The sequence below is a fragment of the Hylobates moloch genome, unplaced genomic scaffold (genome assembly GCF_009828535.3).
Source record: "Hylobates moloch isolate HMO894 unplaced genomic scaffold, HMol_V3 SCAFFOLD_11, whole genome shotgun sequence".
NCBI lineage: Eukaryota > Metazoa > Chordata > Mammalia > Primates > Hylobatidae > Hylobates > Hylobates moloch.
The window spans coordinates 38,134,808-38,205,600 of record NW_026652286.1 but is presented as its reverse complement, the minus strand read 5'-3'; the positions used below and the strand labels follow the sequence as shown (position 1 = coordinate 38,205,600).

The following is a 70,793-nucleotide window of genomic DNA, read 5'->3' as shown; positions in this document are numbered from 1 at the left end:
TAGAATAAAAGTCAAAATACTAAAGTGGATCAGAGAATTATTATCAATTACCTGATTGTTGGCCTAGAAATCCAAAATGATCAAATGAATAGTTGTTAGAACTAATACAAGAGAGCCTGGGCATGGTGGCTCACGCCTGTAATCCCAGCACTTTGGGAGGCTGAGGCGGGCAGATCATGAGGTCAGGTGATCGAGACCATCCTGGCTAACATGGTGAAACCCCGTCTCTACTAAAAAACATAAAAAGTTAGCCGGGCTGGTGGTGGGCACCTGTAGTCCCCGCCACTCGGGAGGCTGAGGCAGGGGAATGGCATGAACCTGGGAGGTGGAGCTTTCAGTGAGGCGAGATGCGCCACTGCACTCCAGCCTGGGCGACAGAGCAAGACACTGTCTAAAAAAAAAAAAAAAAAAAATACAAGAGCACAGAATATTCTTTCTATATTTATTTTATTTGCACTTATTTTATACTGGTTATTTTTCTGTGCTGTGTTGTTTCTAACAATTGGCTGAGAAGCATACTGACAGAGCCAATTGTTTCTAACAATTGGTTTCAAGCACACGGGACCCTGAAAATCAGCAGAGCTTGGTAGTGGAGGCTGAGAGTGGGGATGGGATGGGCAGAAACAGTTACAGCTTGGATCCCTCAAAAACCTTAAACGGGGCTGGGTGCAGTGGCTCACGCCTGTAATGCCAGCACTTTGGGAGGCCGAGATGGGCAGATCACTTGAGGCCAGGAGTTTGAGACCAGCCTAGCCAACATGGTGAAACCCCATCTCTACTAAAAATACAAAAATTAGCTGGGCGTGGTGGCTGTGCCTGTAATCCCAGCTACTTGGGAGGCCGAGGCATGAGAATCACTTGAACCTGGGAGGTGGAGGCTGCAGTGAGCCAAGATCGCGCCACCGCACTCCAGCCTAGGGGACAGAGCAAGACCCTGTCTCATAAAAACAAAACAAAACAAAAACCTTAAATGGAAGGCAGGCGATGCAGTCAACCTCAGCCAGAGTGTGTGTAAGCAATCCTAATGTTCTGAGGATAGAATGGGGTTGGTGGGGGAGACACAACAGAGCCTTTCACGCTGCTCTTGACATTGCACTGCACCACATTGAAGTGAGGCTACAATGAACCAGAGGGATCCAGGAAGCCCTCTTCCTTATCAACACCTCTCCACGAACTGCAGCCAGAGCACAAAGCTTTTTGTCTGAGGGTGGCAGGAAGGTCATTCCAGATGAAGAAACCAGATTAAAAAACAGAAGCACAGGCTCCTTTCCCAAGAGCAAAGCTAGAGGAGGGACAAACCATGTGAGGAAATGAGGAAGGGTCAGGCATACATGGCTTGAATGAGAGGAGAGCTCTAAGTATATCAGAAAAAGCAAGGGGATGGATCTTCAGGACTCATGTCGTAATTCTGTCTGCCCTATCCTGTTTTAGAGATGACAAGGCCTTCCTCCTGGCTCTCTCTTTAGTGGGCACCTAAGCACTTTGACTTATTGTTCTCTCATTCAATCCATGCAACAACTCTTAGAAGTCAGATTTTTTGACAATTTTTAAAATTTACTTAAAAATTTTTATTTTTAATTTTTGAGGGTATATAGTAGGTATATATGTTTATGGGGCATATGGGATATTTTGATGCAGCCATACAATGTGTAATAATCACATCAGGGGAAATGAGGCATCCATCCCCTCAAGCATTTATCCTTTGTGTTATAAATAATCCAATTATACTCTTTTAGGTTTTTTTTTTTAGACATGGAGTCTTGCTCTGTCTCTCAGGCTGGAGTGCAGTGGCACGATCTCGGCTCACTGCAAATTCTGCCTCTCAGGTTCAAGCAATTCTTCTACCTCAGCCTCCCAAGTAGCTGGGATTACAGGCATGCGCCACCACGCCTAGTTAATTGTTGTATTTTCAATAGAAACGGGGTTTCACCATGTTGGTCAGGCTGGTCTCAAACTCCTGACATCAGATGATCCACCCACCTCGGCCTCCCAAAGTCCTGGGATTATAGGCATGAGCCACTGTGCCTGACCTGTATGTCTCCTTTTGATAAATGTCTATTCAGATCTTTGGTGAGCCACTGTGCCCGGCCAATCCAGTTTTAAAATGGGCAAAAGATCTGAATCTTTTATTTTGAGATGGAGTCTTGCTCTGTAGCCCATGCTGAAGTGCAGTGGTGCAATCTCGGCTCACTGCAACCTCCCCCTCCTGGGTTCAATCAGTTCTCCTGCCTCAGCTTCCCAATTACCTGGGATTGCAAGCATGCACCACCATGCCCAGCTAACTTTTTGTGATCTGAATCTTTTGCCCATTTTAAAACTGGATTGGCCGGGCACAGTGGCTCACCAAAGATCTGAACAGACATTTATCAAAAGGAGACATACAGATCAGACACAGTGGCTCATGCCTGTAATCCCAGGATTTTAGGAGGCCGAGGCGGGTGGATCACCTGAGGTCAGGAGTTCGAGACCAGCCTGACCAACATGGTGAAACACTGTCTCTACACAAAACGTTAGCTGGGCATGGTGGTGCATGCTTGTAATCCCAGGTACTTGGGAAGCTGAGGCAGGAGAATTGATTGAACCCAGGAGGGGGAGGTTGCAGTGAGCCGAGATTGCACCACTGCACTTCAGCCTGGGCTACAGAGCAAGACTCCATCTCAAAATAAATAATAATAAATAAATAAGGCTGGGCACGGTGGCTCACGCCTGTAATCCCAGCACTTTGGGAGGCCGAGGCAGGCAGATCACGAGGTCAGGAGATGGAGACCATTCTGGCTAACACGGTGAAACCCCGTCTCTACTAAAAATACCAAAAATTAGCCGGGCATGGTGGCAGGCGCCTGTAGTCCTGGCTACTCAGGAGGCTGAGGCAGGAGAATGGCGTGAACCCGGGCAGAGCTTGCAGTGAGCCGAGATCGCGCCACTGCACTCCAGCCTGGGAGACATCGAGACTTCATATAAATAAATAAATAAATAAAATTGGATTATTGGATTTTTTCCTATAGAGTTGTTTGAGCTCCTTATATATTCTGGTTATTAATTCCTTGTCAGAAGGATAGTTTGCAAATATTTTCTCCTATGCTGTGGGTTGTCTCTTCACTTTGCTGACTGTTTCCTTTGCTGTGAAGAAGCTTTTAAACTTGATGTGATCTCATTTGTCCATTTTTGCTTTGGTTGCCTGTGCTCGTGGAGCATTACTCAAGAAACCTTTGCCCAGTCCAATGTCCTGGAGCGTTTCCTCAATATTTTCTTTAGTAGTTTCATAGTTTGAGGTCTGAGATTTAAGTCGTTAATCCATTTTGATTTGAGTTTTGTATATGGTGAAAGACAGGGGTCTAGTTTCATTCTTCTGCATATGGATATCCAGTTTTCTCAGCACCATTTGTTAAAGACACTGTCTTTTCTCCATTGTATGCTCTTGGCCCCTTTGTTGAGAAATGAGTTCACTGTAGATGTATGGATTTGTTTCTGGGTTCTCTATTCTGTTCCATTAGTTCATGTGTCTTTTTATGCCTGTACTATGCTGTTTTGGTTACTACAATTCTGTAGTATAATTTGAAGTCAGGTAATGTGATTCCTCCAGTTGTTTTTTTTTGTTTGTTTGTTTGTTTTTTTGCTCAGGATAGCTTTGGCTATTCTGGATCTTTTGCAGTTCCATATAAGTTTTAGGATTGTGTTTTCTCTTTCTGTGGAGAATGTCTTTAGTATTTTGATAGGTATTGTATTGAATCCATAGATTGCTTTGGATAGTATGGACATTTTAACAATATGGATTCTTCCAATCCATGAACATGGACTATTTTTCCTTTTTTAATGTCCTCTTCAATTTCTTTCAATCATGTTTTTTGTTTTCATTGTAGAAATCTTTCACTTCTTTGGTTAAATTACTTCCTAGGTATTTTATTTTATTTGTAGCTATTGTAAATGGGATTACTTTTATGATTTTTCAGAGTGTTTACTGTTGGCATATAGAAATATATATTTTATTTTTTATTAATTTTTAATTTTAATTTTTATTTATTTTTTGAGATGGAGTCTAGCTCTGTCACCAGGCTGGAGTGCAGTGGTGTGATCTCAGCTCACTGCAACCTCCGCCTCCCGGGCTCAAGCAATTCTCCTGCCTCAGCCTCCCAAGTAGCTGGGATTATAGGCACACACTGCCATCCTCAGCTAATTTTTGTATTTTTAGTAGAGATGGGGTTTCACCACATTGGCCAGGATGGTCTTGATCTCCTGACCTTGTGATCCGCCCACCTCAGCCTCTGAAAGTGCTGGGATTACAGGCCAATTTTTAAATTTATTTTAATTTATTTTTTATTTTTATTATTTTTTTTTGGGTACGAAGTCTCACTCTGTTGCCTAGGCTGGAGTGCAGTGGTGCGATCTCAGCTCACTGCAATCTCTGCCTCCCAGGTTCAAGTGATTCTCTTGCCTCAGCCTCCTGAGTAGCTGGGACTATAGGTGCGCACCACCATGCCTGGCTAATTTTTGTATATTTAGTAGACACAGGGTTTCACCATGTTGGCCAGGCTGGTCTTGAACGCCTGACCTCGTGACCCACCCACCTCTGCCTTCCAAAGTGCTGGGATTACAGGCTTGAGCCACCGTGCCTGGCCTAGACATGATTTTTATATGTTTTGTTCTCTTTTTTTTAACCCAGTAATAGCTGTGTGTACTGATACATGTTGATTTTGCATGTTGACTTTTGTATATTGTTTTATTTCCTGCAAGTTTACCGAATTTGTATATTTGTTCTAATAATTTTTTAGTGGTGTCTTTTGGTTTTTCTAAATATAAGATCATATCATCTGCAAACAAGGATAATTTGATTTTTTCCTTTCCAATTTGGATGCCCTTTCTTTCTTTCTCTTGTCTGATTGCTCTAGCTGGGACACCCAGTACCGTGTTGAGTAACAGTGATGAAAGTGGGCATCCTTGTTGTGCTCCAGATCTTGGAAGAAAGACTTTCAGTTTTTCACCATTGAGTATGACACTAGCTGTGGGTCTATCATGTAGGGCTGTGTTGAAGTATGCCTTTTTTTTTTTTTCAGGCAGAGTTTCGCTCTTGTCGCCCAGGCTAGAGTGCAATGGTGCAATCTCGGCTCACTGCAACCTCTGCCTCCTGGGTTCAAGTGATTCTCCTGCCTCAGCTTCCTGAGTAGCTGGGATCACAGGTGTGTGCCACCATGCTTGGCTAATTTTTTTGTATTTTTAGTAGAGATGGGGTTTCACCATATTGGTCAGGCTGGTCTCGAATTCCTGACCTCAAGTGATCCACCTACCTTGGCCTTCCAAAGTGCTGGGATTTCAGGTGTGAGCCACTGTGCCCAGCCGAAGTATGTTCCTTCTACACCCAGGTTTTTTTAAGGTTTTTATAATGAAGGGATGTTGAATTTTATCAAATGCTTTTTCAGTGTGAATTGAAATGATAGTATAGTTTTGTCCCTCATTCTGTAGATATGATGTATCGCATTGATTGATTTGCATATGACAAATCATCCTTGCATCCCTGGGATAAATCTCACTTGGTCATGATGAATGATCTTTTTAATGTGTTGTTGAATTCAGTTTGCTATTAAGGTGAGTACAAAACTATTGCAGTTTTTGCATTGTTGGAATTCGCCGTTTGATATTGGAATACATTCTTCAATAAATGTGGTTATGTTATACATCATTTTAATGGACATTTCTCACTTTATGTTTTCTTGCTAATGACTTATTATTTGTTGTTTATTTTATGTTCATTTTAGACTATGGAAATGATGTTAGACAAAAAGCAAATTAGAGCAATTTTCTTATTTGGGTTCAAAATGGGTCATAAAGCAGCAAGAAAACTCATAACATCAATAAGGCATTTGGCCCAGGAACTGTTAATGAATGTACAGTACGGTGGTGGTTCAAGAAGTTTTGCAAAGGAGACAAGAACCTTGAAGATGAAGAGTGTAGTGGCCAGCCATCAGAAGTTGACAATGACCAACTGACAGCAATCATCAAAGCTGATCCTCTTACAATTACACAAGAAGTTGCCAAAGAACTCAACATCGACCATTCTATGGTCATGTGGCATTTGAAGCAAATTGGAAAGGTGAAAAAGGTGGAAAAAAAAAGATGTCTTGGTAAGTGAGTGCTTCATGAGCTGGGCAAAAATTTTTAAAAACGTTGTCTCGAAGTGTTGTTTTCTCTTATTCTATGCAATAACAGTGAACCATTTCTTGATCGGATTGTGACATGTGACAAAAAGTGGATTTTATACAACAACTGGCGATGACCAGCTTAGTGGTTGGACTGAGAAGAAGCTCCGAAGCACTTCCCAAAGCCAAACTTGCACCAAAAAAGGTCATGGCCACTGTTTGGTGGTCTGCTGCTGGTCTGATCCAGTATAGCTTTCTGAATCCTGGCAAAACCATTACATCTGAGAAGTATGCTCAGCAAACGGACGAGATGCACCAAAAACTGCAACAACGGCAGCCAGCATTGGTCAACAGAAAGGGCCCAATTCTTCTCCACGACAACATCCAAACACACGTCAGTCACACAACCAACACTTTAAAAGTTGAGCAAATTGGGCTATGAAGTTTTGCCTCATCTGCCATACTCACCTGACTTATCACCAACTGACTACCACTTCTTCAAGCATCTCAACAACTTTTTGTAGAGAAAATGCTTCCACAACCAGCAGGATGCAGAAAATGATTTCCAAGAGTTTGCTGAATCCTGAAGCATGGATTTTTACACTATAGGAATAAACATTTCTCACTGGCAAAAATGTGTTGATTGTAGTGTTTCCTGTTTCGATTAATAAAGATGTGTTTGAGCCTAGTTATAATGATTTAAAATTCACAGTCTGAAACCGCAATTACTTTTGCACCAACCTAATAGTATTTGGTTGAGGATTTTTGCATCAGTGTTCATCAGGGATATTGGCCTGTTGTTTTCTTTCTTTTTTCTTTTCTTTCTTTCTTTTTTTTTTTTTTTTTGATGTGTCTTTGTCTGGTTTTGCCATCAGGGTAATAATGGCCTCATGGAATGAGTTTGAAAGTATTCCCTCCTCAATTTTTTTGAATAGTTTGAGTAAGATTGGTATTAGTTATTTAAATGTTTGGTAAAATTCATCAGTAAAACTATTGAGCCCCAGGCTATTCTTTGCTGGCAGACTTTTTATTTTGACTTTGAAATTGTTACTTACTATTGGTCTGTTAAAGTTTTGAATTTCTTCATGGTTCAACTCAGTAGGTTGCATGTATCTAGAAATTTATCTATTTTTTTCTAGGTTTTCCAATTTGTTGGCATATACTTACTCATAGTAGTACCTAAGATCCTTTGAATTTCTTGGTATCAGTTGTGACGTCTCCCTTTTCACCTCTCATTTTATTTATTTCAGTCTCTCTTTTTTTCTTAGTCTGGCTAAAGGTTTGTCATTTTGTTTATCTTTTCTTTTTTTTTTTTTTTTTTGAGATGGAGTCTCACTCTGTTGCCCAGGATGGAGTGCAGTGGTGCGATCTCGGCTCACTGCAAGCTCCACCTCCCAGGTTCACGCCATTCTCCTGCCTCAGCCTCCCGAGTAGCTGGGACTGCAGGTGCCCACCACCAGGCCCAGCTAATTTTTTGTGTTTTTTAGTAGAGATGGGGTTTCACCATGGTTTTGATCTCCTGACCTCGTGATCCCCCCACCTCAGCCTCCCAAAGTGCTGGGATTACAGGTGTGAGCCACTGAACCCAGCCTTATTTATCTTTTCAAAAAATGAACTTTTTGTCTTCATCCTCTGTATTGTTTCATTTGTTTCAATTTCATTTATTTCTGCTCCGATCTTTATTATTTCTTTTCTTCTACTGACTTTGGGTTTGGTTTGCGCTTGCTTTTCTAGTTCTTTAAGAGGCATCATTAGGTTGTTTACTTGAAGTTTGTGTGTTTGTTCATTTGTTTGTTTGAGACAGAGTCTCACTCAGTCACCCAGGCCAGAGTGCAGTGGCCAATCTTGGCTCACTGCAACCTCCGCCTCCCAGGTCCAAGCAATTCGCATGCCTCAGCCGCCCAAGTAGCTGGGACTACAGACATGTGCCCCATGCCTGGTTAATTTTTTTGGTATTTTTAGTAGAGATGGGGTTTTGCCATGTTGCCCAGGCTGGTCTCAAACTCCTAAGCTCAAGCAATCTGCCCACCTTGGCCACCCAAAGTGCTGGAATTACAGGCATGAGCCCTGCACCCAGCCTTTTTATCTTTTATGAGGTAGGCCCTTATAGCCATAAACTTCCCTCTTAGTACTGCTTTCACTGTATCCCACAGGTTTTGATATGTTGTTGTGTTTCCATTATTCTTTCAAGAAATTTTTTAATTTTCTTATTAATTTCTTAGTTGAGCCACTGGTTATTCAGGAGCATATTGTTTAATTTTCATGTGTTTGTATAGTTTCTAAAATTCCTCTTGTTATTGATTTCTAGTTTTATTTCATTGTGGTCAGAGAAGATCCTTGATATTATTTCATTTTTTTTAATGCTTTAAGACTTGTTTTGTGGCCTAACATATGATCCATCCTTGGGAATGATCCATGTGCTAAGGAGAAGAATGTGTCTTCTGTAACCATTGTGTGAAATGTCCTATAAATATCTATTAGGTCCATTTGATCCATAGTGCAGATTAAGTCTAATGTTTCTTTGTTGATTTTCTGTCTGGATGATCTGTCCAATGCTGAAAGTGGGGTGTTGAAATCTTGTGCTATTATTGTAGTTGAGTCTGTCTCTCTCTTTAGCTCTAATAATATTTGCTTTATATATCTGGGTGCTTCAGTGTTGGGTGCATATATATTTACAATTGTATTCTCTCGCTGAATTGACCCCTTTATCATTATGTAATGACCTTCTTTGTCTCTTTTTATAGTTTTTGTCTTTTTCTTTTGAGATGGAGTCTCACTCTGTCACCCAGGTTGGAGTGCAGTGGTGTAATCTCAGCTCACTGCAACCTCCACCTCCTGGGTTCAAGCAATTTTTCTGCCTCAGCCTCCTGAATAGCTGGGATTACAGGTGTGTGCCACCATGCCAGGCTAATTTTTGTATTTTTAGTAGAGATGGGGTTTCGCTATGTTGGCCAGGCTGGTCTTGAACTCCTGACCTCAGGTGATCTGCCCACCTCCGCCGCCCAAAGTGCTGGGATTACAGGTGTGAGCCACCACACCCAGCCTTGATTTTGTCTTGAAATCTGTTTTGTCTGTTATAAGCATAGCTACTTCTGCTCCTTTTTTAGTTTCCGTCTGCATAAAGCATCTTTTTCCATCCCTTTATTTTCAGTTTATGTGTGTCTTTATAGGTGAAGTGTGTTTCTTGTAGGCAACAGATCATTGAGTCTTTTTTAAAAAAATCCATTCAGCCACTCTGCATCTTTTGATTAGAGAGCTTAGTCCGTTTACATTCAATGTTGTTATTGATAAGTAAGGACTTACTCCTGCCATTTTGTTATTTGTCTTCTGGTTGTTTTTGGTCTTCTCTTCCTTCTTTCCTTCCTTCCTGTCTTCCTTTTAGTGAAGGTGATTTTCTCTGGTGATATGTTTTAATTTCTTGTTTTTTATTTTTTGTGTATCCATTGTATGTTTTTAGATTTGAGGTTACCATGAGGCTTGCAAATAATATCTTATAACCCATTATTTTAAACTGATGACAATGTAACACTAATTGTGTAAACTAACTAATAAACAGGAAACTAATAAAAACTAATACAAACTTTAACTTTGTCTCCCCACATTTTAACTTTTTGTTGTTTCTATTTATATCTTATTGTACTATGTCTTGAAAAGTTGTTGTAATTATTATTATTATTATTTTGAGATGGAGTCTTGCTCTGTTGCCCAGCCTGAAGTGCAGTGGCACGATCTCAGCTCGCTGCAACCTCTCCCTTTGGGGTTCAAGTGATTCTCCTGCCTCAGCCTCTTGAGTAGCTGGGATTATAAGCATGTGCCACCACGCCCAGCTAATTTTTGTATTTTTAGTAGAGATGGGGTCTCACCGTGTTAACCAGGTTAGTCTCCATCTCCTGACCCCGTGATCTGCCCACCTTGGCCTCCCAAAGTGCTGGGATTACAGGTGTGAGCCACTGCACCCGGCCAGTAATTATTATTTTTGACTGGTTTGTCTTTTTTGTTTTTCTACTTAAAATATGAGTAGTTTACATACCACAATGACAGTGTTAGAATATTCTGTGTTTTTCTGTGTAGTACTTATTATTATCAGTAAGTTTTGTACCTTCAGATGATTTATTTATTATTATTTTTTATTTTTTTGACAAGGTCTCACTTTGTCACCCAGGCTAGAGTCCAGTTGCTTGATTATAGCTCACTGTAGCCTCCTAGGCTCAAGCGGTCCTCCTGCCTCAGCCTCCCAAAGTGCTGGGATTACAGGCATGAGCCGCTATGCCCAGCCAATTAAGACAATTATTTTTTTTTTTGTAGAGATGGAGTCTCACTGTAATGCCCAGGCCGATCTCAAACTCTTGGGTTCAAGCAATTCTCCCACCTTGGCCCAGGTGATTTCTTATTCTTATTACCATCATTTTCTTTCAGATTGAAAAACTCTTTTTAGCATTTCTTGTAGGATAGGTCTTGTGTTGATGAAATCCTTCAGCTTTTGCTTGTCCAGGAAAGTCTTTACTTCTCCTTCATGTTTGAAGGATATTTTCATCAGATATAGTAATACTATTCTAGGGTAAAAGTTTTTTTTTTCCTTCAGCATTTTAAATATTGTCATGCCACTCTCTCCTGACTTGTAAGGTTTCCATCAAAAAGTCTGCTGCCAGACCTATTGGAGCTGCATTGTATGTTATTTGTTTCTTTTCTCTTGCTGGTTTTAGAATCCTTTCTTTATCCTTGACCTTTGGGAGTCTGAATATTAAATGCCTTGAAGTAGTCTTCTTTGGGTTAAACCTGCTTGGTGTTCTATAACCTCCTTATACTTGAATATTGGTATCTTTCTCTAGGTATGGAAAGTTATCTATTATTATTCCTTTGAATGAACCCCACCTCTCTCTCTACCTCCTCTTTAAAGCCAATAACTCTTAGATTTGCCCTTTTTGAGGCTATTTTCTAGATCTTGTAGGCATGCTTCATTCTTTTTTGTTCTTTTTTCTTTTGTCTCCTCTGACTTTGTATTTTCAAACAGCCCAAGTTCACTAACTCTTCTGCTTGATCAATTCTGCTATTAAAAGACTCTGATGAGTTCTTTAGTATGTCAATTGCATTTTTCGACTCTAGGATTTCTGCTCAATTCTTTTTAATTATTTCTATTTCTTTGTTAAACTTATCTAATGGATTCTGAATTCCTTCTCTGTGTTATCTTGAATTTCTTTGAGTTTCTTCAAGACAGCTATTTTGAATTCTCTGTCTGAAAGGTCAAATTTCTCTCTGTCTCTGGGATTAATCCCTGGTGTCTATTTCCCTGGATGGTCTTGATGCTTGCAGATGTTTATCAGTATCTGGGCATTGAAGAGCTAGGTATTTATTGTATCCTTCACAATCTGGGCTTGTTTGTACCTGTCCTTTTTGGAAGGCTTTCCAGGTATTTGAAGAGACTTGAGTGTTGTGATAAAGTTTTTGGTCATTAGTGGGCCATTGGTGGGTAACCCACAATGTAACCCAGTAACGCCATGGTTCTTGCAGACTCATAGAGGTACCACCTTCGTTACCTTGGATAAGGCCTGGAAGAAGTCTCTGGATTATCAGGCAGACTCTTGTTCTTTTCTCACACAATATATTCCTTTTCTTTTCTTTTTTTTCTTCCTTCCTTCCTTCCTTCTTTCCTTCCTTCCTTCTCTCTCTCTCTCTCTTTCTTTCTCAGGGTCTCATTCTGTCACCCAGGGTGGAGTGCAGTGGTGCAGTCTTGGCTCCCTGCAACCTCCGCCTCCTGGGGTCAAGCAATTCTCATGCCTCAGGCACCCGAATAGCTGGGAGTATAGGCATGCGCCACCATGCCCAGCTAATTTTTGTATTTTTAGTAGAGATAGGTTTTTGCTATGTTTCCCAGGCTGGTCTTGAACTCCTGGCCTTAAGTGATCCACCTGCCTCAGCCTCCCAAAATGCTAAGATTACAGGAATGAGCCACTGCACCTGGCCCCATACTTTCTCCCAAACAAACAGCATCTCTTTCTCTCTGTGCTGAGGTGCCTGGAGATGGAGGAGAGGTTAAACAAGCACCCCTGTGGCCACCACCCCTGCTCCTGTGCTGGGTCAGATCTGAAGCCAGCACAGAACTGGCTGTGAATGTGATGGCTCACACCTGAAGCTGGCACATCTCAGTCTCACCGAAGGCTCACAGCATGTACTACTTGGTTACCATTGCTGCTTATATAGGGTTCTTTAATCAGCAGGTGATAAATCTTGCCAGGACTGGGTCCTTCCCTTCAAGGCAGCAGGTTCCCTTCTGGCCCAGGTTGTGTCTAGAAATGTCATCTAGGACTAGGTCCTAGAATGGGGGCCTCACAACTCTACCCGGCGCCCTTTCCTAATGTGGCTGAGCTGGTATCCAAGTTGCAAGACAAAGTTTTCTTTACTCTTCTCTATCCTCAAGTGGAAGGAAGGGGTCTCTTTTGGATTTGCAAACTGCACTGCCTGAACTTGAAGGAGGGGTGACATAAGTACTACCTTGACTGCCCCAGCTAGTGTCTCACTAGGTTGTGTGGCTCCCAAGTCCACTGGCTCTGGGCCCAACACAGGACTAAGCCTTGCCTAAGAGTTGCAGTCCTTGTGGCCTAGACAGCCTTCCAAGTTTATTTAGGACCCCAGAGAACATTAGCCTGTGGTGGCAAGGCTTGCCAAAACTCAAGTCCTGACCACTGGGATGAGTGATTCCCCTCTGGGTAAGGCTGGTCCACTGCTGCCTTTATGGGCACCGGTTGAGTTCTGCCCAGTGTTGGCAGCACTGTGTTCCAATGCAAAATCCCACAATAGCTGCACTTGCCCTCCCTGAAGCACACAGATTCTCTCTCTGTGCCACGCAGCAGCTGCTGGGGAGTGGGGGAAGGGTCTGTCAAGACTGTATAATTCAAGACTGTATTTCCTACCCTCTTCAGTGGCTCTTTCAGTGATATGAAGTTAAAACCAGGTACTATGATCGCTCACCTGATTTTTGGTTCTTATGATGGTGCTTTTTTGTGTAGAAAATCATTCAGTTTGATGTTCCTGCAGGGATGACGATTGATGGAGGCTTCTATTCAGCCATCTTGCTTCCAACCATCCAGTTTTCAATTTCTGTTTTGTTTTGTTTTTAGACAGTCTCGCTCTGTCACCCAGGCTAGAGTGCAGTGGCATGATCTTGGCTCACTTCAACCTCTACCTCCCGGATTCAAGCGATTCTTGTGCCTCAGCCTCTCAACTAGCTAGCTGGAATTACAGGCATGTACCACCACACCTGGCTAATTTTTGAATTTTGGTTACAGACAGGGTTTCACCATGTTAGCCAGGCTGGTCTGGAACTCCTGACTTCAAGTGATCCACCTGCCTCGGCCTCCCAAAGTGTTGGTATTACAGATGTGAGCCACCGTACCTAGCCCAATTTTCAATTTTTTGTATTTCTTCAGATGTTTTCCCTGTGATAAATATGTTTGCTTTAGGTTAATTTTCTCGTTTGTTTTTAATTGAATCATTATACAGTTTTGCAGCTGTTCTCCATTATATGTTTTGTTTGTTTTTTGAGACACAGTCTTGCTCTGTCACCCAGGCTGGAGTGCAGTGGTACAATCTCAGCTCATTGCAACCTCCGCCTCCAGGATTCAAGTGATTCTCTCACCTCAGCCTCCCAAGTAGCTGGGATTACAGGCATGCACCACCACACCTGGCTAATTTTTGTATTTTTAGTACGGTCTGGGTTTCACCATGTTGATCAGGCTGGTCTAGAACTCCTGACCTAAAGTGATCCACCTGCCTTGGCCTCCCAAAGTGCTGGGATTACAGGTGAGCCACCGCACCTGGCCCTTTTCTCCATTATCTTATAGACATCTTTTCATTCTGTACATATAGTTCCAGCTCATTATTTTGCAAGCTATAGTTACTTCGTATTTAATGGAAATTTGGGTGGTTTCCAATATGGAGTATAATAAACAATACCAATATTTGGTTTTGTAAACTCTCCCCCAGATCTCCATGTGGCTGATTTTCTCACTCCTTTCAGGTTCCTGCTCAAATGCCACTTCCTCAGAAAAGCATTCCTTGATTTTACTACTTTAAACTAGCACTTTCCTCCAGCCCTCTACCACTTCTTCATCCCTTACTTTACTTTCTGATATCAATCTTTGTAATTTTTCCTCTTGATTTTAGAGTTTAAAATACATTTGGATTTTATGATGAAACAAAAAAATAAGGTACAAGTCTGACTCCCTCTGGATCCCACTGTCCACATTCACACCATCAAGTTGTGTGCTGGGCTACCTGGAAGGATGACTCTAGACATCACACTGCTCAACTAGCCTGGCCTACCAGCTGGGTCCAGTGTGACCCTGCCTTCATCAAATCTCCTATTTCGCCCTTCACCTTACGCCCTTCTTACTGGGGTAGGAAGAACCAGGCTTTAAGTCAGCAGTAATAAAGTCTCAGAAGGCTGGGCATGGTGGCTTACACCTGTAATCCCCACATTTTGAGAGGCTGAGGTGGGAGGATACCTTGGAGTTTGAGACTGGTCTGGGCAACATAGTGAGGCCACGTCTCTACAAAAAAAAATTTTGCCGGGCGCGGTGGCTCACGCCTGTAATCCCAGCACTTTGGGAGGCCAAGATGGGTGGATCATGAAGTCAGGAGATCGAGACCATCTTGGCTAACACGGTGAAACCCCATTTCTACTAAAAATACAAAAAATTAGCCAGGCGTGTTGGCAGGTGCCTGTAGTCCCAGCTACTTGGGAGGCTGAGACAGGAGAATGACGTGAACCCAGGAGGCGGAGCTTGCAGTGAGCTGAGATCGTGCCACTACACTCCAACCTGGGGGACACAGCGAGACTCCGTCTCCAAAAAAAAACCAAACAAACAATTTTTTTAATTAGCCAGGTATGGTGGCATGTGCCTGTAGTCCCAGCTACTCAGGAGGCTGAGGTGGGAGGATTGCTTGGTCCCAGGAGGTTGAGGCTGCAGTGAGCCATGATCGTGCCACTGCACTCCAGCCTGGGTGATGGAGACCCTGTCTCAAAAATATAATACTAAAATAAAAAATATTGATAGGTCATTGGATGGGTAAATTTAAAACTTTTTTTAATTTTAAAATTAAAAATAAAGTTTCAGAAATATAGTCTCAGTAATACTAGTTCTATGATTGTACGATGAAGGCATTTTTTAACCTGTGTTTCATTTTCATCTGTAAAATGTGAATAAAAATAACTCTCTTACAGAGTTCCCGTAAAGATTAAATAAGTATGTAAAGCATCTGGCCCAGTGCCTGTCATATAGTTGGCACCAAAATGTTCTCCCCTCTCCCAGCTCCTGCAAAGGCACCCCAGCTCTTTGTAGCACTTAGGGCATTTCTCATATTCTGACCTGTATTAAGCAAATGTGCAGTTGGTAGGATAAGATGCTTGAACATAGTAGACACTCAATAGAGGACTGCCAAGCAGAGTTGATTTCTGTAGTTAGAAACTAGTTCATCCTCACCAGTATTTTTTTTTTTTCTTGTATACACTCCCAATCGGCTTATCGGCTTATCATGTCACACACAACTGGTTACTCTCTACCCAACTAGATACTGGATGAGGTCATCTCTCAATCCTGTCTGAGCTGAACAAGGCCTTTTATGGAACTTTAAAGTTGACTCACCACTGAGTCATCAAAACACAGCAATACCTAAACACACTCCTGTTGCTAACAAAAGAGCAGCATGGGATGTCTGTCTTACCTCCTTTCCCTCCCCTAATGAGACAGGGCCCCTTGACTCACTGGAGAAGAGTCATCACATCTTTTGTGCGGCAGTAACCTGAACAAAGCCAGTTTAAATAATCACAATGTGGCCAGCAAACAACTGGCAGTCCCTGTGGTCATTCAGGTCATTTCCTGTGTATGTCACTAACCCAAAAGGAGAGGCAATTAATCAATTACCTGAATATTTAATGAGTGCCTGCATTCTGTTGGGCACTCACAGTTCCCTCTGTTTATGACATTTCTGTGAAGTGAACTTTTCAGTTATTGAAACTCATTAAAAAGATAGAGAACAGTGTTGCGGGAAGTCAGGGACCCCAAACGGAGGGACCGCATTAGAACAGCAACCTTTGTGCCTCTGTAAAGGAAATAAAAAAAGGAATATTGGAGAAAATGGGACTATTTAGTTCCATTCCAATAGAAAAGAATTATAAAATAGCAAATAGGAAGGGGTTATTTGCTAATGTTTTGGCTAAATGCTTCAGAGAGCTATCATTTTAAAATATCTTGGTTGAGAACTACTCTCTTATCTAGGAATGAAATGGTCAGTGGTATTTTCTCTTGGGAAAAGTCTTGCATTAGTACCACTGCCTGACCTATTGCAGTGGACTATGAAGTGTTTCAAGATTAGGGGGCCTAGGCCGGGCGCGGTGGCTCAAGCCTGTAATCCTAGCACTTTGGGAGGCCGAGGTGGGCGGATCACGAGGTCAGGAGTTCGAGACCATCCTGGCCAACATAGTGAAACCCTGTCTCTACTAAAATACAAAAAAATCAGCAGGGCGTGGTGGCAGGCGCCTGTAGTCCCAGCTACTCGGGAGGCTGAGGCAGGAGAATGGCGTGAACCCGGGAGGCGGAGCTTGCAGTGAGCCGAGATGGTGCCACTGCACTCCAGCCTGGGGGACAGAGCCAGACTCTGTCTCAAAAAAAAAAAAAAAAAAAAAGATTAGGGGGCCTGTGTAAGGCTGAGAACTGCTGAGATAACTAGGAGTAGGCCTAAGGGCTCCTTTCATAAATAAGGCTGGTTACAGCTGTTTCATACATGAACAGACACAACCTTTAAGTACCCTAGCATGGTCTCTCCTAGCTGAAGACCCCAAGCAAAACCTGAATGAAAATCTTAGATCTTCAGACATTTTTTATAGAATCCATACAATTGATATACCCATATCCAAAGGATATAATGATCTGCCCTTGATCTATCTTAAATAAATATCAGAACGATGCATGGAAATTGCATGTTAGTAGTCCTTAAAGATTAATTCGGCACGACAAGAAATGTTTATTTTATTAAAATACAAGTTCTTAACTGGTTGTTTCTCCTGGGTTATGCTTCTCAAGTTCTTATTACATAGATACTGTGTTCTGATTTGATCTTCCTAGCTGGTTGTGCATAAACTCAAGCCCATCCATATTAAGCAAACTTATTTTGGGGACATCAGGAGTCACATACTGCAATTACTGACTATAAAGCCATTAACAACTATGAATTTTTCTCAAACAGCATTGCTATAATTGAAAGCATACTTATAACTTTTTTTTTTTCCCCGACAGGGTGTTGCTCTGTTGCCTAGGCTGGAATGCAGTGATGTGATCATGGCTCACTGCAGCCTCTACCTCCCAGGCCCAAGCAATCCTCCCACCTCAGCCTCCAGATCAGCTGGGACCATGGGCGCACACCACCATGGCCGGCTAATTTTTTAAATTTTTTGTAGAGAGCGAGTCTCCCTAGGTTGCCCAGGCTGGCCTCGAACTCCTGGACCCAAGGAATCCTCCTATCTTGGCCTCCCAAAGTGCTGAGATTACAGGCGTGAGCCACCATGCCAAGCCTGAAAGCACACTTACATTTATTGAACACTATTTGCATGAGATAATGCTAGTCTCACATTTAATAAACTGAACAATTGGCCAGGCGTGGTGGCTCACACCTGTAATCCCAGCACTTTGGGAGGCCGAGGCAGGCGGATCACGAGGTCATCCTGGCTAACACAGTGAAACCCTGTCTCTACTAAAAATACAAAAAATTAGCCAGGCATGGTGGCGGGCGCCTGTAGTCCCAGCTACTTGGGAGGCTGAGGCAGGAGAATGGCGTGAACCTGGGAGGCGGAGCTTGCAGTGAGCTGAGATCACGCCACTGCACTCCAGCCTGGGCGACAGAGCGAGACTCCGTCTCAAAACAAAAACAAAAACAAACCAAAAAAACTTAACAATTAGGGAAGAATTGACTTTGACGGTACTGTATTCTCAGGGTATGCTGATGAACATGCGGTGAAATGGTCAAATAATCACATCCATCAGAGGTTATTAAGGCACGTGACGAAGTAGAGAAATCTAATTTATACCTGGGAAGTCAAACAGGAGCAGTCTAGGAGTTACCACATTCTAGCCTGAGATTTGTATTCCTGAGGCCAACAGGCAGCTGGTAACAGATATGGGTTGAAATAAATTGAGACTTGCTGTGAGAAGAAGCATAAGGAGAAAGGTAAAGATAACAAGGAAGATGAAAGTTGAACTCTTTAAGCATATTATTTGTCTTTTAAGTGAAAAACTGACATTTGACTAATGTGTCTTTTTTTAAAGTTAGAAATCTATCAGAGTAGGGTCTTTAGAGAAACTGATTATTTCTCCAGAATAAAAAGCATATTAATAGAAAAGATTCAGCTTTCCGTAACGGCTGACTAGTCTTAGGAAACATTCCTAAAGGCTTTGCATCACTGAGAAAAGTTAGTTCCTGATTCTGAAGGATTTCATTCAAAGTGCAAGGCTCATGTTAATAGGAATATGCATGCATATTCATGTGCTATATGTATTAAAAATACTTGAGAAGGTGATTTAGAAATCTCAGTTTTAAATCTTCAGGGCAAGAATCTTGCTTGTTTTGTTGCTAAGGAAGGTGAATGGGTTGAAAATAGTTTTAAAGCTCTTTATGTGCTAAGTCATGAGTCTAAAGAGGATAAACAGGTTAGGTTTGTTATCCCAGAAGCTAGAGGCAAGATTTTTACTCAGTTCTTTCAACATTACCACAAGCATGTGGATTCTGCAAAAGTTGCCTAGCAACATTAGTTAGAAACAACATTGGGTGGAGAAAGGAACTGGAAATTTGAATTAGATATGGCCTGGGGCAGGCGGGTGTAACCCATCTCTCCAGTACAGTGTGTGCTTTACTCAGAGGAGCATGAAATTTTAAAAATCAGAACAGTCACTTAAAATTTCAGTTAGGATGTTGCTACAGTTAAACCATAATATTGTGCCATGTTCTCAGCTTGAAGAGGCAGGGCCTGGGTTTCTCACATATTTTGTTTTAAAGATCATTGGATTTTCATTAAATTATTCCAGAAACATTTATTAAGCACTTTCTCAGGGGCCAAGACACAGTGCTGGTTGCTGGAGCTCCGAAGACAAATACAGTTTGGACCCTGCCCTGGGCAGTATGAAAACCAGACAAGTAAACAAAGTAAGAGTGTTACATAGTCCTGCTGGGTGCGGTGGAAAGTCTGGAGTAGGGAATGGAGAGCCAGGAAAGGCTTCAGAGAGGAAACGGCTCTAGCACTGAGTCTTGTTTTCAATTTAAAAAAAAAAAAAAAAATTCCTTCAGCCAGGTGCAGTGGCTCACACCTGTAATCCCAACACTTTGGGAGGCTGAGGTAGGCAGATCACTTGAGCTCAGGAGTTCAAGACCAGCCTGGGCAACATGGTGAGACCCGGTCTCTACAAAAAATACAAAAATTCACCAGGTGTAGTGGCACTTGCCTGTAGTCCTGGCCACTCAAGAGGCTGAGGTGGGAGAATTGCTTGAGCCCAGAAGGGGAGGTTGCAGTGAGCCATGAACGCATCACTGCACTCCAGCCTGGGCAATAGAGCAAACCCTTGTCTCAAGAAAAAAAAAAAATTCTTTTCCCCAATCATTCTATACATTTATTGTGAACTTACCTCTTCGATTCTGTGTGAGGACTTCAAAGTCCTGGGTCCGTGGACCAAGAACTCTTCCCTTCCCATCCACAACCCAAGCCCTTCTGCCTTAGCCTACTTCAAAGACCTCCCAGTTTAGGGAAACAGACAGGTGGCAAAGTAGGAGTTGACAAAACAAAACAAAACATTGTTAAGAGTGTTTACCTTCAGGAAGGGGAACTGGGCTGGGAATTGAAGGGATAGATGGGAGAATTTTGTACCATTTAAATTTTTGTTATTGGAATGGGGAAAAATAGGAAATATGATGGCTGCTACCTCTACAATCTTGCATTAAATAGAGCAATAGAGTGGTGATCTCTGTTCAATTTTTTTTTTTTCCTGAGATAGTTCTCGCTCTGCTGCCTAGGCTGGAGTGCAGTGGCACAGTCACGGCTCACTGCAGCCGTCATCTCTCAGGCTCAAGTGATCCTCCCACTTCAGCCTCCTGAGTAGCTGGGACTACAGGCATGTGCCATTACGCCCAGCTAATTTTTAAATTTTTAGTAGAGGTGAGGTCTCACTATGTTGCCCAGGCTGGTCTTGAACTCCTGGCCTCAAATGATCCTCCTGTCTTGACCTCCCAAAGTGTTGGGATTGCAGGTGTGAACAACTACCACTCCCAGTTCAAAATCTGAAATAGGCAAACTTATCTGCAAATGTGCCAATTTAGGAAGCAAATAAACCAACAATTATTTAAATAAGGGCTCTTTTATCACTCATAAGGGAGTGAGCGCCTAATCCACATTAGAATACTGCAATGAACAAGGAACAGAAGGTCCCTACCCTCGGGGACCTTATTTTTCTAGAAGCAGATAGTAATAAACTAACAACATACTTTGAGATAGAAATAAGCCTGCTAAGGAAATAAAGCCAGGTGTTGTGAAAGAGCAAAGGGTGAGGGAGGGGAGGTGAGAACAGAGATACAGAATTCTTACATAGGAGGAGTTTAGGAGCATCAGTCTAGTTGTGGAGAGGTAACTAAGGGGCTTTAAAGTCCCATTTACTTAGAAAGCACACTATTTTCACATACAGTTTATGTTACAGATCGATAAAAGTAGTGGTTCTCTATTTTTGTTTATGCTTCATATTAAATTGAGAAAATGTCAATTATCTCAAATAATTATATTTGTCATCAGGAGTGACAGGAGGGGGTCCACAGACTGGGCAACATGGTGGCCGATGCCTGTAATTCCAGCACTTTGGGAGACGGAGACGGGCGGATTGCTTGAGCCCAGGAGTTCTAGACCAGCCTGGGCAACATGGTGAAACACAGTCTCTACTAAAAATGCAAAAATTAGCTGGGCGTGGTAGTACACATCATTAGTCCCAGCTATTTGGGAGGGTGAGGTGGGAGGATCTCTTGAGCCTGGGGAGATCGAGGCTGCAGAGCCGTGATTGCACCACTGTACTCCACTTTGAGACAGGGTGGACAGAGTGAGACCCTGTCTCAAAAAATAAAAATAAAAAAAAAGGAGTGGCAGGAGGGGAAGTGTTGGAGCGAGGGTTCTGAAAATCACTCCTTGGCTTTGGCCACTGTGGATCATTGACTAACTCTCCTTATACAAGTCTAGAGTTCTTGTCCTCCAAGAGCTTAAAATTAGGTTTGCATGACCATATAAAAAACACATTTATACACCAGTTAGCAAATGTTAGGAAAAGACAGCTGTTGATCCTTCACTGTGTCTTCAGTTGTGTGATCTCAGGAAATTCCCGATTTGACGTGTTAAGTACTACTGTGTGTTTCATGAAAAATTCAGCCTGAGTTTAGCCTTTGAAAAGCATTAGAACAACATATATGACAAAGTGTTAATATCCATAAAGTGCTAACAATAAGAAAGACAGGCAATAGAAATAAATGTAAATTATCATTAAACCCATGACAGCTATTCAACAATATGAATCAAAACAACAAAACCACATCAATGAACATCCACTGATGTCCTGAATTCACAGAGTGTGCTCTAATCCACTGCTAGTGAGAATGTATTGTGTTTCTGGAGGGCAGTTTGCCAGTTTATATCCTTTGACTGAGGAATTATCACTCCAGGGAGGTAGCCAAAAGAATATTTTTAAAAGGCCAGGCGCGGTGGCTCACGCCTGTAATCCTAGCACTTTGGGAGGCCGAGGCGGGCGATCACCTGAGGTCAGGAGTTTGAGACCAGCCTGCCAACATGGCGAAACTCTGTATTTTGTATTTTGCAAAAATACAAAAATTGGCCGGGCCTGGTGTGTGCTTGTAATACCAGCTACCCGGGAGACAGGAGAATCGCTGGAACCAGGGAACCCGGGAGGTGGGGGCTGCAGTGAGCCGAGATCGCGCCACTGCACTCCAACCTGGGCGACAGAGCGAGACTCCGTGTCGAAAAAAAAAACAAAACAAAAAACATGGAGAAGGAAGAATATACACCACGGAGTTATTTACAACAGAAAACTGGAAGAGGCCGGGAGCGGTGGTTCACGTCTGTAATCCCAGCACTTTGAGAGGCCGAGGCGGGCGGATTACTTGAGATCAGGAGTTGGAGACCAGCCTGGCCAACATTGGGAAGTTCGTCTCTACTAAAAATACAAAAATTAGCCAGGTGTGGTGGCAGCCGCCTGTAATCCCAGCTACTCGGGTGGCTGAGGCATGAGAATCGCTTGAACTCTAAAGGCGGAGGTTGCAGGTTGTAGTGAGCCGAGAACGGGCCAACGCACCCCAGGGAGGGGGAAAAAGCAAAAACCCTCTTAGATAAAAAAAAAAAAAAAAAAAAGGGAGAAAGAAAAAAAAAAACTGGAAGAAACGTATAAGTGCTTAAGGGACAGATTAAATCAGTTTAACGAAGCACTAGGGAAATTTTTTAAAATTGCGTTTGAGTTTGCAGCGAGCCGGGCCAATCGGTTTTGCCAACGCATGCCCACGTGCTGGCGAACAAATGTAAACACGGAGATCGTGTGCTGGGCACTTGGTTTCGTGGTGGGCGACTGTGCTGCTGTTTCTTTTGGCCGCGGACAAGGTCGGCAGAGGTGGACCCCTGCTTGGGAGAGCTCCTCTCGCTGTGCAGACACCCGCCCCTAACAGGCACCCACCCCGGGGAAATAATGGGGCTCGGAGGCCTCCTTCCAGCCAGTGTCCAGCCTAAGCACATCGGCTCCCGCAGTTCAGAAAGGTCCTGAGGCCTGAGTCACCATTTCCGGCTCAGACCTCGACCCGGAACGTGGCTGCCCACTGCCACGCCCACTACGCCCCAGTGGTTCGCCCCAAGGGACAAGGGGCAAGAAGTGGCCTCCGAGGGCAGAGGCCGAAGGCCATTCAGTCCCTGGCTCTTCCCAGCTCGCAGAGATCCGGAGGCGCTGCCCGGCCGCCTGCCCCTCTTCAGATCCCCCAGCACCGGAGGAGCAGCGAGTGGGCTGCGTCCAGGCCGGCTTTCGGGTCGGCTTAGGCGAATCCAGCTCTCTTTTGACCCTCCCAGAAGGCTCAGCCCCGTCCGGGCGGTGTTCAGGCGGCGCAGGGCCGGGCCCCCAGCCGCCCCAGGCTCGCTCATAGGCCCGGAACACCACAGCCCGCCCAGACTTGGCTGGCGCCGAGCCGGGGGTGGAGCCAGCGGGTTCCCGCCAAAATCGCGTAGCTGGTCCTTCCCCCGCGGGCTACGTCGCGCCCTCCTTTTTTTTCAAACCCGGAGCTGGACGGGGATTGGTGGACTGGGCACTCACGTGGTTAACGGTCGCGGGAAGCCGCGGAGCCCGAACCTGAGACTGGACCTGAGGAGACCTCAGCCTCGGTGCTCGGGCCGCCCCGCCTCTGCCGGAAAGTCCGCGCCGCCGCTGCCGCCACCGTTCGCAGCCCGAGCGCCCCGGAGCTGCAGGCCGCCGCCTTCGCGCAGAGACGCCGCGACAGCGACTAGGCGCGCCCAGCCGCACGTGGCGGACCCGCCCCCTGGCCCGCAGTGTCCTGGACCCCGCGGGCCTCCGCTCTCCCGTCCTCGGCCCCGTCCCCAGGGCCGCGATGAGCTTCCTGCGCCGACAGCAGCCGCCGCCACCCCGCCGCGCCGGGGCGGCCTGCACCTTGCGGCAGAAGCTTATCTTCTCGCCCTGCAGCGACTGTGAGGAAGAAGAGGAAGAAGAGGAGGAGGAGGGCAGCGGCCACAGCACTGGGGAGGACTCGGCCTTTCAAGAGCCCGACTCGCCGCTGCCGCCCGCGCGGAGCCCCACGGAGCCCGGGCCCGAGCGCCGCCGCTCGCCCGGACCGGCCCCCGGGAGCCCAGGCGAGCTGGAGGAGGACCTGTTGCTGCCCGGCGCCTGCCCGGGCGCGGACGAGGCGGGCGGCGGGGCGGAGGGCGACTCGTGGGAGGAGGAGGGCTTCGGTTCCTCGTCGCCGGTCAAGTCGCCGGCGGCCCCCTACTTCCTGGGTAGCCCGTTCTCGCCGGTGCGCTGCGGCGGCCCGGGAGATGCGTCGCCGCGGGGTTGCGGGGCGCGCCGGGCGGGCGAAGGCCGCTGCTCGCCGCGGCCGGACCACCCGGGCACCCCGCCACACAAGACCTTCCGCAAGCTGCGACTCTTCGACACCCCGCACACGCCCAAGGTGAGAGCGGCGGGCGCAGGCACCCAGCGGCCGGGGCCCCGGGCCCGCGCCGACCCAGCCTTTTAAAAAGGCCGCGGCGCCGGAGCTCAGCGCCGCTGCCTGGGTTCGGTTACATAACCGGCCGGCCGCTCCTCCGCTCGCTTTCCCGCGCCGCCCCCCAAAGTTGGCAGCCCTTGTTTTTGGCCCTGCCCCGAGGTTGTCCGTTGAGATTATGTAACTGAACAATGGGCCTCGTCTGGAACTTCTTCATCTTACAAAGGGGCCGATCGGCCCGTCCAGGTGGCCAAGGATTTGCCGCCTGTTGAGTCCGGGCCGCCCCGAGCGTGTCAGCCCCGAGTGCGGCACCGATAACGCGGTTTGCGAGGATGCGGAGGGTGCTGGCCCGGCCACCTGACACTCCCGAGCCATATGGTGCCTTTTAAACGCGGTGATCGGGGCTGTAATTTGGGCGGCACGGGCAGAAGGAGTTTAAAAAAATAATAATTGTCCTTCCCTGATCGTATCGTGTCGTGTCGTGTGGCGTTGATGAGGGGAAGGTCTGGGGCATGCGGGGAGACTGCGCTTGGACTTGGGAGTAAAGGCTGGCCTTCCAAGCATTTAGTCCTACAGACTCATCCGTAAGTCCAGGTAGCACTGAGGCCTCTTTCTGGACAAGGTCTTGGCCTAGCGTTTGTTTATATCGTGGGTTTGTAGTGTCCAGAGTTTGGCCGGCCTCCATGTGATTAGGAACATCCTACTGTTGATAAGATATCTTAAAGAAGGAGGTGTTCAGCACCTGTGTTTTGAATGGCCTTCGAGTACTATGCAGATTACCACTTTTAAAACTGCAGATTTTAAAGCTGATACTTCCCAGAGATTAAGACAAGCCTCGCATTTGTAAAGTTAACATGGAAGATGCACCTTTTAAAGTGAGTTTGTTTTGTTTTCAATGTACTGTTTGTCATCAGCCTAGGGAATCTGTGTGCTTTTGAGCTTTACTGTTTATTGGCCGACTTGCTCAAGGCAAAATCCCTCTGGAAGTGAGGGGAGGAGTCCAGCGGAGGTGGCTATCGAAGCCCTAGTTAGATGGGGGAGGGGAGCTTTTATGGGGCTCTCAGACTGCTTTCTATTTTTGGATGGGTTGAAAGAATTTGTTAACTTTTAGCCACTAGAATGAACTTAGTTTTAGGCAGCATTTATATTCTTTTTAGGGTTAGAGGCAGATTTTACTTGGCCATTTTTTTCCAGAAAAAGTAGCTAATACCCAGCTTCAGTCTTCCTAAATTAGCCACAATTTATTTTGCTTGAACTCTAACAAAGGCTTGTGTGTTGCTTTGACCTACGCATTCAGCCATATGAAAGGCTCGTTGAAGGTTAGGCTGAGAAGGCTGACTACAGGACTTGGATCCTAAAAATTGTATTTGTATTTTTCTTTTCCTAGAGTTTGCTCTCCAAAGCTCGAGGAATTGATTCCAGCTCTGTTAAACTCCGGGGTAGTTCTCTCTTCATGGATACAGAAAAATCAGGAAAAAGGGAATTTGATGTGCGACAGACTCCTCAAGTGAATATTAATCCTTTTACTCCGGATTCTTTGTTGCTTCATTCCTCAGGACAGTGTCGTCGTAGAAAGAGAACGTATTGGAATGAGTAAGTCGTTTATTTAACAATTTGGTTCTCCAAATAACCTAAGATTGGTTTGGTACACTTATCAAAATTTAGTTCCTATTTAATGGCATGGATGTATCTGTCAGATATATTGATAGAAAAATACATATTTTTTTAGTTCCTGTGGTGAAGACATGGAAGCCAGTGATTATGAGCTTGAAGATGAAACAAGACCTGCTAAGGTAAATAGCTTTTTATTTTTATTTTTTTGAAATTTACTTTTCTACCACTTAAAGCATGCTATGAATATGTTAAATAAGCATTAACACATAAGGTAGAATGGTTTTTAAATTTCACACGTAGCCCTATCACCATAGCAAAAAATAATTGTTTTCGTATATTTGTATTACATATATGGAAACACTTTTTATTACAGAGAATTACAATTACAGAAAGCAATATGAAGTCCCGGTATACAACAGAATTTCATGAGCTAGAGAAAATTGGCTCTGGAGAATTTGGTTCTGTATTTAAGTGTGTGAAGAGGCTGGATGGATGCATTTATGCCATTAAGCGATCAAAAAAGCCATTGGCCGGCTCTGTTGATGAGTATGTATTAAACATTTTGTCTTTTGCTCTTTTGTCCCCTATGGTGTTACTAACATTAAGGTTTCAGCTGATCAAACACTGAATTCCATCTCTAAGTTCTGAGAAGCTGTAATGATTTAATCAGGTCCTTTTCACTTAATACCATCAGTTCTTATTGGACTTGTTGAATAATATGAGTAGTCTGATTTTGGAACCTAACTTAAATTTCTTATTTCTAGTCAGCATCCATGAATTCACAGTAAAATGGAGTTTATTCTTACCTGAGTCCTAGGGCAAGCAACATTTCTTCTTTCTGATAAATCTTCTTTAATGGAATCTGCCTTTGGAAAAATCTCTTACAAGTCTAAACACCTCCTCTCTTAAGCAAGTTGCTTTTTAGCATAACAATAGATAACAAAAGTTTATTGTATGAAGTTTCAGATAAATTAATTAAGTTTAAGCTTGAGTGAAAATTATTTACCATTCTATTAATCTCAAATTTCTTCTAGGCAGAACGCTTTGAGAGAAGTATATGCTCATGCAGTGCTTGGACAGCATTCTCATGTAGTTCGGTATTTCTCTGCATGGGCAGAAGATGATCATATGCTTATACAGAATGAATATTGTAATGGTGAGTGATGTAATGGTTTTCTTGTGAGCTTGAGAAAATGAACATCGAGGAAATATTTATGGTTATCTAAAATCTTGCTCTATTTCTGTCACTTTTATCTTTTATAAATTTAAAGATCAGAGGCCTAACATAAATTTCAAGTACAAGATTAAAAACCTTGTCCTTTCTGAAGCACCCTGTACATATCTCAGTAGTAGAACTTTGCATGCTATTTATGTGCTTGTCACTCCAACTGAACTTTTTGACAAGACAATGGCCTCGACACATATATTTTGGTGTCCGTAGTACCTAGCATAGTGTGTGGAGCATATAGTATTATGAAATGTTATGTTGAATAGATTGTTCCTGTGTCTAGTCTTTTATTTCCATTTCATGTGATGTGCTGCTAAAATTGATGTTTGTTAGTCAGTGAGTCTCCATTGATCTAAATTCAGCTGTTTCTTTAAGCATTCTGTAGTCTGGCCCTACTCCCACCTATCCAAGCTAGTCTACCCTAGAATCCACTAACGCTTTATTATGTTACATTCTTTTAGTTCTCTAGCTTGTCTTCTCTCCCTCCTCTCCCCTAAGGATGAAACAAAACAGGCATGTATAGATTCAAGTTTGGATGTCTTGTATAGCTTTCAGTTTCGGTAAGTCCTTCAAGGGCCAACTTATGTCTTTCCTTTTCTATTAAAAACCTTTACCAAAGTCTTGGTCAGAATTCTGGTTCTTATGGACGTCTGTCATTATTATACACCAAATCTTTTATGGATTATTTCTCAACACTTTTGTAGTTTATAAGCATGATGATTGGGTTTTCATACTGAAGTGTGAAATGTGCCTCCCTCAATCCTTGTTACGACATCAGTACATTACCAGTCTGAAATGAAAAATATCTGTAGTTTCTATTTCTGTATATCTTCTGTGAATATAGAGAATTTAGAGTTTATTGAACACTTGAGATAACAAAGATTTATTTTTGTTGATTCTTATTATTCCTTAAATAAACAAGACCAGTTATCTCATAACTTGTAAATAAATAAGTGGTGTAGGTATGGATTCAGGTTCCCCATACTTAAAAACAGTGAACAAAACAGAAGTGAAAGATTCATTTTTCAAACCTGATTCCTCATTATTTAATAAAGTTCTCCACACTTGAAAGAACTTGAGTGTCTAGTATACAGCCTTGCTGCTAGTTTTTTTCACACAGCTCTTGAAATGTTTTTATTAATACCATCAAAATATTTATGTAACTATCACACCCTATGGATTATTCTATTTCTTAACTTTCATTTTTCAGATATTGCATTTAACCTAGAACAACTTGACCACAATGTCATCTCCATTTCATATTTGCTAGACACCATCTGTTTTCAGTTTCCTTCTTTCTCTTTCTCACCTTGTTGATGTGAATAGTTCTCTTAACAGAATAGTTCATTAGTAGTCCAGGAATGGCAAATATGTAGCAACCTACCAATACATGGTTGTGTAAATCAGATGATTTTGAGAAAACTCACTTGGGCCTGGGAGATAGGGAACTGAATGAGTAGTCTTGCTACCCTCTCAGATTACAAAAACCTTGTCCTGTAATGTTAGATTTGAAAATAAGTTTTTATTTATTTATTTTTTTGAGACAGAGCCTTGCTCTGTCGCCCAGGCTGGAGTGCAATGGTGTAATCTCTGCTCACTGCAACATTTGCCTCCGGGGTTCAAGCGATTCTCCTGCCTCAGCCTCTTGAGTAGCTGGGATTACAGATGCATGCCACCAGACCCAGCTAATTTTTGTATTTTTAGTAGAGACAGGGTTTCACCATGTTGGCCAGGCTGGTCTTGAACCCTGACCTCGTGATCCACCCACCTTGACCTCTTAAAGCAATATAAAACTCTTGAAGAAAATAAATAGCCCTGCATGAAACAGAACTGCCTCTTTGTGTGACTGTTTGTCCTACTTAGATAAAAGAAAATACGACTATCTGGATGCATTTGTGATCTCTTCCTTTTGTTTCCTCTGTCCACCATTCCTCTCTCCACATAAAGCTTTGAATATACTAATAGGGCTCATCTTCACATCTTTTCCACAGTTTCACTGGAAAAGGATTCTGTTATTTATTTGTACATGAGTAACTGATACCCTTTATTGTGATTTAATTTCCTTATTATCTTATTCATTTGCATTATAAGCCTTTTATCTTGGTTTGGTGATAGATTGGAATTAACCTGTATAAACAAGTGTAGAAAAATATTGATGGATAGGGAAACAGAACCTGAAATGTCAGAACCTGTTTTGCTCTCGTCACCTTTCTTGCCCTTCTAGCATTAAGAGAAGAAATTGGCACAGCTATGGTTGCTGGACCTGCTAAAAAAGAGAATTAGCCATATCCTTTCTTAGCACATTTGATCTAGGACTTAGCCTATCTTGTCTGACAGCGTTATTGCTTTGCTCCCTTCTAGAGCACTCTTTCCCCTCCCTCAGTTCAAGATTTGTACAAGTAAGGAGAACATACTCAAGACTAAGATACCAAGATGTATCATTTATTTTAAAAACACGTTTGACGTTATGTTGTCTTATTTAAATTATAGGACCTCTTTTTCTGACTAATACATCATTGACCTTCCTAATTTTATTACCCAGTTCTGATTTTTTTATTCCTAAGCCTTAAACAGAAGATGTTTAAAACAATTCCTCATTGCCTTTGAGATAAAATATAAACTTTAAAAGTTTGAAAAAATATACACAAATTAACTGGTTGATTTAACTATTCTATAAAAGCAGGTTATGGTCTCATTCATAGTAAGAGTAGTATAAATTAAAACTATACTATAATAGTGACTTTTTACCTATAACATTTATAGACCTGTCAAGGGTATGGGGAAACAGGTATTCTCATGCATTGACAGTGGGCATATATATTGGTACAGCCTTCTCTATGGAGGTGTGTGTGTGTGTGTAAAACACACCATCTCCATATATTACAAATGTGCATACCCTTTAACCCAGCAATTTGGCTTCTAGGTGATATACTAAATGTACGTGAAATTATCAATGTACAAGGTTATTTATTAGGCCATAGTATGTAATAGCAAAGGCTTGGAAATAATTTTAAAATGTCCAGCAAATGAGGGACTGACAAATGCATTTTTTTTTTTTTTTTTTGGGGGGGAGGGTACTGAGTCTCACTCTGTCACCCAGGCTGGAGTGCAATGGCCCGATATCGGCTCACTGCAACCTCCGCCTCCCAGGTTCAAGTGATTCTCCTGCCTTCTGAGTAGCTGGGATTACAGGTGCGTGCCACCACACCCGGCTAATTTTTGTATTTTTAGTAGAAACGGGGTTTCGCCATGTTGGCCTGCATGGTCTCGAACTCCTGACCTCGTGATCTGCCTGCCTCGGCCTCCCATAGTGCTGGGGTTACAGGCGTGAGCCACTGTGCCCAGTCAATAAATGCATTTCTATTCAGTTATACAATGGAATTCTATAAAGACAAGAAGAAATGGGTTGTCTTTGTATATTGGTATAGAGTGATCTTTAAGATAATGAACATGTGCTGTTATTTATGCAAAAAATTGAAAAGAATACATAGACCTGAGCTGGGCATGGTGGCAATATCTGTAGTCCCAGCTGCTTGGGAGTCTGAAGCAGGGAATTTCAATTTGGGTTTGGGAATTCTAGGCTGTAGTGCACTATGCTGATCTAAGTTGAGCATCAGTATGGTGACCTCTGTGGAGTGGGGCACCACCAGGTTGCCTAAAGAGGGGTAAACTGGCCTAGGTTGGAAACAGAACAAGTCAAAACTCCTGTGCTGATAAGTAGTGGGATCAAGCCTGTGAATAGCCACTGCATTCCAGCTGGGCAACATAAATAGACCCTGTCTCTTATAAATTAAAAAAGAAAAAAAAAACCTGATAATACTGGTTTACTCTGGGAAAGAAACAGGTAGGTTGCTGAGGTGTATGATTGAGAGAGAGACTTTTTTTACACTTTATTTTGTACCCATGCAAATGTATTACCTGTTGAAAAAACAATAACATTTTGATTTTACAAGTAGGTTGAAAGGAGAAGGTCCTATAAAATAACACTTTCTTGGTTGAGATTGGTTGGTTGAGACTCATTCGGTAAAGATGGAAGAAAGAAAATATTTCAGAAAGAAGAAAATGCTAATATTTTCTATCTTTGTTAGGTGGAAGTTTAGCTGATGCTATAAGTGAAAACTACAGAATCATGAGTTACTTTAAAGAAGCAGAGTTGAAGGATCTCCTTTTGCAAGTTGGCCGAGGCTTGAGGTATATTCATTCAATGTCTTTGGTTCACATGGATATAAAACCTAGTAAGTATTGCAAATCTTCTGACCTGTGTTCTTTGGGGTTATAGAGAATAAATTGCTTCATTATGACAACATTGAAAAAATATATATCTTATGTTTTCTCATTGTTAGTTTTAAAAGGCCTTAGATCCACTTACCAATATTGTTTTATGATTTCTATTTATCTCTTTCCTTGTTAATCCCCAAAATTTGAGATAAACTTTTTTGAGACAGCGTCTCACTTTGTGGCCCAGGCCGAAATGCAGTGGCACCATCTCCGCTCACTGCAACCTCCCCATCCTGTGCTCAAGCAGTCATCCCCCCTCAGTCTTCCGAGTAGCCAGGACTACAGACATGTGCCACCATGCCCAGATAAATTCATTTTTATTAAAAGCCAGAAATTTTTGCTGCATCTTATAGGAACTACAGGTGGGATACTAATGAGGGCACTAAAAATCTGTGTTTAAAGCCCCACTCTTCCACTAGGCCAGACCATATTAAAATTTCCCCCAGTTGACTCAAGTCCTTAATAGTTCATTTGTTCAAATTAGTATCTACTTAAGGATCATGCATTGCATCTGGTTATATCAGTTTTTCTTTTTCAGAACCCATCCTCTACTTTGTAAAAATAATATACACTTATCTTGCAAGCTATCCCTTTTTCTGGATTTGACTAGTTGCTTCTTGTATCATTTAGCTTGTTCCTTTTTCTCGTATATTTCCTATAAGTTGGAAGTTATAACTAAGGATTATGGATTCAAGTTAAGCATTTTAGGCTAGATGAATTTAGTGAGGTTTTATTAATCTTTGGAAATGTGTTGATTCATGAGAATTTAAGTCATTTTGTACAACTTTATGAGTTATATGCTAGAATTTCGTATGTGTATGTTAACAAGTCACTAATGTTTTTTCTTTTCTTTTTTCTTTTTTTTTTTGAGATAGAGTCTGGCTCTGTTGCCCAGGCTGGAGTGCAGTGGCGCAGTCTTAGCTCGCTGTAACCTCCTCCTCCCAGGTTCAAGCGATTCTTTTGCCTCCGCCTCCCGAGTAGCTGGGCTTACAGGCATACACCACCATGCCCGGCTAATTTTTTGTATTTTTAGTAGAGAAAGGGGTTTCACTATGTTGGCTAGGCTGGTCTCGAACTCCTGACCTTGTGATCTGCCCACCTTGGCCTCCCAAAGCGCTGAGATTACAGGCGTAAGCCACCGTGCCCAGCTTGTTTTTTATTTTCAAGAGACAAAAATATATTTGGACTTAAGGCAGTAAATGTGAATTCTTAAGGAATAGCTGTACTCATATAAAGTGTTAGACAAATATTATAGACCCTTATAAGGCATAAAAGTTGAAAATATTAAGGGATGTGAAGTTTAAAAATCTTCAAATTTAGACCAGGTGCAGTGGCTGATACCTGTAATCCCAGCACTCTGGCAGGCTGAGGTGGGCAGATCACGAGGCAGGAGTTGGAGACCAGCCTGGACAATATGATGAAACCCCGTCTGTACTAAAATTACAAAAATTAGCCGGGTGTGGTGGTGTGCACCTATAGTCCCAGTTACTCGGGAGGCTGAGGCAGAATCGCTTGAACCCGGGAGGCGGAGGTTGCAGTGAGCCGAGATTGCACCATTGCACTCCAGCCTAGGCTAGGCAACAAAGTGAGACTCTGTCTCAAAAAAAAAAAAAGAAAAAAAAATTCGCCGGGTGTGGTGGCTCACGCCTGTAATCCCAGCACTTTGGGAGGCTGAGGCGGGTGGATTGCCTAAGCTCAGGAGTTCACCACCAGCCTGGACAACACGGTGAAACCTCATCTCTACTAAAATACAAAAAATTAGCTGGGTGTGGTGGCAGGCGCCTGTAGTCCCAGCTACTCTGGAGGCTGAGGCAGGAGAATTGCTTGAACCCGGGAGGAGGAAGTTGAAGTGAGCTGAGATTGCACCACTGCACTCCAGCCTGGGCGACAGAGTGAGATTCTGTCTCAAAAAAAAAAAAAAAAACTTCAGATTTACAAATACCATCACAAAATAAGTTGTCCTATAAAGAAAGTAAAACTGTATAGATGACTCCAGTAAATGTAACAAATTTAATACTGTATATTTGTGTGCGTGTGTGCACACACATATATACATATATACACATATATACACACATAAATGTACATATAATATAAAATATGCACACATAATACGTGCACCACCATGCCTAGCTAATTTTTGTATTTTTAGTAGAGATGGGGTTTTGTCATGCTGGCCATGCTGGTCTTGAACTTCTGACCTCAAGTGATCCGCCCACCTTGGCCTCCCAAAGTGCTGGGATTACAGGTGTGAGCCACCACTCCCGGCCCTATTTTTTAGAGATAGTCTCACTCTGTTGCCCAGGCTAGAATGCAGTAGTGCAATTATAGCTCACTGCAGCTTTGAATTCCTGGGCTCAAATGAACCTCCTGCCTCAGACTCACAAGTAGCTGGGACTACAGGCATGCACCACCATTCCCAGCTATTTTTATTTTTTCTTTTTCTCTTTGTAGAGACAAGGTCTCACTATCTTGCCCAGGCTGGTCTCGAATTCCAAGTTTTAGGCAATCTTCCTACCTCAGCCTTTCAAAGCACTGGGATTACAGGCTTGAGCCACCATACCTGGCCGATACTATACTGATAAAACTATTAAAATAGAATCTGCCACTAGAAGCTCATGTTAATTATGATCTTACCTGAATTTGAAGAAAAAGGTAATGTGTATACAATAGGAAATAGTGAATCACAAAGCCATATCGCAAGGTAGATGCTGTGTGGTCAGCCAGACTCACTGGCTAAATGACTCATTCTGCTCACACCAGCACATTAAAACTTGTGCTTTCACAGAATTTCACAAATTACTGATACTACCTTTTTTGCTGAAGGGTAATGTGCAGAAGACAAGGGCCTCATCCAGTTTAAAGTGTTTAGGATCAGTGCTAGGCTGGAAAATACATTCCCAGAGGCCCAGAGTCGTGGCTCATGCCTGTAATCCCAGCACTTTGGGAGGCTGAAGCTGGAGGATCACTTGAGGCCAGGAGTTTGATCAGCCTGGCCAACATAGCAAAACCCCATCTCTACTAAAAATATAAAAGTTAGCTAGATGTGGCATGTGCCTGTAGTCCCAGCTGCTCAGGAGGTTGAAGCATGAGAATTGCTTGAACCTTGTTGCAGTGAGCCAAGATCATGCCACTGCACTCCAGCTTGGGTGACAGAGCACACTGTCTCAAAAAAAAAAAAAAAAAAATTCCCAGCAAATATAACCCTAATCTGTATCCCCTGAGATGCTTATTCCATGGGTTTGGGCTAGAACTTGAGAATCGGAATTTTAAAAAGCATTCTGGATGATTCTGGTATATGATCTTGTTTATGAACTCTGGTTTTATTATTGTTAGTTTGGCTTACATAATTAACTGTTTGACAGGTAATATTTTCATATCTCGAACCTCAATCCCAAATGCTGCCTCTGAAGAAGGAGACGAAGATGATTGGGCATCCAACAAAGTTATATTTAAAATAGGTAAGAAAGGTAACCAGATTATTACCTTCAAATAAAGAGAAGGCTGTTTTGTTTTTGCTCTTCACTGTAAGTTTTTCAATACTTCTAGGTGATCTTGGGCATGTAACAAGGATCTCCAGTCCACAAGTTGAAGAGGGCGATAGTCGTTTTCTTGCAAATGAAGTTTTACAGGAGGTAATTTTTCTTCTCCCTTAATCATAGTTTGCTTTGTAACACTTAGCAGTTGATAGAATAATATAAATTCAGATGTATTAAACTTTTAAGTTAACTAATAGAATGGAAATAAAATCTAAACCATCATCTGAGGGCATTTAATAAGCAAAAAGTCATGAAGGCAAAGATTTATAATGGAGTTGTGGTAAAAAATATGTTCTCATACACCACTGATGGATCTTTATAAAGGCATATCCTTTTTAGAGATCAGAGTATTAGTATTGCATTAATATTTAAAAATCATGTACCCATTGACTCATAATTTTCACTTCTAGGAGTTTTTCCTATAGAACTATTCATATACAAACACAAGTTGAGAACAGTACAAATAAGTGTTTACTAATAAGAGAATGATTAAGTAAATTATGGCACATAGTTATTAGTATGGCCTATAGTTTCAAGAGTGTGACAGTATTTCTTGATAAAAATTTTGAATGAAAATAGAATAAGTAGAAAAATACAAAGTGTAATTGTCTGATCCCATTGCTCTTTGTAAATATGTGTATATATATGTTTGCTTTATCACGTATATGTGTATTTGTAACTTGTCAGTGTGTTTCTATGTGTTTTGTGTTTGCATATGAATGCCTAGAGGTAGAGGGATTTCTTCTGAGAGTTGAATTGGGCTGTTGATAAAGAAGAGGCATTTACTTTTATATATGTGTTTGCATTTTCCCCCCAAGAGTGTGTATTATTTTGTAATTTAAAAAATAAACATCCTCAAATTTAGCAGTTTGTTCTCTGAATAGGTCCCAAACTTAAATGTGGCATTAGACATTTTGATTAAGTCCTATTTTTCACCTAAGTCATCTTTGAGATGTAATCTTGTTTTATTTTGACCATGTTTACATTCCTTTAAAAAATTGTTTTAATTTTACAGAATTATACCCATCTACCAAAAGCAGATATTTTTGCACTTGCCCTCACAGTGGTATGTGCTGCTGGTGCTGAACCTCTTCCGAGAAATGGAGATCAATGGCACGAAATCAGACAGGGTAGATTACCTCGGATACCACAAGTGCTTTCCCAAGAATTTACAGAGTTGCTAAAAGTAAGCATTTTATATATGAAGCCCTTTATTGACACGGTTCTATATTTTATTAAATGCATGTCTTTACCTTCATTTTACTTTTCTTTTTAAGGTTATGATTCATCCAGATCCAGAGCGAAGACCTTCAGCAATGGCACTGGTAAAGCATTCAGTATTGCTGTCCGCTTCTAGAAAGAGTGCAGAACAATTACGAATAGAATTGAATGCCGAAAAGTTCAAAAATTCACTTTTACAAAAGTAAGTGAGGGTTTTATGTTTTCTTTTTACTTTTTCATTCGCTTTAATTCTCAAATTTTAATGAGAGATGATTTAAGCTTTCTGTCAATGAAGGATGTAGTGGTTTTTTGTGTTTTTTGTTTTTTTGAGACAGGGTCTCACTGTCGCCAGGCCGGAGTGCACTGGTGCTATCATGACTCATTGCAATCTCCACCTCCTGGGTGCAAGCTATCCTCCCATCTCAGCCTCCTGAGTAGCTGAGCCACAGATGCATGCCACAACACCCAGCTAATTTTTATATTTTTTGTAGAGATGGGGTTTTTGCCATGTTGCCCAGGCTGGTCTTGAACTCCTGGGCTCAAACCATCCACCTGTCTTGGCCTCCCAAAGTGCTGGGATTATAGGAGTGAGCCATCTCACCCAGCTCCAGTAGTTCGGTATGTTGTTATACAGTGAAAGCTTGGGGACTTCTGCCATGAATTAGTATTTGACCTATTAAATTTGTGTTGTTTCTAAACTTTCAAATTACGAACTTTAAAAATGTTGAGACTAACATATTTGCAAGTGGTGATAGTCCCCAAGCCATAAATGGTAGTAAAAGCTAAGCGAGCCTATACCAATCTTTTCTTCCTAGACTCTCACCAAAAATTAACATTGTCCTTGAAACATTCTGTTCTTATTTTATGAAAGGATGAAATTAATGTCAATTTGGTTAGTAGATGATTCTCATATATATGTTTTTAATTTCTGGCTAAATCTTTATATAATGAATGAAGAGTCTCATATTTGACTTAATGACTTGATATTTTTGAAAAGCTGGTTGCAATGGTAAAAGTTATTAAAAAGAGAATATTGGAGAATATTAAGTTACCACAGATCACATTTCTAATTCTTTTGATTTATTGCAGCCATTTTGCTTTTAACCTAATAAAACCGACTTGAAAAGGTTATGTTAACAATATTAACATTTAATATTTAAATTATAAAAATTGTATATTAAGAGGTTTACTTGCCACTAGTTTGATATCCATCATAGTTCATACAAATAGGAAATAAAGTGTTCCTTTCATCTCTGTTATGTAAGGATAGATTCGCAATATAAATTGGAGTTTTTGAAATTATTATTAATTTTTAATTTTTTTTTTACTGGGGATAGGTTTGTCTGGAAATTATTTATTATTATTTATTTAAAAAGATGGGGTCTTGCTCTTGTCACCCAGGCTGGAGTGCAGTGGCGCTATCATGGCTCACTGCAGCCTCAAACTCCTGGGCTCAAGCGATCCTCCAACCTCAGCTTCCCGAGTAGCTGAGACTACAGGTGTGAGTCACCACATCCAGCTCGAATTATTTTATAAGAACCAGTCATTACTAGCATCTTTACTACTTGTTTTCAAGTATATGTGATATTTTAATTCAAAAAGCATAAAATAATTTCATAAATTTAAGTTGTTTTAATAGAAGCTTCAGTTTCATGTTTTATTTTTCAATTACATCTTAGAATAATGATGGCATGCAAATATCTCCCAATTGACAATATAGTTTGTGTTAGTTTCTTAGGATCTCTTCCTAGGAATAATACCTTGTTTTCTATTTTTATGTCAGAGAACTCAAGAAAGCACAGATGGCAAAAGCTGCAGCTGAGGAAAGAGCACTCTTCACTGACCGGATGGCCACTAGGTCCACCACCCAGAGTAATAGAACATCTCGACTTATTGGAAAGAAAATGAACCGCTCTGTCAGCCTTACTATATACTGAGCTACTCCTTTCCCACCTCCCCCTGAACACTGTGACAAGAGGAAGCTAGGTTGAAATCACTGATAGAATCCAGTTTGCAATTACTTTCTCGATTGGTGTCGGTAGTTTTACTGATTAGGACTTTTATTGTGAATTACAGTTGAAAGCTGTGTTTTGACGATTGCTATGTCAGGCTTTCATTTAATCTTACCAGTCTGTCTTCTGTAGAATGTGTCACTGTTGGATGTTACACCAGCCTTTCCAGGGTTAACCACTGTGGTGGTGTGCTGCTTATAGTTTGCTGTTGCATTGTCTTTCCCTGTAGTGACCTGTAAAAAGTACTCAAGGGCTTTATTACAGACATACTCTCCCTTTGAAAAGGGACATGCTAAAAGACTCATTACTACTCAGCCTTCATTGTACCTGTGTGTCCATCTTATGTTTCTTTTTTTAAATTGTGAATTAGACTTGTATATCCCACTGGGAGCACTTTGTAGGCATTGCATGAACCATGGGATGATGATTCTGTGGAAGTATTGCCTTGTGAATTTGCTGCTATTTTAGTTTTGACTTTGCTGTAAACTTGTAGCATTAAACAATCATTGTTGTTAATAGGTCTTCTTTTTGAAACAATTATGTGAAATGTATAGCTGCTTTTGATGAAAAGCAGCTATTTGCCTTTTTTTTTTTTTTCTTTGAACTTTGAAGCTAGTGCATTGGAAAAATGCACCCTTTCCCCCCTTTGGAATGCTGTATTGATGTAGTATAATAATTACTGGTTTTGTAACTTGTTCTGGTAATGTCCTTCCCAGACTCTTTTTAAATGTCTCCCCCCAAGTTTTGTACTTGATTGTATTATTAGTCTGTTTTTAAATGTTTTGCCTGGTTTCTCTTCAATATTTGTTTATATAAACCGATCTTCGTGATACTGTACATAGCTGTTTGAAATGCCAGAATGACTTCTGACATTCCAAGTTTTTCACAAAATATATTTTATCTGTGATTAGCCATTTGACTAATACTGGCTAACAGATGTTGAAAAAAATTGTTTGTTTTCTCATTAATTTTGGTCTAAAACATGTTTGCACTTGTCTTTGACTTGTGTTTTATTAACATTGATTGGCATATTAAAAGTCACTCTGAGCTTACCTTAATTGTCTAAATCCTTGTGATGCCTGTTTTCTAATATTTTATCTCTATTATCGCTATGCTATAGAATGTATAGTGTGTATAATGTACTATTACAAAAGCAGAGGGCACTTTTTTTTTTTTTTGAGACGGAGTCTTGCTCTGTCGCCCAGGCTGGAGTGCGGTGGCGCAATCTCGGCTCACTGCAAGCTCCGCCTCCTGGGTTCATGCCATTCTCCTGCCTCAGCCTCTCCGAGTAGCTGGGACTACAGGCGCCCGCCACCACGCCCGGCTAATTTTTTGTATTTTTAGTAGAGACAGGGTTTCACCGTGGTCTCGATCTCCTGACCTCGTGATCCGCCCGCCTCGGCCTCCCAAAGTGCTGGGATTACAAACGTGAGCCACCGTGCCTGGCCGGCACATTTTGATTGAATATGAAATTTACTGTTTCGTGATGGGCTTTAGAACAAAGCTACATTTTGCCATTTAAGAAAAATTTACCCATCAACTTTGAATATATTTTGTCATAAATGTTTAATATTTTTATATCACATTGCATGTTATGCATGTGACTTGCTAGAAATGTAGCATGATGTAATTTAAAATATATTCAGATTATTAAGTGAATATATAATATGATTCATAACTTTCTGATTTGGACTGAGTCACAGAAGAAAACTTTATAGTGGGGAGGTTTTGTTTTTGTTTTTGAGATGGAGTCTTGCTCTGGTACCCAGGCTGGAGTGCAGTGGCGCAATCTTGGCTCACTGCAACCTCCGCCTCCTGGGATCAAGTGATTCTCCTGCCTCAGCCTCCTCAGTAGCTGGGACTACAGGCATGCACCACCACACCCAGCTAATTTTTTGTATTTTTAGTAGAGACAGGGTTTCACTAAGTTGGCCAGGCTGGTCTTGAACTCCTGACCTCAGGTGATCTGCCTGCCTTGGCCTCCCAAACTGTTGGGATTACAGGTGCCTGGCCCTTAAAGTGGGAAGGATTTTAATTCTCACTAAACTAGGCTGGGTTTTAAGATTTGAGGCCAGGTGTCTTGGCTCATGCCTGTAATCCCCACCACTTTGGGAGTCCAAGGAAAGAGGATTGCTTGGGGCCAGGAGTTCGAGACCAACCTGGGCAACACAGATCCTATCTCTACAAAAAACAAAAAAGAATTGAGTGCAAATTGAAGTGATAGTGTTACTTCTATGGCATCGTTTTCTGATGTTGATTAGAACCAGAGATAGGGTTTCATTGTTGCTTAGGCTGGTCTTGAGCCCCTGAGCCCAAGAGATCCTCCTGCCTCTGGAGTAACTGAGACTATGAGTGTGTGTAATCATGCCCAACCTCTGCCATAAATATTTCTAACAAACTTGATTATATTAGCTTTCTAGTCTATGGTATCTTAACATTTAGAGGTGTGAGATGAATTGGTGCAGACAGGAGAATTAGATATAAAAGCCGATGAGTATGGGTATAAAACCTAAAATGCCATAGGAACTGGAGCATGCAACTCACACCTTTTAGTAGCTACTGATGACAAAGCTATAAAAAGATCACGATAATTGGGCTGGGTGCTGTGGCTTGCACCTATAATCCCAGTAACCTACGATGCCGCCATTGCATTCCAGCCTGGGTTACAGAGTAAGAGCCTGTCTCTAAAAAAAAAAAAAAAATATATATATAGGTATGTATGTGTGTATGTGTATATATATATGTATGTATATATATAATAATGGTGTTAATTTATGATCATTTTAAGTCACTAAGGTGCATTTTTCCAGTGCACTAGCTTCAAAGAAACATTCAGGTGTTTTTCATCAATATTTGCAGTAAAATTTTCACATAAGAATATTGGATTAAGAAGGAAAACTGATATCTGGTGTTCAAAGAGGGAATTCTTAGGCCATCTAAAAGCTGATATGAAAGTTAGACTCATTTAACTAAAGGTACTTTTGTTGAGTGCTATGTGCTGACTATGTAGTAGACCAAAGACCAGTAAGAATTTTTTGCCCACTAGGAAATCAGGATAAAATAGAGGAGACTTTTGTAAATATATAATGACAATAACATGTAATAAATGCTAATGGTGGAGGGATTGTGCAAGGTAGTATGAAGGTTCAAAAGACCATACGTACCTTATGAAGATACTGGTGGTAGATTGGAGAATGGATCCAGGGAATTATGTTCAGACTAGTTTCAAGATTATTGTATAATAATGACCGTACAAGAAAGGAGGGCCTGAACTAAGATAGAAAATAAGAGGATAGGGATTTTCTTTGAACAGTTTGAAACTTTGAACAGTTTTTGTTTGTTGCTAAGATTGAAGCATTGAAGATTTTCCCAGAAAACTTAACTAAAATGCAGGGGTATGTTACTGTTTGAGACAGGTATTCGCCATCAATAAAAGTTTCTTTTTTGGAAAGCTGACTTTGGTAAGGTAGAAAAATTTTAAATATTGACTATGTGGTTGGGTAGGAGGTATTACATATTGTGATGACTCCAAATTGAAACTGTTGCCTTAACTTTAATCCTGCCAAGAATACAAGAGCAGTAGGCTTTAATTAATTAACTAATGTATTTTGAAGAGTCCATTATCAAACTTTGATTTTCACTCCACTTTGTTCCGGAAGTCAAGAAACTATGGCATTTTTTTGAGGCCAGGCGCGGTGGCTCGAGCCTGTAATCCCAGGACTTTGGGAGGCTAAGGTGGGCGGATCACGAGGTCAGGAGTTCAAGACCAGCCTGGCCAAGATGGCGAAACCCCATCTCTACTAAAACTACGAAAATTAGCCGGGCGTGGTCGCGCATGCCTGTAATCCCAGCTACTTGGGGGGCTGAGGCAGAGAATTGCTTGAACCTGGGAGGTGGAGGTTGCAGTGAGCCGAGAACATACCACTGCACTCCAGCCTGGGCAACAGAGTGAGACTCCTTCTCAAAAAAAAAAAAAAAATCCGGGCGTGGTGGCTCACACCTGTAATCCCAGCACTTTGGGAAGCCGAGGTGGGCGGATCACCTGAGTTCAGGAGTTCGAGACCAGCCTGACCAACATGGAGAAACCCCCATCTCTACTAAAAATACAAAATTAGCTGGGCATGGTGGCCCATGCCTGTAATCCCAGCTACTCGGGAGGCTGAGGCAGGGGAATTGCTTGAACCTGGGAGGGGGAGGTTGCAGTGAGCCGAGATCGCGCCATTGCACTCTAGCCTGGGCAACTCGAGTGAAACTCTGTCTCAAAAAAAAAAAAAAAAAAAAACTATGGCATTTTTTCAAAAGTTCATAACAGCTAGGTTTAATGCCAACTGTCCTGGGATGCTCCAGGCTGTCTCCCAATTCTTAAGCAGCAGCATCCTGACAATAGAGTAGTTTTCCTTCTTCCCCAATTCATCTTTACAAAGCATCTCACTGACTTTTGACCAACAGAGCAAATAAATTGTTGCATTTTTTTTTTCTGAGTCGGCTTGCTACAGAATTTGTTGCATTCGTAAGGTATCTTTATTTGTGAAATTTGCAAAGGCCAATTAAAGCAATCAACAAGGAGGATAGATCAAAAAAGAATTTTGTAAGTGTTTTGGATATTATGTAAATCTTAAGTGAAGCCTGGAACTAGGAATTTGGAGGAAACTGCCTCATTCAGTATTTTTGAAGGTATTTGTATAACTGTAAAAAGCATCACTGAAACTGAGAGACACTGCAGGGTAAGTGAATCTAGAAATTTCTCTTGCAAACTGATAATATTGCTAGACATTTCTCAGAAGCTCAGCAAAGTAGATTTTCATAAAAATGGAAGAATAAGACATCATTGAAACTGTCCCTCTCCCAACATTTAGCATTCAAAAACTTTTGAGAGGCATTCATCTGAACATCACTGAACTTTTTTTTTTCTTTGTGGCAGATGACCCTAATTTTCAGTGCAAATTCAAAGGTCTCTGGAGTAAGGAAAAATATCTATGTATGCCCTAGGAAGATTCACCAGCAAAAGATGGCATGTTGTGTCCAAACTTCATTAAACTAAGAGTCAAAGAAACTTCAGCCAGTCCAGCCCATGAAGAAAAATACCCGAAAGGAACATTTACATCACAGTTCACATTGTTTAGTTTTATATGGTTAATAAACATTTTGAAGAGCATATATTTCTTCTGATTTTTGACATAGTTATGGTATGAAATAGGTTTCCAGGCCTGGAATTCCAATTTATGCTTACTAATTCATTATGCCAATGGCAAATACAGGTTTTTTTTTGCTTGTTTTTGTTTTTTTGTTTTTGAGACGGAGTCTTGATCTGTTGCCCAGCCTCCAGTGCAGTGGCACAATCTTGGCTCACCACAACCTCCACCTGCCGGGTTCAAGCGATTCTCCTGCCTCAGTCTCCCGAGTAGCTGGGACTACAGGCACCCGCCACCATGCCTGGCTAATTTTTGTATTTTTAGTAGAGATAAGGTTTCACTATGTTGGCCAGGCTTGTCTCGAACTCCTGACCTTGTGATCTGCCCTCATCGGCCTCCAAAAGTGCTGGGATTACAGGCGTGAGCCACCGCACCCGGCTTGGAAATACAGGTTTGGTATACAATTCAATTTATGATGACTATCCAGGAGAGGAGGAACTTTTTTGCAGGTGAGAGTATGAAGGCTCAAGAGAGTAAAATAATTTAGGAAATCAATTTAGTAGGTAGCAGAGTCAGAATTCCAACTCAGATCTCATAGCAAAGAATCATGCTTTTTCTAGACATATGAAAGTTGAAGACAAATACTAATTAAAGAGGCGATCTCCAATCTTTTGGGTACCAGGGACTGGTTTTGTGGAAGATAATTTTTTCACTGGGGTTGGGGTTTGCAGGGGAATGGTTTCAAGATGATTCAAGTACATTACATTTATTGTGCACTTTATTTCTATTATTATTACATTATAATATGTAATGAAATAATTATACAACTCACCATAATGTAAGTCAGTGGGAGCCCTGACCTTGTTTTCCTGTAACTAGATGGTCCCGTCTTGGGGTGATGAGAGACAGTGACACATCATCAGGGATTAGGTTCTTACAAGAACCATGCAACCTAGATCCCTCGCATGTGCAGTTCACAATAGAGGTCGTGCTCCTATGAGAATCTAATGCCACGGCTGATCTGATGGGAGGTGGTGCTCAGGTGATAATGCAAGCAATTGGGAGTGGCTGTAAATACAGATGAAGCTTCTCTGGCTTGCCCGCTGCTCACCTCCTGCTGTGCGGCCCAGTTCCTAACAGGCCACTAACTGGTACCATGGGGGTTTTGCCATTAATTCAGGGGTTGAGGACCCCTGACTTAAAAGACAGAGTTCAGGCAGCAAAGGAGAGTAAGAAGGTGCAGGCTGAGAATTAGGAAAACTGGATGGAATCTGACAGAGAACCAGAGAATTTTGAAGGAGAAATTGATTAACTGTTACTAATACAGAAAAGATGGAACAATGACTCAAAGCTCTGTGAAGGTATCTAGAGTTCATTAGAAGATATTTGGTGAGCAGTGTCAGTACAGGGGAAACAGCCAGATTACAATGGGCTGAGATGTAAATGGGAGATGAGGGAATAGAGATAGCAAGCACAGATCATTTGCAAGAAGCACGACTGAAAGAGAAGGGGAAGGGAGGAGAGGGCTATAATTAGAGGGGAATCTTCTTTGGGTTTTGCTGGGGTGTTTTGTTTTGTTTTGTTTTGCTGAGATAGGGTCTCACTTTGTAGCCCAGGCTGGAGTACAATGGCCCAATTTCGGGTCACTGCAGGCTCGACCTCCCAGGCTCAAATGACCTTCCTGCCTCAGTCTTTCCAGTAGCTGGCGACACAAGTATACACCACCACGCCTGGCTAATTTGTGTATTTTTGGTAGAGCCGGGGTTTTGCCATATTGCCCAGGCTGGTCTCAAACTCCTGGGCTTAAGTGATCTGCCCGACTAGGCCTCCCAAAGTGCTGGGATTACAGGTGCGAGCCACCGCACCTGACCTGGGTGTTGCTGATTTTTGTATTATTTATCATCTACGTGCTAAGTGTTTTACATACATAATGACATTTAATCCTCATAAGAACTCTGTGACAAAATCCCCATTTTACAAATGGTTTTTAGAGAGGCAAAATGTTTCCCCAATTACAAAGCTACAGCATCAGGATTATTCAAACCTAAAGTGTTTGGCTGAACCACTAGCCAAATTTGTAGCAAGTTCTCTGAGCCTGGAGCAGAGGAAGAATAAGTGTGAATGAGACAAGTTTTGGGAAGTGAAGGAAATGGGGAGGGGAATTCCAGTTTAATGCCCTCTCTCTGAAGTTGGAATTGTGTCCCAGGAACTGAAAGTGCCTCAGGGGACTGAGGACAGAGGCACATGTTCAGAAGGAATGCCTCCTCACTCTGCTGCCGCTGCCTTCTTTCCTTCTGGATGAAGTGGTTAAAAGTCTTCAGAGGGCTGGGCACGGTGGCTCACACCTGTAATCCCAGCACTTTAGGAGGCCAAGATGGGTGGATCATTTGAGATCAGGAGTTCAAGACCAGCCTGGCCAACATGGTGAAATCCCGCCTCTACTAAAAATACAAAAATTAGCCAGGTGTGGTGGCAGGTGCTGTAATCCCAGCTACCAGGGAGGCTGAGGCAGAAGAATCACCTGAACCCGGGAGCTGTAGGTTTCGGTGAGCCGAGAATGTGCCACTGCACTCCAACCTGGGTGAGTCTTTAGAGTATACTATATAGATATTTAAAGCAGCGTTTCAAGAAGTTTTTATGATTAGAGAAATATATGTGTTATAATAAAGTAAGAAAAAAATCAGCAAACAAAATTGTACACATGGGATTGTTGTTAAAGCATTAAAAGAATGAAGGCCAACAACAGCTGTTATTTATGTGACTGGTGGGATTACTGAAGCTTTCCCACTCCTTTTTCCTTTTAAAAAATATTTGAGGCTGGGGCCAGGCACCGTGGCTCACGCCTGTAATCCCAGCACTTTGGGAGGCCAAGGTGAGCGGATCACCTGAGGTCGGGAGTTTGAGACCAGCCTGACCAACATGGAGAACCCCCCCGTCTCTACTAAAAATACAAAATTAGCTGGGCTTGGTGGTGCATGCCTGTAAGCCCATCTACTGTGGAGACTGAGGCAGGAGAATTGCTTGAACCCGGGAGGCAGAGGTTGCAGTGAGCTGAGATCGTGCCATTGCATTCCAGCCTAGACAATAAGAGCGAAACTCCGTCTTAAAAAAAAAACTCTTGAGCTCAAGAGTTCGAGACTAGCTTGGGCAACATAGTGAAACCCCATCTCTACTAAAAATACAAAAATTAGCCAGGCATGATGGCATGCACCTGTAGTCTCAGCTACTTGGGAGGTTGAGGAGGGAGGATCACCTGAGCCCAGGAGGCGGCAGTTGCAGTGAGCCGAGATCTGCACTCCAGCCTGGATGTCAGAGCAAGACCCTGTCACACACACACACACACACACACACACACACACAAACAAAAAGTTATTAACATATGCAGTCAATAGAAATTGAGCAAGTCACCTGGCTTGCAAAGATTTGTCCAATAATCATCCTCTACTCCCCCCACAAATTTCTTTTTTTTTTTTCACAATGAAGAACATTTTATTTAAAGAAAAAGAGAATATTTCACTAAGCAATAAACCCAACATATTTCCTTTCTCTCCATATCTACATCCAATGGTGATATGTTATAGGCTAGTTTCTAAACAGATGCAAATTTTTACAAAGCGATGAAAGCCATATTTTGCTCAGGAATACTATGGTTCACATACCATATAGGTTGTTTTACAGCAGATACTAGTTTGCCAAGCTTCAGATGGCAAAACGCTAAGTTGTGAATTGAGTATTGTCCAGCTAGTTGTTTCTCCTTGCCCTAGAGACTCTGGCAGTATGACTGTTGAGAGACTGCCTTATTGCTGCCACTTCTCATGGTTGAATCCATTATGGGAGAATATTCATGTCCTTAAGATGCAAGTCCGAGCAAAAAGCCTCCCACAAATCCACTGGATATCACAATGTTCTGCTTGATAAATTCTGTTGCTTCTTCAATTAAATTGTTGATTTCAGGTGCTGCGTTGTTCGCTCGTTTCTTAATCTGTCTTTTTGCTTTATTTACATCTTTTTCAACTCTCTTCCAGTCAATCTGCACATAGCCACTATGACTAGCAATCTGAAGAAGAAGAAAGCCACCACCTACTGCAGTTGCTGCAAGTTTTCCAACTTTCTGGAACAGAAATCCTGCACACCAGCCAGTAACGCCACCCATTAGAATCTGGGTAGCTACTGAGTATTTTTCTACCATAGGTCCCGAACTGTGGCCAAACACTCGATTCCACCACTGGTGTCTTCTTGCATACTCAGTTAAATCCAACACTTCATAAAAGTCGTCATCACTTTCATATTCTTGGGGAGGGGGATTCCGGGTCGCCATGATACCGCCAGCGGCCAATTCTACAAATTTCTAATAATGGGCACCACTCCCTTGAATACAGGAGCACCTATATGATCTGGGCTGGACCAAATGGAGTTTCTCCTGGAACCTTGCAGATGCTCAAGTTGCTGGCAAAGATAAGGAAGCCAAGCTGCATAGCAAAAGCCGATTTGCAGGTGAAGTGAATGAACCAACACAGAAGCAGAATTGAGAACTGAGGAGGGCGAGATCCGAGAACGTCTGAGTCCCTGAAGCCAATCTTGGTTTGATTCCATGAGCCTACACATATTCCTCTTTTGGCTTAAGCTATTTTAAGGTGAGTCAGTTGCTTGAAATGAAAAGAGCTTGCCTAATGCAACGTATTTTTCTAAACTTGTAAGCCATGAGTTAAATCATCTAGATACTGTATTGTTGCCAGAAAAATGGGTCTTGATCCAGACCCCAAGAGAGGGTTCTTAGATCTTGTGTGGGAAGGAATTCAAAGTGAATCACAGAGTGCAGTGAGAAGAGATAGTTTATTGAAAGCTACTGTCGGCTGGGAGGGGTGGCTCATGCCTGTAATCCCAGCACTTTGGGAGGCTGAGGTGGGTGGATCATCTGAGGTCAGGAGTTCGAGACCAGCCTGACCAATATGGTGAATTTTTGTACTAAAAAATACAAAAATTAGCCGGGCGTGGTGGCATGCACCTATAGTCCCAGCTACTTGGGAGGCTGAGATAGGAGAATTGGTTGAACCCGGGAGGTGGAGGTTAAAGTGAGCTGAGGCAAGAGGAGGAACACTTCATCTTTAAGTTTTTTTTTTATATAGATGTCTTGTCTACATAAAAGCTAGGCTAAGAAGTGTCTACATGAGAGTAGGTTGACAGCATCACAAAATTTATTATTCTGTTGATTTAAAGAAAGCTATCCTTGACATTCTAGTGTGTAAGTACGTCAAAGTATAACTATAATTGTATTTTGGGTTTTTGTTTTTTGCGGGGGACAGGGTCTCACTCTCTCGCCCAGCTGGAATGCAGTGGCACAATCTCAGCTCACTGCAAACTTCACCTCCTGGGCTCAAGTGATCCTCCCACCTCAGCCTCCTGAGTAGCTGGGACCACAGGTGCACACCACCATTCCTGGCTAATTTTTTTTTACTTTCCTAGAGATGGGGTCTTGCTATGTTGTCCAGGCTGGTCTCAAACTCCTGGGCTCAAGGAATCCTCCCTCCTTGGCCTCCCAAAATGCTGGGATTACAGGCATGAGCCACTGCATCTGGCCATTATAATTATCTTGAAAGCATATATTGTTATGGGTATTGAGATATCTGGACTTTTAGTTGTTGCAGGAGTATGTCCTTGCAGGTATCTTTAAGCTGTTTCCTCAACTGTAAACAGCTTATGTTCATGGGTCATGAGTGGCAAGGAATGTGCTTTGGCTAGTTTTAAGATGGAGTTTAGGCCAGGCACGGTGGCTCACGCCTGTAATCCTAGCATTTTGGAAGGCCAAGGTGGGTGGATCACCTGAGGTCAGGAGTTCAAGACCAGCCTGGCCAACATGGTGAAACCTCATTGCTACTAAAAATACAAAAATTAGCCAGGCATGGTGGCATACGCCTGTAATCCCAGCTACTCAGGAGGCTGAGGCAGGAGAATCGCTTGAACCCGGGAGGCGGAGGTTGTATTGAGCCAAGATTGTGCCACTGCACTCCAGATTGTGCCACTGTACTCTGGGTGACAGAGTGAGACTCTGTCTCAAAAAAAAAAAAAAAAGATGGAATTGATTTTAAAATGATGTCACTCTGATTCCCCTTCCCTAACAGCATGACTGAGGATTGCAAAGATCTGAGGGTCCCCGGGTTCATTCTTTGGTTGAGGTTTCTGCTGTGTCAAGAATGGCATGTGATAGTAGCAGACCCTGCAGCATTTCCTCCTGGCCTGCCTCACTTTCCTCGTTACATGTACTTATAGCATTAATTTTCTAGTGGCTTACTTGGTGCAAAGCACCAGGCACAGCAGTTCCAGAAAGAATTTTACTGCTAGACCTTGACTTCCGTTGAACAGGATTAGACATCCCATAGTTCCATTAACTATTAAAGAGACCTATGCAGCCAGGTGATTTGGACGATAAAATGTGCAGTTTGTTTTCCTGTCACACACTATTGCTACGAGTATCAAACAATCTATTCTTGGGGAGTGAAAAATGGAGATAAAAGCTCATGAGGCGGGCCAGGCACGGTGGCTCACGCCTGTAATCCCAGCACTTTGGGAGGCCAAGGTGGGTGGATCACGAGGTCATGAGTTCGAGACCAGCCTGACCAACGTGGTGAAACCTCATCTCTACCAAAAATGCAAAAATTAGCTGGGCACAATGGTGCATGCCTGTAATTCCAGCTACTCAGGAGGCAAAGGCAGGAGAATCACTTGAACCTGGGAGGTGGAGGTTGCAGTAAGCTGAGATCACACCACTGCACTCCAGCCTGGGTGACAGAGTGAGACTCCATCTAAAAAAAAAAAACCATGAGGAGTCTTAAATTTGTATTTGAAATTGGGAAAAGGTTGTATTTCAAGGCTCCTCAGTCTTTATTATTATTATTTGGAGATAGGGCCTCACTCTGTCACTCAGACTGGAGTGCAGTGGCACAATCACGGCTCACTGTACCCTCGAACTCCTAGGCTCAAGTTATCCTCCTGCCTCAGCCTCCAGAGTAGCTAGCTAGGACTACAGGCATGCACCACTATGTCTAGCTAATTTTAAAATTTTTTGTAGAGATGGAGTCTTGCTGTGTTGCCCTGGCTGGCCTCAAACTCCTAGGCTCAAACAATCCTTTGCCTCGGCCTCCCAAAGTGCTGGAATTGCAGGCATGAGCCACCACACGCAGCCTTAAGCTTCCTCGTTAAAAGATGGAGCAAAATACTGAAGCTGGAGAAGACAGAGGACCTGGCTCCACCACGTGCTTCCCAATTAGATTCCTGGCTTCGACACTGAAGGGACCAGAGCATACAGGGAAATGGCACTTACGTTTACTTTGCTGATTCAATTTTTTGGTTCATTTTTTTCAATCAACTTTTTTTTTTAATTTTAATTTTTATTTTTTGAGACAGAGTCTCACTCTGTTGCCCAGGCTGGAGTGCAGTGGCACGATCTTGGCTCACTGCAGTCTCAATCTCTCAGGCTCAAGCCATCTTCACACCTCAGCCTCCCGAGTAGCTGGGACTACAGGCTTCTGTCACCATGCTTAGCTAATTTTTGTTTGTTTGTAGAAATGGGATTGTTGTCTAGGCTGGTCTCAAAGTCCTGAGCTCAAGCCATCTGCCCACCTTGGCCTCCCAAAGTGCTGGGATTGCAGGTGTGAGCCACCATGTGCAGCAACATTTACTTTAAGGACTTGCACTGTGCTGGTCCTTGCACCCTCATGTCTCCTGCGCCATCCTCCTGCTCCCAGTGTTCTAGTGCTGTCTCCTCTGTGCCCAGGCCTCTGTGCCTGAGACTTGAGCAATGTCAACGCCAGGTCCCCTTCTTTCTCCTGGTACCTGAATGCTGAGCAGTTACTAGCTAGTGCTAGACACAGATACAAACACAAACAAGATAATCCTTCCTCCTTCTCCATTGTACACAGTTTAGTGGAGGTATTAGGCAGAAACAACTAACCATATACAATAAAATAATGTTCTTTTATGGCAAGCATAGGTCACTATGGGGACCAAATGGTAAGCAATTAATCCACGGGATAAAGAGCTGGGTATTGCTGTTCCCAGGAAAGGCGACACCTCATCTAGGGCTTGAAAGATGGGTAAGAGTTTGCCAAGTGGATGAGGCAGAAGGGTTTCCTAGGTAGCGGGATCCATCATCATGAACAAGGCCCAGAGGAATGCAGCTGTGCAGGTTATCACGGTGGCAAGAGCATAGTGTGTTTCACTGCCCGTGAAGCCAGTTTCACTGCCAGATTCATGTTTTCCATTGCTGGGTTTCAATTCTGCAATAAGCAAACTTCTGAAAAATATGAATTTCTGTTTATTCTTGTTCAGACAAAAGCTGAAAATATTGATGAATGAGCAAATGAAAGGAATGTATATAAGAGAGCTTAGGCTTTTTCCATCAAGGAATGAGTCACATTCTTTTCTGGGAAGAAAAGAAGAGAAGGACTTGTGTCACCATTGCAATGTTGTCCTCTTCGGAGCCTCATCTTCTTCTGGCAAGGGCCCAGAGCAGCTGCTCTTGCTGCAACACCAGCTCTGCTGTCTGCTCCTTCAGCAGGCTTGATCTAGGCACTGTCCCTCATGTCCCCTGCACCATCCTCCTGTCCCCAGTATTCCTGGTGCTGCCTCCTCTGTGCCCAGGCCCTTGTGCCTGAGTCTTGAGCATTACCACTCACAGGTCCCCTTAGGTCCCTTCCTATCTCCTGGTTCCCGAATGCTGAGCGGCCCCAGCAGAGACAGAGCTGGAGGCTGGTGGTGGAGGGCAGAGCTGTACTTCGGAGCTGAGCATTTCTTCCCCTTTGGCAGAGCAGCTGCTTCTCTATCTTTCTTACTCTTTGGTGCCCAGACAGGACCCAGAAGAATCTAGCTCCCTCTCCGACAGGAAGTAGTATGCATATTTGCTGCCGAGCCCCAAGAGTGTTGCTGGTGTGAGGTTGACTGGAGGACTTTCCCACAGGCTGGGTTTGCGGTTTAATGTGAAAGCTGAAACTAGAGGAGGAGATGCTAACCAAAGTGGCCAGAAGGTGTATAAGAGCTCAAACCTTAGGGAGCAGCAAGGGCCAGTGCAGATGTCAAATTCAATTGCAAGCCAGAGGCAGAAGGCTTGGATCCCAGCTTGCACCTAGAGTGAGTGGGAAGGGCCTGGGACAATCACTGCCCACTCTCAGCTGCCCACTTGTCAGTTGCATGCAGTTGGTCTGTCACACAGGCTCATGCATGAGCACATACACACACGCACACACAGACACACATTGGCTCACACATCTAGGGGGGCAGAAAAGACCCTCACCCGGGGAGGGACCCAGACCCATGTGGGAAGTCTGCAACACAAATGCCCCTTCCCCTCACCTATTCTTCTGCACCACGTTTGTTTGTTTGTTTGTTTGTTTGTTTGTTTGTTTTGAGACAGGGCTTTACTCTGGTCACCCAGGCTGGAGTGCAGTGGTGCGGTCTTGACTCACTGAAACCTCTGCCTCCTGGGTTCAAGCGATTCTCCTGCCTCAGCCTCCTGAATAGCTGGGATTACCAGAGTTACTGTGCCCGGTTAATTTTAGTATTTTTGTAGAGACGAGGTTTTGCCATATTGGCCAGGCTGATCTTGAACTCCTGGGCTCAAGAGATCCGCCTGCCTAGGCTTCCCAAAGAGCTGGGATTACAGGCGTGAGCCACCACGCCCAGCTGCACCAGATCTTAGAAGGAAACCCTTCCTCAACCTCCATTCTTCTTACGGAGCACATGCAGATTTACATCTGTAGATGTTTCCCTTCCAGAAGACTTCAAGGCTCTCCCTTTGGGCATAATAAGAAAAGAGATCAACTCAGAGGGAGCAAACACAGAGGGCAGGGTTTGGGTAGACACTTTTTTTTTTTTTTTTTTGAGACGGAGTCTCGCTCTGTCGCCCAGGCTGGAGTGCAGTGGCGCAATCTTGGCTCACTGCAAGCTCCACCTCCCGGGTTCACGCCATTCTTCTGCCTCAGCCTCTCCGAGTAGCTGGGACTACAGGCGCCCGCCACCACGCCCGGCTAATTTTTTGTATTTTTAATAGAGACGGGGTTTCACCGTGGTCTCGATCTCCTGACCTCGTGATCCGTCCGCCTCGGCCTCCCAAAGTGCTGGGATTACAAGCGTGAGCCACCGCGCCCAGCCTGGGTAGACACTTTTGCAAGCAGCCTGGGAGAGGGGCTGAGGCCTTGGAAGCCAGGAGATGGAGGAGAGCCCAGGGGCCTGAGGGACTGACAGAGCAAGGAGAGAGGGCTCAGCCGTGTTCCTATGTGTTTTGGCACATGACCTCATTATCATGGGCAACGTGCTAAGGCTATTTGACTGTGTTGTGGGAAAGAATTGAAAAACACTTAGCGGCTGGGCATGATGGCTCACCCCTGTAATCCCAGCACTTTGGGAGGCCAAGGCAGGGAGATGGCTTGAGCCCAGGAGTTTGAGACCAGCCTGGGAAACATGGCGAAACCCCGCTTCTACTAAAAATACAGAAATTAGCCGGACGTGGTGGCGCATTCCTGCAATCCCAGCTACTCGGAAGGCTGAGGCAGGAGTATCGCTTGAACCCAGGAGGTGGAGGTTGCAGTGAGCCAACATCGTGCCACTGCTGTCCAGCCTGGGTGATAGAGTGAGATTCTGTCTCAAGAAAAATGAAAAAATACTTAGCAATGATGTAGTAATCCCCACTAGGATGGCTGCCCATATTCTAATTCTAATATTCTAATTGGCAGTCCAAATTCTAATATTCTTTTCCTTTTTTTTTTTTTTGAGACAGAGTTTTGCTCTTGTTGCCCTGGAGTGCAGTGGCGCGATCTTAGCTCACTGCAACCTCTGCCTCCCGGGTTCAAGCGAATCTCCTGCCTCAGTTTCCTGAGTAGCTGGGATTATAGGCGCCTGCCACCACGCCCAGCTAATTTTTTGTATTTTTTAGTAGAGACGGGGTTTCACTATGTTGGCCAGGCTGGTCTCGAACTCCTGGCCTCAGGCGATCCACCCGCCTCGGCCTCCTAAACTGCTGGGATTACAGGCGTGAGCCACCGCGCCCGGCCCCAAATTCTAATATTCTTACACATCCTTCTACCCTGGAAATTGTCTTTGTTACACAGAGTGAGTGCCCAGTGACCAGGTCTGTACTATATGACCCTGTCCCCATGGCATATAGCTAATTGGTCCAGGAACAGACTTGAATCAAGAGGTCTCATCAGATCTCTTCACAGCCCAACCACCAATAGTTTGGGGGTCTCCCTCTGAGCCAAGCCAGGCCAGAGTCCCTTCGCAAAGCAGAGTGAGAATAGACCAGTCCCTCTCTGCCAGTGGCAGGTGAATGAGGCCAGGGAGCTAATGGCACTCAGTCACACTGAGGAGTTCAGGCAGTCGTGGGGAAAGTTGAAGGCAGCATGCAGAGGAAACCAGAGAACTAGACACTGAATCCTTGGTTCCATTCGTATCTGACCAAGGCCCCAAATGAGAGTTTCCCTTTTATTCTTCTGGTTTAATTGCTACTCGAAACACTCAATTATCCTTCCAACAAGCTTCAATCCCCGCTTTTCCTTCTTAAAGTAGTTAGTTAGGTTTTTGTGTCTTGCACCACACACCAAGAAAACAGATGACAAACTGAGTAGGTTAAATTAATGTTATCCAAAACTTTGTTCCTCCTGAGACCTCAGATTACTTTGCATCCCTCAATCACAGTGGCACCCAGGAGGCGCTGTGTCAATAGGGACTGCTTTTCCCCTAGACAGTTTTGGAAGCTCCATTACCAGAGCTAGTGTCTCACTTTCTAGAAAATTCTCAGTCCATTTACATAAGACCTGGAACTGCCTGGTAAGAGCCCACAGTTCAAAAGGTGATATAAGACCCTTCTGGAGTGTCTTCAGAGGACATGCTGGGTCTCATATCTGTTTTCAGCTTTACACATGACTCAGTCTTTTTTTTTTTTTTTTTTTTGTGGTTGAGATGGAGTCTGGCCCTGTCACCCAGGCTGGAGTTTAGTGGCGCGATCTTAGCTCACTGCAACCTCCACCTCCCAGGTTCAAGTGATTCTCGTGCCTCAGCCTCCTGAGTAGCTAGGATTACAGGCACCTGCCACCACACCTGGCTAATTCTTTAATTTTATTTATATATTTATTTATTTTTGAGACAGAGTCTCGCTCTGTCACCCAGGCTGGAGTGCAGTGGCACGATCTCAGCTCACTGCAACTTCTGCCTGCCAAGTTCAAGCGATTCTCCTGCCTTAGCCTCCTGAGTAGCTGGGATTACAGGCGCCCACCACCATGCCCAGCTAGTTTTTGTATTTTTAGTAGAGACAGGGTTTCACCATGTTGTCCAGGCTGGTCTGGAACTCCTGACCTCATGTGATTCACCTGCCTTGGCCTCCCAAAGTGCTGGGATTATAGGTGTGAATCACTGCACCTGGCCAGCCTCTTCTTATACTATGCTTAATATCTGCATCAAAGCAAAATACATTTCTAAACATGCAAACAAATACATTGCACCCACTTACAAGACAATTGCTCTCTACTCCATGATTTGTGTCTATGGCCAATACAAGGTGGGCCGATGGCCAAGGCACAGCAGGTCCTCCTGAAATCATCTGTGGGAGGAGAATTCACAGTTGAGCAACTCAGGACTTGAAGGAGAAAATAGGATTATAAATATTTTTATACTCATCAACTTGCTGAATAAAAGGGATATTTGGGACATTTTAATACATCTTAAATTAGTAATGATGAGTAATATTCAAATTTCCTTTTCTGTCTGGAGGGAAGTGACATCTGTTGGTCTTTTTTTGTCTTTTTTTTTTTTTTTTTTTAGATCGAGTCTTGCTCTCACCCAGGCTGGAGTGCAGTGGCATAATCTCAGCTCACTGCAACCTCCACCTCCCGGGTTCAAGCGATTCTCCTGCCTCAGCCTCCCGAGTAGCTGGGATTATGGGTGCCTGCCACTACGCCCAGCTGATTTTTGTATTTTTAGTAGAGATGGGGTTTCAACCTTGTTGGCTGGGCTGGTCTTGAACTCCTGACCCCAAGTGATCCACCCGCCTCAGCCTCCCAAAGTGCTGGTGTTATAGGCATGAGCCACTGCGCCTGGCCATACATTCTGTCATGTCCCACAGAGTTTAGGGTAGAGAATAGAAAGTTCAATTTGGGACATGCTGAGATTAAGGCCCCTGCAGGGCATGCTAGTGGCAATACCCAACGAGCAATCAAGGCCCCAAATTTAGGTTTGGACATCATTGGCATTTGGGTGGTTGTTGAAACCTTGGGTATGAGTGAGATAATCCAAAAATTTGTAAAATGAAAGGAGAAGTCAACCAAGACAGAGCTCTGGGAAAAGCAATATTTATGGGGCTGATGGGAAGAAAAGGAATTAGTGAAGAAGAAGGAGAAAGCGCATTTGAGGAGTCAGAAGAAAATGATGGGTGACCGGCAATTTAATGGCCGCAGGAGAAGAGGATTTCAAGAATGAAGAAGTGATCAACATAGAGGACTAAAAAGATAAGGACTTGGAGGACTAAGAAGATAAGGGGTCCCTGTAGTTTAGCAACAAGGAAGTCCCTGGTGACATTAGCGGCTTCAGTGGTGTAGCAGAGAGAGAATCCAGATGTCAGGGGGTTGAAGACCCTGGCGCCAATCTACAGGGGAATGGAGCTTTCCCTACACTGCTCAGCACTACGTGATGTCAAGAAGATGGAAGGCCTTTTCACAAGACGGTGCCGAAAGTGAAGAGGGAAGCTCCTGCCCCTCCTAAAGCCAAAGCCAAAGTGAAGGCTTTAAAGGCCAAGAAGGCAGTGTTGAAAGGTGTCCACAGCCACAAAAAAAAGAAGATCCACACGTCACCCATCTTCCAGCGGCCCAAGACACTGCGACTCCGGAGACAGCCCAAATATCCTCGGAAGAGCGCTCCCAGGAGAAGCAAGCTTGACCACTATGCTATCATCAAGTTTCCACTGACCACTGAGTCTGCCATGAAGAAGATAGAAGACAACAACACACTTGTGTTCATTGTGGATGTTAAAGCCAACAAGCACCAGATTAAACAGGCTGTGAAGAAGCTCTATGACATTGATGTGGCCAAGGTCAACACCCTGATTCGGCCTGATGGAGAGAAGAAGGCATCTGTTCGACTGGCTCCTGATTACGATGCTTTGGATGTTGCCAAGAAAATCGGGATCATCTAAACTGAGTCCAGCTGCCTAATTCTATATATATATATATATATTTATGATGACAGGAAGAGTTGGGAGCATCATGGGGCTGATTGAAGAGGCACTAAAACAGACCAGGATTGACTTGGCTTCCACGCTGTGCAGACCAAGGCCCTAGTCTATGCCTACAGCCTGATATGCACCAGGTTCCCAACAGAAATTTGGTGAGCCTCTGCAGGGCCTGGCCCTGGTGAGGAGAGGAATAACTAGACCCCATATATATATCTTTTCACCATAAAAATAAAAAGAAGAAGATGGAAGTTTAAGGGGACACAGATGTAATGAGATAAGGAAGGGGGAGCTGTAACAATAGGTGCCTATATTTAGATAATCGGATTTTGTCAGAGTATTACTTTTAGGTGATGACAAGGCTCAGAGTGTGACCAAGGGGATGAGTGGCCTGAGCAGTAAGAAGGGCTAAGGTCATTGGAGACAAGGGGGTTAGAGACTTTATTAAGATATAGAAGGTGTTATCCACAGGGACACCAAATCACCCAGGATAATGACAGTATTTCTCCTGGGAAGTCTGTGAGTCAGGGGCCAAAGTCCTCAGTGAATGCAGGGGAAGTGCCAAGGAAAGGAGCCCAAAGAACAGTGGTGATCTGAAAGAGGCAGTGGGGGCGGGGAATGCGGACCATCTTCCTCCTTGTCACATGGTAGGTGGGCTATCTTGATGAAGTTAGCAAGGCCTCATGCCATGTCCTCAGCCAGGTTTCAGTTAAAGCAGAAAGTGGAGGGAGCTCCCATCTATAAATGAGCCAAAGTTCCTGGTGATACAGGCTGAGGATGCTGTAGTAATAGCCGGAAACACAGAGGGCAGCATCATCCCAAGAGTACAGGAGAGGCCCACTGTCTGGATTCACTTGCATTTTGGGAGTCAGCCTAGGATGACAGGAAGAGTTGGGAGCATCATGGGGCTGATTGAAGAGGCACTAAAAGAGACCAGGATTGACTTGGCTTCCACGCTGTGCAGACCAAGGCCCTAGGCTATGCCTACAGCCTGATATGCACCAGGTTCCCAACAGAAATTTGGTGAGCCTCTGCAGGGCCTGGCCCTGGTGAGGAGAGGGATAACTAGACCCAAGTCAGAATAGAAGTCGACAGTGGTCTCCTGGACTCCCTGGGTGGATATGTCTTTGTCATGGATTCTGTAGTCGGTCCCCCATCCATTCACACGCTGTTCTCTACGAAGGAGCTCTTCAGGTAGGACTGGCTTCACTTCCAGCCTCAGGGGCGTGTCCTAAATTAGTTAGAAAAATCCCATCCCCGGGCCCAGTGTTTGGGTCAGGGAATGGCCCAAGCCAGCTCTACCCTCCTCTGTGTGTTGACTTTTCTCTGGTCACAGGGGTTGCTTTAGAGTGAATCTGTGACAAACATTGACCCAAACAGATTGAAGCCCAGTAATTTGAAGTCAGATTGAAGTCTAGTGCAAAGATGTAAAATCTTTAAAAACTGCAGCCATTTCTGCCCCTATAAGGAGAAACAACCTTGTCTGAGTCCATTCTTTTTTTTTTTTTTTTTTTTTTTGAGGCCGAGTTTTGCTCTTGTTGCCTAGGCTGGAGTGCAGTGGTGCAATCTAGGCTCATCGCAACATTTGCCTCCCAGGTTGAAGTGATTCTCCTGCCTCAGCCTCCAGAGTAGCTGGGATTACAGGCGTGCACTACCATGCCTGGCTTATTTTGTATTTTTAGTAGAGATGGGGTTTCTCCATGTTGGTCAGGCTGGTCCTGAACTCCTGATCTCAGGTGATCTGCCCTCCTTGGCCTCCCAAAGTGCTGGGCTTACAGGCGTGAGCCTCTGTGCCTGGCCGCCTGGCTAATTTTTTTTTATTATTAATTTGTAGTTTTTGTAAGCAAGATACAGGGTCTTGCTTGGTTTCTCAGGCTGATCTCGATCTCTTAGGCTCAAGTGATCCTCCCACCTCAATCTCCCAAATGTTCTTTATTACTGACACCAGTTTGAACTGGATTTTCTGTTACCATGTCTTACCTGAGAGCAACCCAGCTGAGAGAAACATACCTTAGACATCCCTTTGCCCCATTAGCAACCACCCATCTTCCGGGACCAAGGTATGTATGGGGCCTGGGCATGTGTAGATTCTGGAGTTTTCAGCCCTCAGGGGACTGTGATTCTGAAGACGGAGCTGGATGTAAACTGTGAGTCGGGGAGGGGGTCAGTTTTCTCTGTCAGAGACTATTTGACCCCCAGCCCCTATCTTGGTGACTCAGACATTTAGTTATATTTTGTAGAATCTTTTGCATGACCACACCTGACTTTCTTAGTAATCTCCCTAAATTGTTTTCTGTTAATAAGAATGTTTCTTGTCTCTGATCCATACCACGTGGTTATTATGTGCTTTTCCTTCCCACTCTTATTCGTTCGGTGAGTATTTATCAAGTGTCTACCAGGTAGCAGGCACCATTCTGGGCACTGGGGATACATCAGTGAACAAAATAGACAATAATCCATGCCCTTGGGGCTTATAGGATTACATTCTAATAGGGAGATATAGACAATAAACAAAATAAACAAGTAAAAAATATATAACTTTAAACAGTGATAAAATGGGCCAGGCATCTGGCTCACTCCTGTAATCCTAGTGCTTTAGGAGGCTGAGGTGTAGGATTGCTTGAGGCTCAGAGTTTGAGACCATCTTGGGGAACACAGTGAGAGCCCTGTCTCTACAAAAAATAAAAATAAAAAATTAGCCAGGCATGGTGGCACATGCCTGTGGCCCTGGGAGGATGGGGCAGGAGGACTGCATGAGCCCAAGAGTTCAAGGCTGCGGTGAGCTATGATCATGCCACATTACCCCAGCCTGGGGGACAGAGCAAGACCCTGTCTTGAAAAAGGCAATAAAATGCTAAAGTGGAAAATTCAAATCAGGGAGTTTTTGTGTGTGTTTATTTTAGATAGGTTGTATAGGGAAGGCCTCACTCAGAAAGTTGCTTTGGCTTTTGTGTAAAGACCTCAACAAACTGAGACATGGACCACGGATGAGTATGGAGGGGAAGATCACTCTCAGTAGAGGGAACAAGTCCAAGGGCCTTGAGGTGGGCACATGTCTGGTGTGTTTGAGGAATGGCAAGGAGGCCAATTCGACCCAAAGGGGTGATGGAAGGGCAGAGTAGGAGGTCACAGAGGTGATGAAGCTGGTCACATGGGGCCTTGTGACTTGCTATTAGTTGGCTGGGTGCGGTGGCTCACACCTGTAAACCCAGCACTTTGGGAGGCTGAGGCTGGTGGATCACTTGAGGCCAGGAGTTTGAGACCAGCATTGGCAACATGGTGAAACTCTGTCACTACTAAAAATACAAAAATTAGCCAGGTGTGGTAGCTCAATCCCAGCTACTTGGGAGGCTGAGGCAGGAAAATTGCTTGAACCTGGGAGGCGGTTGTTGCAGTGGGCCGAGACGGCACCACTGTACTCCAGCCTGAGTGACAGAGTGAGACTCTGTCTCAAAAAAAAAAAAAAAAAAAAAAAGAATTGCCTTGCTATTAGTTGTTAGAGAAACTACATTATGCGTTTGTGGGGGGAGGGCAGACGGAAAATAAATGGTCAGTTTTGGGCATTTAATTTTTTTTTTTGAGACGGGGTCTTGCTCTGTTGCCCACGCTGGTGTGCAGTGGTTGTAATCATGGCTCACTGCAGCCTCAACCTCCCTGGCTAAAGTGATCCTCCTGCCTTATCCTCCTTAGTAGCTAGAACTTACAGGCATGTCCCAACATGGCTGGCTAATTAAAATTTTTTTTTTGTAGAGACAGGGTCTTGCTGTGTTGCCCAGACTGATCTTTAACTCCTAAACTCAAGTGATCTGCTTGCCTCTGCCTCCCACAGTGATGAGATTACAGGTGTGGGCCATGGTACCCAGCCGGGACATTTAAATTTGCAGTGCCTATCAGACATCTAAGTGGAGAGGTCAAGTAGACAGGTGGATATTTGAGTCTGGAGTTCAGGGTTGAGGTTCAGGTTAGGGATTTATTTGAGGCTTACTAGAAAAGTGATGATAATTAAAACTACAAAACTGGCTGGGTGCAGTGGCTCACACTTGTAATCCCAGCACCTTGGGAGGCTGAGGCGGGTGGATCACTTGAGGTCAGGAGTTCGAGACCAGCCTGGCCAACATGGTGAAACCCTGTCTCTACTAAAAATACAAAAATTAGCTGGGCATGGTGGCAAGTGCCTGTAATCCCAGCTACTTGGGAGGCTGAATCGCTTGAACCCGGGAGGCAGACGTTGCAGTGAGCTGAGATCATGCCATTGCACTCCAGGCTGGGCGACAGAGCAAGACTCTGTCTCAGAAAAAAAACAAAACAAAAAACAAAAAAAGTCTACAAAACTGGATAATCCCACTCAAGACTTTTTGCCTTTATTGTGATGACTGTTTTTCTGAGCTGTGACAGTACTTTAATTCACATGTTTAGATATTATTTAGAAAAGGACCGAGCATGCTGCAAATGAAGACCTAACATTTCATGTCTGGCAGACTCTAGCTTTGAGAAGAGGATGGGGTGAAGCAAACTTTTGGCAATGTCACCTTCCACTGAGGTTAAGTTTTTGTTTAATTAAGGTAAAAAACAGATATTTGACTATATTGCTTCCACTTAATACATTTCTCGTGGGTCTTAATATGTACATAAAGTAAGTTAATTTAAACATGTCTTCAGTGTTACTGTGTGCATGGTTAAAAGGCAATCAGTTGATGTTCTACCACAGTATGACCTTGCCTCAAGGTCGCTGTACTTTCTATTCCCTTTGCCTGGACACTCTTCCCACAGATGTGAATGAGGTTTGCTCCCTCACTTCATTCATGTTGCTCTGTTCAAATGTCATCTTATCAGGGAGGCTTACCCTGACTAACCAAGCTGATGCAATTAGCTCGTGTCATTGCTCATGGTTCTATTTTTCTTCCTACCACTACCACCATCTTGCATCATGTATATTTGTTTCTTTATTGTCTCTTCCCTCCATTATAGTGAGATCTTACAGTAGTGTTTAACCTGCAATAGGAACTCCCTAATAGCTGTTTATTGAATAAATGAAGATCCCTATATTGCTATTCAAAAGAGTTGTATGCGCCGGGCGCGGTGGCTCACACCTGTAATCCTAGCACTTCGGGAGGCCAAGGCAGGTGGATCACATGGCAAAACTCTGTCTCTACTAAAAACATAAAAATTAGCTGGGTATGGTGTCACCCGCCTATAGTCCCAGCTACTTGGGAGGCTGAGGCAGAAGAATTGCTTGAACCTGGGAGGCGGAGGTTGCAGTGAGCCGAGATTGCGCCACTGCATTCCAGCCTGGGCGACAGAGCAGTGGAGTTTGAGACCAGCCTGACCAATATGGTGAGACCCCATCTCTACTAAAAATACAAAAATTAGCAAGGTGTGGTGACGTGTGCCTATAGTTCCAGCTACTCAGGAGGCTGAGACAGGAGAATCACTTGAACCTGGGAGGCAGAGGTTGCAGTGAGGCAACACTGCACTCCAGCCTGTGCAACAGAGCAAGACTCCGTCTCAAAAAAACCAGAAAGAGTTGTATGAAGCAATGGTGACTATTATTTTACCATGTTGCTAACATTATGCATTATTGTTATTATTTTTATAGAAACAGGGTCTCACTATTGCCCAGGCTGGAGTGCAGTGGTGTGATCATAGCTCACTGTAACTCTCAGGCTAAAGGGATCCTCCCACCTCAGCCTCCTGAGCAGCTAAGACTACTAGAGCACAGCACCATGCTTGACTAATTTTTAAACTTTTTGTAGTGACAGGGTCTCACTCTGTTGCCCAGGCTGGTCTCCAACTCCTGGCCCCAAAGGAACCTCCTGCCTCGGCCTCCCAGTGAACTGATATTACAGGCATGAGCCACTGCATCCAGCCTGCATTATAATTTTAAAATATTTTTGCTACTTTAGTAGATGTAAGGTGTTATGTCATAACTGTTTTAAGTTTAAAATTTCTGATTATCAATCGTTTCCCCCATGCACTTGGGTACGACTTTTATTTCTTATTGTGAATTACAGTGCATGTTTACCTTCTTTGTCTATTTAGCAATTGGTACCTTGATTGTTTTTATATATATAAACAAGCTTTTTTGGGGGGAGTGGGGATGGAATCTTGCTCTGTCACCCAGGCTGGAGTTCAGTGGTGTGATCTTGGCTCACTGCAACCTCCGCCTCCTGGGTTCAAGTGATTCTCCTGCCTCAGCCTCCCAAGTAGCTGAGACTACCACACCCAGCTAATTTTTGTATTTTTAGTAGAGACGGGGGTTTCACCATGTTGGCCAGGCTGGTCTCGAACTCCTGACCTCAGTTGATCCACCCGCCTTGGCCTCCTAAAGTGCTGGGATTACAGGCGTGAGCCACTGCACCTGGCCTATAAACAAGCTTTTATACATTTCAGGTAGTATTTGCTTGTCACTTGGTGCAGACATTTTTCTCAAGCTGTTGTCTTTTTAAAATTCTGTCCAGTTTTTGTATTTTTGAACATTAGTCTTCCTTTGTTGTTTCTTCTGTTGTTTCAAGTTTTGAGAATGCTGACATTTATCCATAAATATAACTGCCTTATCCTATTAAATATATAGTTTCTATGGCTGTTCTTTAAAATATTTAGCACTTTAATCCACTTGGTGTTTATTTTGACATACGATGTGAAACACATTTTTGTCCTCCAAATTTTCATTCGTTTATCTGCGCATTCTTTACATAGTTCATCCTTTCTTACTGCCGTGTTTGGGAATGTTATTTTACTGTGCATCCCATCAGGATTAATACGTGTGTTTGTTCACTCTCATTCCTTTCCGTTGATCTCAGCTTCTATTTTTGTTTCTGCTCTTAGTCACAGCCCAGCAGCACCAAAGGAACATCTCGCCCCCTGCAGGCAGCTGGTGTCCCCACAACCTGGGAACCCTGGGGCAGGGCCTCAGGGGGACTCCTGGTGTTAGTCCTCCGAGCCCGGGTGGACGTGTCGCTCTGTCCCTGCGGGAGGATTCGGGGCCGCTTTGATAGGCCTCCTTCTATGCCAGTTTCCTGGGGCCTCGAGCTTCCTGGGTTCCACGTCTCTAGCAACCAGTAGAGACGGGCCTTTACCCTGCCGTCGGGTGGGGACTGTCCCCTTCTGGGCTCTTCCTTTCGGGCCTTTCCACCTCTCCGACCCCGGCGGTTCTGGCAGTCAGCGCGGAATGCCACGGCACCAAGCCTCTGTGTCTAGATGAGTTCTGGGCGCTGATTTTCCAGCTCACTCGGAAGCTGTTCTCTGGGCCCGCTTGTTTCCCTTCCCTTTGCCTCCTTGTCCCGCTTCCCTCGCAGTATACCACTCGCTGTACCCCTCCTAAGAAGGACCACTGCAGGAAGCGTTATTGAAGCAGACACGGTTCAAACACGAAAAGCAAACTCCTCTTTATTCAACAGATGTGCACGAATCTATTGTGTGTTAGATACGGATACGTTTCTGATAAGTCATGCACTGAGCCAGCCCGGGCTCCTAGAACCGCGTTTACGTGCCAAAGTCTCAATCAGGTTAAAAGCATCTGGGGAGAGGGGGGCAGGGGGATAGAAGGAGGTGTTGGGGCTAGGGGTAGGACTGTTCTGGAGGCGTGGGTAAGGGGGAGTGAGCTGTGCTGTGCTCCCCTCCCCTCGCTATCTCCCCATTCATCCGCAGACCCGGGGCCCCACGCGCCGCTCCTGGGCAGGGCCGTGCACCCGGAAGGCGCCGAGGCGCGCCCAGCAGAGGGAGCATGCGGGCAGGGCATTCCGCGGGTACCCGCGGAGCAGGACGGCCACCCACGCCGGGGCCCCTAGGGCTCCACCCAGGACGCACACCCGGAGAGACCCAATGACTGCGTTTCGCGCCTGGGCGCAAGCTGGTTACTGGACACGGGCTGACAACCCCCATCTGGAAAACCCGGTCCTAACTGGAGAATAAAACTTAAATGCACGTGAACTCACCAGCAGCTGAACATTTCCGTGAGAAAACCCCGAAAAGCCGGCACCGGCTCCGGTGGAGCCAGGCTCTCTCCAGTGCCTGGGCCCTGGGACAGAGCGACTTGTCCCATTAAGATCCCTTTCGGGAGCTTGGAAGAAGGCTTTGTTGCAGAGATAGGGGATTCTTTTAACGTGTTCCTTGGCTTGCACAGGCATTTACTGGTCCTCTGGAGATCACATGTAACAAGAAGTCGCTAAATTCAGTATTTCTTTTAAATGAAGTTGTATTTATTCATCACATTTCTATCAGTAGACTTGAAAAACAGCATACACGTTGTATACATTGTATGTAGGACATTGTATTTATTCAGGCCCATCAGAGATACTTAATCTGGGGCATGGGGACAACTAGGAGTGGATAGGATTCAGGGAGCCCATGAAACTCCTGAGATTGTTTCATATTTTAGGGCAAATGTGCAGTTTTTCTGGGAAGAAGTTCTGTTGTTTTTATGATTACCAGGGTTCATAACCTTAGTTTGGTTAAGAAATGCTGGTCTAAGGTCAATGCTCAGCAGGTTTATGGATTCAGAACTCATTGCACTAGCAGTGAGGCCCCCTTGAGGGCCCGAAGCCCCCAATCTGGACCCCTGCAGGAGAATTTGGGTCTACAGTGAAGGTCATTAGAGCCTGGACTTGATTTTCTCTCCTTACAGGAGGGCCCCCCAAAACTCCAAGGGGCACAGTTGTTTTCGTTTTAAAGCCATATTAGGTTCAAGTAGATTTACTTCTGCATTTCTCTGTCTTAAATAGAAATAACTCTCTGGTGGGTATTTTCCCCTGGGTTAGTCATGCAAATACTCTATGCTTCACTTACTACTTGTTTCAACCTCTGGGACAGCCCTTCTGCACAGACCTGGCCCAGGACCCTTCTGCCACCTACACATGGGAGTCTCTGGGGAACTTGGGTGCTGACTTCATTGGGCTGGGATTTTCCTCAACCAATGTGCCCAGGGAGTTAAAACGTGGTCCTTTTATGGAAAAAAAAGAGTATAAGTTTTGTTTTTTTTTTTACTTGTGAAGAATAAAATATTACAAAACTACCCATAATCCCCTTAATAGGCCTAACACAATAACTAATTTTGTTTTAAATCTCAGCTTTCCTATGTGTATGTATTTTGCATTGTTGTGATTATAGCAGTACTGTATGTAATTATATATTAAGAGACACTCTGTTTTACAACTGATGGTACTACTTTTCCATAACATACTATAAGCATTTTACTCTTTGTAATTAGTGTTTTTAATTACTGCATACTTTTATTTTCTTTCTTTCTTTCTTTCTTTTTTTTTTTGAGAAAGCGTCTCACTCTGTTGCCCAGGCTGGAGTGCAGTGGCATGATCTCAGCTCACTGCAACTTCTGCCTCCCAGGTTCAAGCGATTCTCCTGCCTCAGCCCCCCAAGTTGCCGGGACTACAGGCATGTGCCACCACATCTGGCTAATTTTTGTATTTTAGTACGGACGGGGTTTCACCGTGTTGGCCAGGCTGGTCTCGAACTCCTGACCTCAGGTGATCTGCCCGCCTTGGCCTCCCAAAGTGCTGGGATTACAGGCATGAGCCAGTGCACCCAATCAATCAGTGTACACTTTTCTACCCCACAAGCACACTTTATCATTTCCCTTTGTTATACAATTGCATTGGTTCCAGGTTATTTAATGTGTGTGTGTGTTTGTGTGTGTTTGTGTGGTAGTGGTGGTGTTGTGTCATGAACGTTGTGCTCATGCTGAGGTCTCTTCTTTTCCCTAGCCAGTTTCTGGTGTCATGAACTCTCAAGTTCCACAGAAGTAATGCTTTCAACATTAATTTATATATGCATATATAGTCAGATACTGGTAAGTGTAACAGAGAGAGATGAAGCAAGGTAAGGGAGATCAGATGTACTTTGGAGTAGAGCCAGGACTTGCCTTTCCCTACTTATAGACTGTCCCTCCCTCAGACCCCAGAAATATTCCAAGGGCATAGTTGGTTTCATTTTACAGCCAAGTTAAGTTTAAGTAGATTTACTTGATAAGTAGACCTTCTTGATAAGTTGGCATTTGAGCAGAGACATGAAGGAAACGAAGAAGTAAACTTTTTGAAAATCTGGGAAAAGGGTTTTTTCTCTCTCTCTCTCTTTTTTTTTTTTTTCTTTTTTTTTTGAGAGAGGGTCTTGCTCTGTTTCCCAGGCTACAGTGCGGTGGTGCTATCATGGCTCATTGCAGCCTCAACCTCTCAGGCTCAAGCAATCCTCTGGCCCCAGCCTTTCAAGTAGCTGGGACTACAGGTGTACTCCACCACATTTAGCTAATTTTTTTTTTCTTTTTTTTGTAGAGATGGGGGTCTCATTATGTTGCCCAGGCTGGTCTCAAACTCCTGAACTCAAGGGATCCTCCTGCCTTCGCCCCCTAAAGTGTTCGAATTACAGGTGTGAGCCGTTGTGCCTGGCTGGGGAAACTGCTATCTAGGCAAAGGAAATATGATTGCAAAGTCCCTGAGGTAGAAGTGTGCTTGGCGTGTTGAAGGAGGCTAGCGTGACAGGAGTGGAGTGGGCCAGGAGGAGTGAAAGCTGTTTTGAGTAGGAAGGTGAGTCGTAAGTGGTGGGCCCACACCCTGTGAGGCCTATAGGCTTTCACTCTGAGAAGAAGAGCTTTTAACGGGTTTTGTGCAGAGGAATGAGATACTCTGATTTTAAAAGAAAGAATTTGTCTATGGAGAACAGATTGCCAGAGTTTGGAGATTGTTACAATAATCCAGGCCAGAGACGAAGCCCTTCTTTGGAGCGGGACGTGGTGGTGTGAGTGGTAGGGATAGCCTGGGGATGGCTTTTTTTTTTTTTTTTTTTTTTTTTTTGAGATGGAGATTCACTCTTGTTGCCCAGGCTGGAGTGCAATGGCGCGATCTTGGCTCACTGCAACCTCCGCCTCCCTGGTTCAAGCGATTCTCCCGTCTCAGCCTCCTGAGTAGCTGGGATTGCAGGCATGCGCCACCATGCCTGGCTAATTTTGTATTTTTAGTAGAGATGGGGTTTCTCTTTGTTGGTCAGGCTGGTCTCTAACTCCTGACCTCAGGTGATCTGTCAGTCTTGGCCTCCCAAAGTGCTGGGATTACAGGTGTGAGCCACCACGCCTGCACCTAATTTTTGTATTTTTAGTAGAGACAGGGTTTCACCATGTTGGCCAGGTTGGTCTCGAACTCCTGACCGCTGGTGATCTGCCATCCTCAGCCTGCTAAAGTGCTGGGATTACAGATGTGAGCCACAGCACCCTGGGGATGGTTTTAATAGGATTTGTTTATGGTTTAAAAGTCAGAATGGGAAGAGTCAAAGATGACATCAAGGTTTAGGAAGAGTGGAACTGCTATTGTGTTTTCTGAGTTTTGTTGTTTGCTCATTTGCTTGTGTTTTGTGTAGGGAGATGGGGAATTAGGAATTTAGTTTTGGACATATTAAATTTGAGATGCCTGTTAGAAAGCTAAGCGAATAAGTCAAGTAGGCAGTGAAATATAAGAACTTGAAGTTTACGGGAGAAGTCAGAGCTGATTTTGGAGACATGAGTGAGGATATATTTAAAGCATGAAATGGCATGAGATCCAGCCCAGACTTCTCTCCCAATCATTTATCCAGCTGTCTACTTGACATCACCACTTGGATGTCTAAAAGACAGCTCAAGCTCAAAACGTCCAAAACACATCTGATCTTAACTCCCCTAAACAATTCCACCTGTAGCCTCCCCCATCTCAGTTAATGATATCAGCATTCTTTCATTGCTCAGACAAAATCCTGGAGTGACTTTACTTTTTCTCTCATCTCCCACATTTAATTGGTTAGGAGGTTCTCTTGGCTCTGCCTTGAAAATATATTTAGAATCCAAACACTTTTTACCACCTTCATTGCTACCATCCAGATCAGAGCTGCCATTGGTTGTTTCTTGCCTGGCTTACTCCTAACAATTTCTCTGCTTCTGCAGCTGGCCTTCCCCATCCCCGACCACTCTGTTCTCAACAGAGGGATTTTAAAAAACCTGTCAGATCACATCCCTCCTCTGCTCAAAACCCTCCAAACAGCTTGCTGTTTCAGAGTAAAAGACAAGGTCCTGGCTGGGCTCAGTGGCTCACGCCTGTAATCCCAGCACTTTGGGATTACAAGTGGGTGGATCATGAGGTCGGGAGATTGAGACCATCCTGGCCAACATGGTGAAACTCTGTCTCTACTAAAATACAAAAAATTAGCCAGGTGTGGTGGTGCTCACCTGTAGTCCCAGCTACTTGGGAGGCTGAGGCAGGGGAATTGCTTGAACCTGGGAGGTGGAGGTTGCGGTGAGCCGAGATTGCGCCACTGCACACCAGCCTGGTGACAGAGTGAGACTCTGTCTCAAAAAAAAAAAAAAGAGATCTTATAATGGCCTTCCCGATCCGACCCAGAGCCTCTACCTATGACCCTACATCTGACCATCAGTCAATTGGCCCCAGCAACATAGCTTTCCTTGTTGTTCCTCAACCATGCCAGACACACTCCTGCCTCTTTCCTCTGCTTACAATGCTCTTCTTTCTGCTAGCCCCCTTGTCTCATTCATTACCTTCCTAAGATTTTGCTGAGACTTCTTCTGAACTGGGTGAAGGGCACAGGCAAAAAATTGCAAAGGCCTGGACCAAGGCAGGGAATGAAAGCATATTTTAAAACACACTGCAGTGACAGTCTTAAAAAACAGGAAGTTAGAGAAACCATATAGTCATTTGTTCATTCATTCATTCATTCAGTTAATCATTCATCAGATGCCTTCTCTGCACTTTCAGCATGGAAGACACTGGGAATATCAGTACTATGTCCAGAAAGACCTTTAACTCAAAAGATGAAGCACCCAGCCAGGTGCAGTGGCTCACACCTGTAATCTCAGCACTTTGGGAGGCTGATGCAGGCGGATCATCTGAGGTTAGGAGTTTGAGACCAGCCTGGCCAACATGATGAAACCCCATCTCTACTAAAATACAAAAATTAGCCAGGCGTGGTGGCGGGCACCTGTAATCCCGGCTACTCAGAAGGCTGAGGCAGAAGAATTGCTTGAACTCAGGAGGCAGAGGCTGCAGTGAGCTGAGATCACGCCACTGCACTCCAGCCTGGGCGACAGAGCGAGACAAAAAAAGAAAAAAAAAAGGTGAAGCACACAAGTGGTATAACCTTTGAGCAGGACATTTGTCTCACTCTCACG

The 70,793-nt window shown here is 43.7% G+C and overlaps 3 protein-coding genes and 1 non-coding gene across 5 annotated transcripts; 3 read left to right on the top strand and 1 right to left on the bottom strand.

The window, feature by feature from the left end:
- The first annotated feature begins 23,530 nt into the window (after positions 1-23,530).
- WEE1 (WEE1 G2 checkpoint kinase) lies at positions 23,531-43,454 on the top strand. Of its 2 annotated transcripts, XM_058446737.1 has the most exons (12): positions 23,531-24,374; positions 25,795-26,000; positions 26,137-26,200; positions 26,395-26,567; positions 27,056-27,177; positions 31,338-31,484; positions 34,893-34,988; positions 35,077-35,162; positions 36,082-36,252; positions 36,344-36,489; positions 38,071-38,159; positions 43,221-43,454. In XM_058446737.1, the coding sequence occupies exons 1-12, from the start codon at positions 23,799-23,801 to the stop codon at positions 43,286-43,288; spliced, it is 1,944 nt and encodes a 647-aa protein (XP_058302720.1). In that variant the 5' UTR covers positions 23,531-23,798; the 3' UTR covers positions 43,289-43,454. The 2 variants fall into 2 exon arrangements, with proteins under 2 accessions (XP_058302720.1, XP_032022531.1); XM_032166640.2 differs by lacking the exon at positions 43,221-43,454 and having other exon boundaries at positions 23,532-24,374; positions 38,071-39,351.
- LOC116477575 (small nucleolar RNA U13) lies at positions 27,942-28,045 on the top strand. Its single transcript, XR_004250540.1, has one exon. It is a non-coding gene; the product is annotated as a small nucleolar RNA U13 (small nucleolar RNA).
- Positions 43,455-46,904: 3,450 nt separating the features above from the next.
- Positions 46,905-47,771, bottom strand: FUNDC1 (FUN14 domain containing 1). Its single transcript, XM_032168029.3, has one exon. The coding sequence runs from the start codon at positions 47,747-47,749 to the stop codon at positions 47,282-47,284; it is 468 nt and encodes a 155-aa protein (XP_032023920.1). The 5' UTR covers positions 47,750-47,771; the 3' UTR covers positions 46,905-47,281.
- A 49-nt stretch (positions 47,772-47,820) lies between these two features.
- On the top strand, positions 47,821-57,604 carry LOC116476131 (large ribosomal subunit protein uL23-like). Its single transcript, XM_032761555.2, has 2 exons — positions 47,821-47,925; positions 57,134-57,604. The coding sequence occupies exons 1-2, from the start codon at positions 47,821-47,823 to the stop codon at positions 57,602-57,604; spliced, it is 576 nt and encodes a 191-aa protein (XP_032617446.1).
- Positions 57,605-70,793: the final 13,189 nt, after the last annotated feature.

What these genes read in the sequence shown, in the direction of transcription:
- LOC116476131 (XM_032761555.2), top strand. Translation starts at nt 47,821, where the DNA reads ATGATCTGGGCTGGACCAAATGGAGTTTCTCCTGGAACCTTGCAGATG. An exon ending in TAGCAAAAGCCGATTTGCAG is followed by an intron (nt 47,926 to 57,133) that starts GTGAAGTGAATG and finishes CCTTTTCACAAG; the next exon opens with ACGGTGCCGAAAGTGAAGAG.
- FUNDC1 (XM_032168029.3), bottom strand. Translation starts at nt 47,749, where the DNA reads ATGGCGACCCGGAATCCCCCTCCCCAAGAATATGAAAGTGATGACGAC.
- WEE1 (XM_058446737.1), top strand. Translation starts at nt 23,799, where the DNA reads ATGAGCTTCCTGCGCCGACAGCAGCCGCCGCCACCCCGCCGCGCCGGG. An exon ending in ATGAAACAAGACCTGCTAAG is followed by an intron (nt 26,201 to 26,394) that starts GTAAATAGCTTT and finishes TTTTTATTACAG; the next exon opens with AGAATTACAATTACAGAAAG. An exon ending in ACAGAATGAATATTGTAATG is followed by an intron (nt 27,178 to 31,337) that starts GTGAGTGATGTA and finishes TATCTTTGTTAG; the next exon opens with GTGGAAGTTTAGCTGATGCT.